At 39.2% G+C, this 72,089-nt stretch overlaps 1 pseudogene; it reads left to right on the top strand.

Annotated features, from left to right (window-relative positions):
- Positions 1-31,898: 31,898 nt before the first annotated feature.
- On the top strand, positions 31,899-71,431 carry LOC122905424 (annotated as a pseudogene).
- Positions 71,432-72,089: the final 658 nt, after the last annotated feature.

Below are 72,089 nucleotides of genomic sequence, written 5' to 3'. Positions count from 1 at the left end.
TCAGCCAGACTTCTTAGTACAGGCTCTTTCTGCTCCCATCCAGCCCAGGTACCTCCCACACAAAACCCTTCTCTTTCCCCTACTGAGATTACAAAGGAAGGGTGGAAAGAGAAATGAGGGAAAAGATGGAGACAGATGAGCACATATAAAAGTAGGTCAGAATCTTGCTCTCCCGCATAAGCAGTACACTGCTTCTAAACCAAAGGACTACAGTAATTTATCCTTTGCTATTTTTCACATTCTCCTTAGCTTCTTGCATGTATGTGGCATTTCATGTTTTCAGGCCATTTGATTTTCATAACAGATGTGTGAACAGATTGTGAGCAGAGCAGGTAGGACTATCCCATTTAAAGTAATGAGGAGACTCTGATCCAAAAATGTTGGCGCTTTCCCAAATTCCAACTGCTAGTTAGGAAAACAGGCCACTTTGGGACTCAAGTCTCTGGACTCTGCATTCCAAGATAGTAGGTCAGGACTCAAACTTTATTCTAGGCCATTAAATCACTATGTCACAGGAACTGGGGTGAGGAGTCTCCACTGTGTGGGGCTATAGGCAGAGATGGAAGACCTGCAGGTTTCAAACACCACCTCTGCCAGTGTTACTCGTGAGACTTTTAATATCTATTTGGCCCTTGATTATTTTATCTGTCAAATGAGTCTGGTATGGACAATCTTCTGACTCTAAAGTATACTAGAATAAACAATTTTATCTATTTCACAATTGTACCTCTGCACAATCTCCTTCACCTAACAGATTCAATACCCTATCAAATGTTCTGAGATTTGGCAAGGCCTAAAATAACCCTAAATATGGGCAGCAGTGCTAGAAACCCATAGTGAGGTTCATCTTCTTTGTCTTCCCATTCAGGGCTCTCACTCTTGTCTCACAACCACCACCCGCCCCCACTTATAAGAACAAACAAGTGCCCCTTGGCTACTCTCAGTCCTAGTACCAGACATGCAGGTACCAGCAGCATGGCTCAAACAAGAGAAGAAAACCAGGAAATAGGCTCGGGACTGCGAGGGGTAAGGAATTTGGGGTCTCAGATACTGCAACAAGGTCTAGAAAAGAGGCATGCTTTAAATGGGCACACCCTTTCAACCCTGCAAGAAATGTAGTAAGAGGGTTGAGTGGTACTTTTAAAGTGTAGACCCAGGGCAGCAGCCCAGTGCCTCAGTTTTGCCCATGATTACTCAATCTTCTCCATCCCCAAATATCTGTTCCCAGTACTCATTGCTGGCAAAACCCATTCATTAAAACTTTTTTCACCCGTGGGCAGATAAAAATTTAAAAGGCACTTTGTCCTATTTCAATAATCCCCAACTTTGTTTTCATGGGAATTCTTCCATTATCTTAAAAGGAAAGGCATGGAATTCTCAAAAAATCATTTTTATAATGATTAAAATTAATCTTGACTTAAAAGATAAAATTCTTATTCAAATAGCCCAAAGATGGAAACAACACAAATATACACGAGGAGATGAATAGTTAAACAAAATAAGATATATACAGACAGTAGAATATTATTTAACCATAAAAAGGGATGAAACTCTGGGATGCCGGGGTAGCTCAGTCAGTTAAACATCTGCCTTGGGCTCAGGTCATGATCCCAGAGTCCTGGGATCAAGCCTCACATGATGGGGGGCAGGGGGCATACTTGCTCAGCAGGGAGCCTGCTTTTCTCTCTGCCTGCCGCTCCCCCTGCTTATGCTTTCTCTCCCCCACCTCGCTGACAAATAAATAAAATCTTAAAAAAAAAAGGGGGGGGGGATGAAATTTCTGATACATGCTACAACATGAATGAATCTTGAGGACATTATGCTAAGAGAAATAAGCCAGACACAAAGAAAAAGTACCATATGATTCCACTTACATGAGGTACCTAGAATAGTCAAATTCACAGAGACAGAAAATAGAATAGTGGTTACCAGAGGCTGGGAGGAGAGGAAATGGAGTGTTATTGTTTAATGGGTACAGAGTCTCTATTTGTAATGATGAAAAAGGGTAGTGGTGATGGCTGCATAACAGTGTGAATATATTTAATGCTATTGAAATGTACACTTTAAAATGGTTCAAAAGGTAAATAGTAAGTTACATATATTTTGCCACAAGAACAAAAGAAAAAAAAAAGATGAAATGCTACTGAGCACCTCAAAGGTTTTCTGGAGGCAGAATGACAAAGATGAAAAAATAGAGAGCCTGAAACCAAATTTCCAAAACCAATGTCACCTCTAAAAAGACTGGGGACTGTTCTCTAAGGGAAGTTGTATATTTCAGCATCATCTAAGTGTCATAATTGTTCTTCATTTGCACTTCGTCCCTTATCAAAGGAGTCTGCATTTAAGCAAATTGATTCTTCCTCTTTTGCTGTTCACAATACCTTAAGTGGAAGATAAACCAAATTAAAAACCACCCCAAGGCCAAGGCTAAACTCAATGTTGTTGTAAATCAGCCCTACACTACAGAGCTAAAACTCTTCACCCACACCTAGCATTAGAATTACCCATGGGGTGTGTGGGGATTCTTTTTTAATTTTCAGCTTTTATAGCTTTTGAAATTAAATGAACTCTCTGCACCCATGCTCATTCTCAATAGGTACAGAAATTTCCACTGACACTCAGAAAATGATGACACATTACAGATGTGACTGCTGAAGCAATTATCCCTTTGTTACTTTAAAATGGCCACATACCATTTTTAGCCAGGTCTCATTGGCAGAATGGGAAATGAGGCCATCGTCTAATTAATTTTTATCTCAATTATCTGGGAAGCTGCCTGAATTCTGATCTTCCTTTGTCAGTAGAAATATGATACGATTGTTGGAGTTAGATATGACAAGAATGGGCTTCGAAAACTTTTACCAAACTGCCAGATTTCTCTCTCCAGTAAACATGTTCATGCCCATCTTTCCTCTCTATTTACCCCCTTAAGCCTCCTCCTCTAAGTATGGCCCTCAGACCTACAAGATCAGCATCATCCAAGAGCCTTCTTGGAAATGCAGCCACATCTAGACCACTACCCTAGACCCACAGAATAAGATTCCCAGTTGCACCCTGTTCCTAGGGTATTCATATGCACTATAAATTTTAAGAAGCCTATGGCTGCTGTAACAGATGACCACAAACTTAGATTCTCACAACAACAAAAATTTAATCTCTCACAGAGATACCCTCAGTCTGGTAAGCATCTGACTCTTCAGCTCAGGTCATAACCTCAGGGTCTTGAGATTAAACTCTGTGTCTCTCATCAGGGAGTCTGCTTCTCTCTCTCTCTTTCCCCACCCACTCCACTCTCCATCTGCCCCTCCCCTGCTCATGCTCACTTGCTCTCTCTTTCTCTCTCAAGTAAATAAATAAATCTTCTTAAAAAAAATTAATCTCTCACAGTTCTGGAGGCCAGATGTCTAAACTCAGTTTTGCTGGGCTGAAATCAAGGTGTTGGCCAGACCACCCTCCCCTCAGGTGCTTGAGGGAAGAATCTGTTCTTGCTTCTGCCAGCTTCCAACAGGAAGGACATTTGTGCTTACATGATTCTAAATCATCTCATCTCAAAATCCTTAATTTAAGTCACATCTGCAAAGATGCTTTTCCACATAAAGTAACATCGACATCATCCAGAGATTAGGGTGTGGGTATCTTCCAGGGAACCATTTTCCCACCTATCACAGCCCTGCATCTAAGAAGTTTTATTTCCACATGCTAACTGGGATATACCCAAACTACCTAAGGGATCTGTATAAATACCATCTCCAGATACATTTAACAAAGAGCCACCCTTCAAAACTTATTTTCAGCAAAGAAGCCCTGAAATTTCAAAAACTGGTCTGTTAGTCAAACCCAAGGACTCTGAAGTTTCCTCTCATTAGGGACTAACAAACATAGCCCTTACCCACCCCGGGCATCTGTCAAACATGCAGATTTCTAGGCAACACCCCGGAACTGTAGGGTCCAAGTCACCATGGAAGGGTCTACGATTTTGTATTTTTAGCAGCCACACTTTGGTAATTCTACTAGTAATTCTAACCAACAGACAAGTTTGAGAAACACTGCTGAGACCAGCAGTCCTCATCCCTCACTGCACATTGTAATCATTTGGGGAAATGTTTTTAAAACACCAAGTCCCAGGTCCATTCAGACCAATTGAATTGGATTCTCTTGAGGTGGGTATTTACCAAGCTCCCTCGATGATTCTAATGTGTAGCCAGGCATCAGAACCACTGATTTTACCTCTGCAGGGCCAGCTAAGTGAGTTAGATGGGATTTAACAGACTCAGGTAAGTTACCCATTAAACTAAGCCTATCTGGGCTGCTGCCTTTTTCAGAAGATGCCCAAAAGGCCTCTCTTCAAATGGGGGGGGGGGCTGTGGTTGTGAAGCACTAGGCAATTATGAAAGTGCTTCAGAAAATCACCCGCCAAGAGTTCCTACCCCCGCCAGGAAAACCCATGTACCACCAAGTCTTGGGCACTAAGCACTAAATAATAAAGCTACTCACCCCAAGTAATCTTCTCACCACCCCAAATCCCAACCTTCTTTATAAAAAGGAACTTATTTTCTTCATCACCAGCTCCCACACACACTTTCTTCTAGCCCCCTAATATCAAAGAAATTTAAAATAAAAAAAAGTCGATGCTTATTTACTAATCACAATGTTCTCTATTCCCATGGCTTTAAATATCTGAAAAGTTTACATTTTTGGTCTTTTCCACAGAAAAGTGTTATCTAGCTGAGGAACCCACAGGTGAAAAGGCAACAATTCAAGCCAACAGTTTTGTAAGATATTAGCTGAACAGGGAAGAAGGAACCAGGAGACAGTCACTCTTCTTGCTAAAGGGAAGAATTTATGCTCAACAGAAAACTATGCATTATTTACTCATTTTTCTGTGTTATCTGATTCTGAGTTTGTTGAAGCTATTCTTCCACTCCTTAATGTATAGATAAAGGAGAGCAATGCAAAATAATCCTTGTCTATAGACAAACATATTCTATCCTACCCAGTGGAGATTCAACTGACTTACCTCCCTCTCTGTGTAAAAAGGTTTTCCTCCATTTGCACATTATGGAAACTTTCCTTTATTCCATGTAAGTTTGTGTTTCTAAATTTTTTCCTTTGAATAAGATATAGTATCATGAATTAAATAAAATCTTCTAATGAAAGTTCATTTTTACAATAGTGTGAGAGTAGTGATTTTATTCTTTTTTGAAAACTAGCTTTTGACATTGCTCATGACCACTTTGGATGCCTAGGAGAACAAGATTCATTGTGACTGGGCAAACTTACAGATTAACCCTAAAACAACCAGGGGAAGATGGAGAGAGTTTATCTCTGGGAGCCAGCCATCCAAAGCTTCCCAGGCACAGTCTCCAAACTCATCTTAATCTGGTTCCTTCTGCTCTAGCAGAGCAAGCAATTTACCACCTAGGACTATTAAACTGTTCTCTACCTATGAAGCTGGATGCAGAGGTATCAGAGTGAGGGATTCTTTTCCCTGGGATCCTGTTTGACAAGAAATTCCAACTCAAAGTCCCTTCCAACTCAAGGGGATATGGAGCTATTTATAGGTGCCTACCCCAGCTTGGGACTTTGAAAAGGGTATTGGGAAAAATTGTCAGTGATATTTTCTCAAAGTCCTCAAGAATGGTAAAGATAATGTGAAAAGGTGGGAAGTACCCCCAGCTAAAAGGAAAACTAGCTATGGGGAAAATCAGAGAATTCTCCTAAGTGCATGACATCACTTAGATAAGTTGTGATATTTAAGCATGGTTCTATTTATCATTGTTATGCTCAAAATTGCAAGTATTTCATCAAGATAGAAAAATGTTTACCACCATCCCCTTGTCCAAATCATCTATGCCCCCAGCACATTTTAATAATGATACATCTGCAGTTGCCTGCACCCCAACTCTTCCAAGGTTTCTGAAGTTAGTTTTGCTGCTTTCTCCATGATTCTCTACCCATGGCCTGCTTGACCTTCAAAGTCAGTATTTAAACCATCTAGCTCTTCAGGGACAATCTCTTTTTTATAGCTGTTTATTTTTTTTTTACATTTTTTTTAAAAGATTTTATTTATTTATTTGACAGAGAGAGATCACAAGTAGGCAGAGAGGCAGGCAGAGAGAGAGAGAGGGGAAAGCAGGCTCTCCGCTCAGTGGAGAGCCCGATGCGGGACTCGATCCCAGGACCCTGGGATCATGACCTGAGCCGAAGGCAGCGGCTTAACCCACTGAGCCACCCAGGTGCCCCTCTTTTTTATAGCTGTTTAAAATACTCCTGTAATATTTTTTCTTTAACATCATGGGTATAGTCCTTTACCTTCTTCCTATCCACCAGGATATCTCTCTGCCTTTTCAATATTCATTATCACAGTCCTGTCTTCTCTTCCCTCCCTGTCTTTGATTCCATTATCTACTACCTAAAATTATATTTTTGCAAATATCCTATACTCCCTTGCCTCTTTTTCTCGAAATCCCACTGTCTGGCAAAATCGACAACCCAGATAAAATCACCTAGCACTTTCTCCAAGCCTTCGCCTGGGCATCTGAGAGCTGCTGGGAAAAACCCCTACAGTAGGAACAATTGGTGTCACCCTTAACCAGATCCTCAACTTGACCCTATAACCTCATTACATGGCTACAGATAATTTCATCCCCCATCGCACACATTTTTCAAACCTTCTCTCGTCTCTCACTTCTGACTTCATCAAATCCTTCTGTTACTCTCAGCAAACAAGCCAATATCACAGAAGAAAAAGCAGTCTTCAAATGGGAATATCCCTGACTTCCTGCTGTCAAACCTGCATATGCACTAGAGCTTTATGTATCCTCTAATCCTGTCAGCAGGGGCTAATCATTCTGCTCTGTACAAACGCACCACCCCTCCTCCTCAGGGACTGAGTATAGTTAGCTACCACTCTGATAATCCTTATCTTCGGCTTCCCCAAATCTACTGGATCCTTCTTCACCACAGGTAAACATTCATAAGTTACTCTCTTATTAAAAAACAGGAAGAAAAACTTCATCAATTTGGCTTTCCCTCTCCATATACTGCCTTCTCTTTCTCCTCTTCACAAATTTCTTCCTCTAGACTCCTAATTTATGTATTGTTTATGATCATTCTCATCTCATTTAGCTCCCCCATCCTTCTCCTCCCAGCCTCTAATTGTGGAACCTCCCCAAGCCTTGGTCTCATAACAACCTTCTTTCCTCACTCTCTATTCTATCAATGCCCAGGATTCTAGGGACAAGCTGTGTACAGGTGACTTCCTAATTTATATACATCCAGCCCTGGCCCCCATATAAGCTCCAACCCCAAAATCAAACTCTAGATCATCCCTCTTAAAAAAAATACTAATCTTCTTCCAGTGTTTCCTATCTCAATGACTGGTATCACTATCATTTTAGTTAGACAAAACAAAAATTTTCAAACCATCCCTGCTATCTCCCTCTCCCTCAGCTTACATATCCGTTTCATCACCAAGTGCTGCATTTTTGCTTCTTCTTTACGTATCAAATCAGTCCACTTTTTTTTCATATCTATTACCATCTCTAGTTCACCCTGTCACCATCCCTTGTTTGAACTGCTCGATGACCAACCACCCAACACAATGCAAGTGGTTCATGTCCAGGCACTTGGGCAAGCAAGCAGGTGAATGAGTGAATGAATGAATGTCTAGAAGAAACAAGACTTAATGGACTTACTAATGGGGAAAAAAGAGTCTATTCAGTCAACAGATATTTTTTGTGTTTCCACTCTGGCCTAGGCATTGTGTTAGGTAGTAGAGACAAGATGATCAGAGAGTCATTCCTCAAAAAGCTTACAATTTAGTAAACGGTAGGAGCATTCAGTCAACAACAATAAAACAAAGCAGCATACAAAAAAATCCATAAGCAAAATAGCCATCCTCCCTGCCCCAGATGTCAGGTAAAACTCAAAGAAAAGAGAAATCACATCTAGTTGGATTTTTAGGAGACACGTTCTGAAGGAGATGGTACAAACATATAGAAACAGGTTAACGGGCAATAAGTACATGCTAGAAGGAAGTGGCCTTCTAAGCAAAGAAGCAGAAGACAGAGAGTACAGAAAAAATAATTCAGTCTGGCTGAGCATAGACTAATGAGAGACAGAGCTGGAATGGAAGAGTCACTGGAAGTCCACTGTCAGAAGAAATTCACTGCAAAATAGGAATAGCTCCAAATACAGGATGCTTTTTCCTAAGTGGCTGTGCTTTAGTTAGAATTTACTTTTTTAGTTAATTACTTAAGGTAAGGGAAAGCTTTAGGCCTACACCACTCCATGCAGACATGGGAATGAATAGAGAAGAATGTCGTTGATGACATATACGCAATCAGTTGTCCATGGTTCCTCACAGTGCTTAAAAAGGAGACATGCCTGCAACTTCTACATTCTGAATTAGATCTGCACCGTATTTAGATTGCCACCTAAGAATCCAATTACAATGACTAATAGATCAATATTGCCTACTCCTTCACATAAATGTGATTGGCCTCTGCTATCACTCCTTCACATAAATACATTAAACTTCTTTAAAGGAGCCTCAGAAATGTGAGGTAGTTGCCTGAGTCATCTATAATCAGAACAGAAGAAACAACCATAGCAACCAGGACAGAAAGAAAGAAGCACATGTAAGCCTCTTGGGTAGTATTTCTTATTATTTTAACCCTTGATCCAAAAAAAGAGGAGGAGATACTACAAAGAAAGGAATTAGGGCACAATACAGAGAGAGAAGGGAGAGTAGGCAACTAAAAAGCAATGTGCCACCACATTTCATACCTCACCAGTGGCAGACACATCCCATCAATCATAACATTCTTTCCCAGAGAACCCAGCAATGACCTCAAATTATTTCTGAACTTACTGCTCTAAATAATGACCAGTAAGCAATCAAAATTAGCCCATCAAAAGAAAAAAAAATCTCTTTTACACTCTCAGAATAATGAAAAAGAAATTAGAGTCTGCAGACTCTGGGGTCAAACCTGTATTCAGACTGTTACCGGCTATGTGACCATGAGCATCCCCAACTCTCTAAACCACAACTTCCTGCAGCTTTGAATGGAGGTAATGAATTTGCCAGGGTGGTGGCAAGAATCAATGAGCCAATGTATTGAAGAACACTCTGAAAACTGTAGGGCGCTATAGAGGTAAAGTATTCTCCACATAGGAGATGTTATGACTCACTACTTCCAGAACACTCCCATGTTCCCAGAACACATTCCTCAATATTCATCAGTTGCATGTAGGGCCCCGTGTGAAAAGAAACCAGCAGGAGGAACTCAGCAACTCTCTACTACTCTTTATATTCTTTTCATATGTCCTTCCCTGTTCCAAGTGGACAGTCAGATTGCTGTCTTGGTACAATTGCCCTGATAGCCCAATGGCTTTGTCCAGTCTTTTAGTTCATAAGGCTGGCCTTGTAGCCTGCTGCCTAAAGCTGCTGGCCCCACCTATACAGGGGTGAGCCATTCAGCCTTTATGGGTTTGTAAACAAATACAAAATGCAAACAACACAGCTGCAGTTAAACGAAACAATTTACAACAGATTAAATGATTTGCTCCTAAATAATAATTTTTATATGCTTTTGTTTTGTATTTTGTGATGAAACAGGGTCAGGTACTCTGTACAGACAGGGCCCTCCTAAGTTAATAAAGCATAGGGCTTATCTAAAAAGGACATTCTGGCTAGAAGTCCTGGAGGTTTACTCAGCAGCCTAAAGTTAGATTCCAGCCATCATTAGCTAGAAGTTGAAACAATGATGTCTTTGCAGCAACAGCAACACATGAAGGACATACCAAAGAACATCCAAGGAGCAGCACAACGAATGTAGGACTCCTGTTCATGTTCCCAGGATAAGCAGTGCACAGCTTCTTACTATTTTTATTCTATGATGTGGAGAATGAATTATAAGGGCAACTGAGGAGGCAGAGAGACTAATTTAGGAAACTACTAGAATAATCCAGATGCAAGATGATCATGGTGAGAGATGCAGAACAGGGAAAGTGTCTGGGTTGGGGATTATTTTGGAAGTAGAATTGCCAGACTTCTTGATGAACCAAATGGAGGGGATGAATGAAAGGAAGGAGTTGAGAATGGTACTAATGTTTTTGGCTTGAGCACCAGGGAAAGTGGAAGCAACATTTTCTGAAATACGGAAGAACAGAGCGGGTGTGGATGAGAACCCTCAGACCTATCTTGGGCACCGAGAGGTACTTTCCTTCCTGACATCAACTGCATGGTATCTTTTCCAACACCACTTCTCCAACTCTCCAACACTAGCAAGGTGTTCTATATTCAATTTAATTCTGACATTAATTACTTGGAGTTAGCATCAAACCCCACAAGGTTAAGGGTTCAGTCCCATAAGACTGCCCTCATTCCAGAGGCCATTTGCAAATATCAGGTCACCCACAGTTATGCCTAGCCAGCTATAAATCAGGAGTTCCTATTATTCCCTCCTCAGTTTCAATCTGCTAGAACAGTTCACAGAACTCAAGAAGCCACTTTACATACATTTCTGAGCTTTTTACCAAGGATACAAATAAGCAGCTAAATGAGGCGGTAAATAAGGAAAGGTCTGGAAAGATCTCAAGCCCAGAAGCTTCTGTCCAGGAGTTGAGATGTACCACCCTCCCAGTATATGGATATGTTCACCAACTCAGAGGCTCTCCAAACTCCATTGTTTAGGAGTTTATATGCAGGTTTCAATTACTTAGGCATGGTTGATTAAATCATTGGTTTTTGACAACCAACTCAATCTCTACACCCTCTCTACTCCCTGGAGGTTGGGGAGTAGGGCTGAAAGTTCTAAGCTACTAATCAATGCTTGATCTTGCTGGTGACCAGGTCCCTTCCTGAAACTATCTAAGGGCACACCAAGAGTCACCTCATTACAACAACAACAACAACAAAAACTCTCCCATCAGCCTTATCACTCAGGAAATCTCAAAGATTTTAGGAGCAAATAAAGATCTTTTTTATACTGCAGGCACAGAAGTTTCATAGGGTGCCTCTACCATCTCATCAGACAGGTGGTCATATAAAAACCTGAGGCCAGATTCAAATCTTGTCTCTACCACTTACTAGTTTCTGTGACTGTAGACAGGCACTTAGCCTCTCCCCATCTTAGCTCCTTCATCTCAAAAATGCAAATAATAACCATTTTTCAGGGTGCTATGAAAATAAGAGAGCATATAAAGCTACCATCCAATCAACAAATATGTATTGAGTCTCTATCTACTCCATGCCAGAAGCAATTCTAGGGTGTGGAGATAGAGCATGGGACAGAACAAAAATATAGCCTTCATGAATCTGCATGGGGAAAACAGAAAATGAACAAATAAATAAGAAAGCACATACCATGCGGTTGATGGTAAGTGTTATAGGGGAAAAAAATCAACAGAAAAGAAGGATAGGGAGTGGGGAATGATCAATGTTGTTATCTTAAATAGAACAGTCAAAGAAGACCTAACTGAGAAGTGCCAGAGACCTGAGAAGGTGAGAGAGAAAACCAGGCAGACAACTAAGGAAGGAGCATTCCAGGTAGTGAGAAAACTAAATACAAAGACCCATAGGTGGAAGCTTGCCTGATATTTGTGCCAAGCCCAGAAAAGGGGCCATTGTGGCCAGAGGTGACCCACTGAGAAGTTATAGCCCCTCCTCAGAATTCCAGTAATGTTCATTATTAGGATGGCCTATTCAGTTTGCATCCTAAACTACTACTTTTCAGATAAATGTTGTCTGAACTCTCCAACTACATTCTAATTATTTATCTGCTAATTAACTCATTAAGAGAAGAGCTGTTTTGGACTGACATTCCCAACCCAACCAAGTGCCTTAGACATGGGGAAAATCAACTGTCATCTGGAATCTGACTAAACATGCACATGCAAACATAAGAACAAACAAATTGGCTACTTTCTGAAAAACTAGTTTTTGTGTTGTCTCAAGTTCCCTCATCTCCACAGTTCGACTAAATTATTTTAAATTTGTTTGCATTAAGAAGTGTTCACTCTTGGGAATGTACTTTTAACATGGCAATCTCCTCCAAACCTGGCTTTCTGGAATTCCTTCAATAAGAATACTACATACACTGGTTCCATCAACAGCTAAGCCCAGCAAGAATGAATCTAAATCTCATATACCTGAATGCTTTCATATGCAGGATGCTTTATTAGCAACACATGTTTTCTCTCCAGATCACGATTGCCTGCTGTTCCAAAGGCCGTAATTTGAGGAATAAGCTTCTAAAGCGCTAGAAATGCATGTGAAGAAAGCTAGAAAAAATTATCAGTCTTCATAATTGCTCCATGAACAAAGAATGGGCACTCCAGTAAAAATAATCACTAACATTTATTGAGCATTTACTATCAACCAAGTATATAGTTAAGTGCTTCACTTACCTCTGATAATTAAGTAAAATCCTCAAAATACCCTGCAAGGTAGGTATTAGCCCAAATTACAGATTTAAAAAATAAAAAATTTATGTTTAAAAAAAAGCTACCTCCTAAGAGGTAAAGAGGGGTTAAGTCATAGGCCATAGGCCCAAGGTCACATAAGCTACTGAGGGGCAGAACTAGGATTTGAATCCAGAACAACCAGTAGTGAAAACAGGACACTAAATGTTATACAACAATGATTCAACAAGTGATCTCATTCTGAGACTTAGGGCAAAGTTCTTTTCATAAAATTAGAATGTTTGTCCTTACTGATACCCAGAAAAAGCTAGAGCTGAATACCTGGATGGACTGTGACCAATCCCCAAGACAAAATGAAGAGGCATGAAGAGCACCTAGTTCCTTCCACATGAGCAAATTGACAGACAAGTTGCATTGGGTCTGCAGGGCTGGAGCCTTTTCCCATGAATTAGCTGTGGGTGCTCGATGTTGATGACTGAGAGCAATTATACCACTCACAGCAGATGGGAGCATATGGTGCCAGCCAAAATGAATCAATGTGTCACAGCAGCAAGGTTCTCAGATAAGATTTAGAAAATGTTGTCAAACAATGATTATATTATCAGGGGGATGGGGCCCGAAATTATATCTTTCAGCCAATAATTTATAGCACTTTTAGTTTTTTTTTAACCCTTATCCAGTGGCCATTGTTATGAGTCCAGTTTACAGACAGAGAAATATAAAGCAGTTTGTCACAGGTTACAGAGTCAAATCTTTGGCAGAACTTGTAGGGTTTTGACAGATCCTAAATAGATTCCTTTTTCCTGCCTGGATCTTGCAACTTTCCGTTTGATTTTTATTTTTTGTTTTTTGTTTTTTCTTTTTTGTTTTTAATGGCAGAGGCAGAGACGGAGCACAGAATACCATCTCTATTACAGATAAAGCTAGGTTGGAAGACAAATGGCCTGTCTAACTCCCTCACAGTCAGTCTCAAGGACAGACAATCTGAGGGGAACGTAAAGCTGGCTGAGTCACTGTCACTCCCATCTACCTCCACCACTAACTTGGAAGGGCAAGGAGGAGAAATCCCTAGCTCTCAAGACCTTGGCTAAATAAATTAGCTTCCCAGTTGAAAAACATGTACCAAAGGCTGTTGTCAGCCAACCAGGTAACTCACTGTATCCACATGGGGAGTCAGTCTGTTTAGGAGGTCACTCTCTCCTGTGATTTTCCTCACTGAGGTCTTCAGGTCCATCTATACTTCTGTAAGTGAGAGAGGGGCTTCCCCTGAAGGGAAGAGATGTTACTACTGCCAATCTTCCTGGGAAAAGGTTGACCCAGGTAAGAAGTTAGGATTCAGGAGCACCTGGGCAGCTCAGTTCATTGAGCATCTGACTCTTGATTTCAACTCAGGTAATGATCTTGGGGTCAGGCTCTCCATCAGCAGGGAGTCAGCTCCAGATTCTCTTTCTCTCTGCTCCTCTCCACTCCCCCCCATGCTTGCTCTCTTGTTCACTCTCTCTCTTTCTCTAAAATAAATAAATCGATCTTGGAGCACCTGGGTGACTCTGTCAATTAAGCATCCAACTCTTGATTTCAGCTCAGGTCATCATCTCAGGATCATAGGAATGGCTCCAAGCTCAACTAGAGATTTTCTCCCTTACCCTCTCCCTGCTTGTGTTGTTCAAGCTCTTTGTCTCTCTCCCTCTCTCTCTCTCTCAAATAAATAAATTAAATCTTTAAAAAATAAAAAATAAAATAAATCTGGAAGGATGAGAGAGAGGGAGGGAGAAAGAAAGAGAAAGAGAGAAAGGAAGAGAAAGAGAGAGACAGATAAATATATATACATTTATTTATTTACTTATTTATTCAGGGAAAAAGGCTCAGATTGAGATGAATACAAAAATCCCTTCTTTCTAAAAGCTGGAGGTGATAGTATTGGAGCAAAATCTCCTGTCTCCAGGTAATGAAGAATTATGGTAAGAAGGACAGGTAGGGGCTAGGGACCCTGCCCCAGACCCCTGCCCCACCCTAAGAGAACACTACCCTTAAAAGGATTTTACATTATCCTTAAAGGAGCCCACCACCCTTTCCCACCTAAACAACTACCCAATAGGTAGATGAACACATGTACAAAATCCTGATTGGGTGACAGGCGCATGGAGGGTTCATCAGATTAAAACAACCTGCCAACATTCTCAAGAAACCCCCTAGACTTAGAAACTCCAGTGGCAATTCTCTCGGGTCCCCTCCCTCTTCAGGAGCTTGGTACTATCACTCAATAAACTTCGCTTTGCTGCCCACCACTCTTCACCTGGTCTTCCTCTTCATTCTTAGAAGCAGTGAGACCAAGAACCATGGGCCCTGAAGAAAAGAAATCCTGCAACACAGGGTGAATACAAAAGAAAGTGTACATACTGCCACCTTGGCTCATTCCTTGGACTTTTGTTTCTGGGCCACTCTTTGTCAATGCCGCCTAGCTCCACAAAGGCATGGGCCCACCCTCAGCACCCAGACAACAGTAAACAAGAATGTCACTAAAGGTTGGGAGGCACAAAAGGCCATTAGAGCTCTGAGCAGATACTGTCAGCTGAATGTCACATTTCCCCTAGGTCCACCAACTCTGGGCAAGGCCTCTCCCTCTGTCCTTACTTCTCTGCATCCTCTAACCTGCAGCCTGTTGCCAGCCCCCCATCAAGAGCTCCTGTCCCAAATCTCCTCCAGGTCCTTTCCAAGGAAAAAGCATTTAATGCTCCCCTCACAATCAAAATATTTTTCTATTCCACCCACGTAAAGATGACACTCATTTTCATTTTTCTTTCACTTTACTTTAGAAATTTACTTTAAACAGAAGCAGTTTAGCTTCTGGTTGCGTTAAACCTTTCTACTCCAGAATAGGTTCTTGCCTTTATCTTATCTAACCAGAAGGCCCAAGGATGTTAACTTCTGTTGTTACAGGAGCAATCTGCCCTCAAAAGTCAAGTCAGACTTCAATCTCTAGAAAGCAGAAAAAATGTTGGAAATTTTAAAATAGCTATTGCCCACCTCCATTCCAACCACCGATGCTAGCCCTCAAGGTTGCAAGAAAATATCAGGGGTTCCATCGAGTTCCATCACGAAAGTTCTGTTCCTATCTCAAAGTAGAGAAGACGCACAGATGTTTTCCCGTTCCCTTCTGACCTTGACAGAATCTTCATATTTTTAGAGTTCTGTCAATATTTTGTTCTGCCCCAATACACCCAAGGAAGATAATAAACTCTGTCAGTAACAGCACCTCACAGACCATAGCAAGGATTCTCATTTTGGGGGCAGAGTACACGAATGTTATAGAGATAGAAACAATTTTGAGAAGAAAGTTGTATAGTTTAAAAGGTAATTATAATATCCCTCCACTCTCAACCCTCATTTTCCTCTCAAATAAAAATCAATTCTTTAAATGCTCTAACTGGCCAATTTTTTTCCCCCGAGCCACTATATAATTCAGCTATGTTTATTACAAACCTCACCACTCCCTCAAATGTGGAAGTCCTGGGGTCACATTAATGTCTGCTTTCATTTTTCCTGCTCTGCCCAACAAGTTCCTAATACCTAGTAGGAATCCTAGGGACAAGCCCAATGCTCCCCTCATTAGAATCAAATTTTACATTTGTAAAGAGCAAAAACAATGCCTCAAACACAGTGATCAGATTCCTCCTAGATCCTCCTCAACCTTTCACGTTTCCTAAAAAATGGCATGCCTTTGTTAAGAGCTCAGGAAAGTGCTGCCCCATCAAATTTACAACAGACTTAAAGCTTTCCTGTAGTTTTATTTTTGTTGTTTAAGATTTTATTTATTTATTTGACAGAGAGAGAGAGAGAACACACAGGAAAGTGCTGCCCCATTTACAACAGACTTAAATTACAGACTTATTACAGACTTAAAACAGACTTAATTGACAACAGACTTAAAGCTTTCCTGTAGTCTTGTTGTTGTTGTTGTTTAAGATTTTATTTATTTATTTGACTGAGAGAGAGAGAGAGAGAGAACACAAGCTAGGGGAGTGGGAGAGTGAGAAGCAGTCTCCCTAGCAAGCAAGGAGCCCAACATGGGCTCAAAGTGGGGCTTGATGTGGGGCTCAACGTGAGGCTCGACCTGAGGCCCGATCCCAGGAAGGACCCTGAGATCATGACCTGAGCCAAAGGTAGATGCTTAATGACTAAGCCACCCAAGCGCCCCTTTCCAGTAGTTTTTTACCCTTGGTTTTCAGAATGATACAGTTGTTATCAAGAACACTCCTCCTTTAAGCAAGACCATTATATAAAAATTATATTACCTGAAATAAAAATGAGTGTATACTCACTTTGTAAAATCATTTACACATTGAGTTTCCCTGGTACTTTTGAAAATTATTAAATTCATTTGAAATTCTGATTTATACACCCTATGGGTAGCCTTATGATGTAAAGTAAGATATACTGATACCCATAAAGAAAATTCTTCCTCGCAAATTCACCAACCTTTCTCTATACATTCTATTTATTTATATATTCGTTATAGTCATGAATGTCCCAATAAATAAAGAATATGAGTAAAGTAACTACACAAACATATAATTGCTAGCTACCATTTGGGTACTTGCTGCAAGGAAACCTGTATTTCACATCACATCAGAAAAGATTGAGCTGAAATGTCAGTTTCAAGATAAACACTTTTAAGTGTCTGATTAAGGTGAGTTAGGCTTTTGGTATCTCAGGTGCCGAAAAGCTCTGCCCTAACATTTACTCAGTCCTGGAGAAAAAAAACTATGCTGAATCACAGGCAGAAAGATAAGAAAAACATTTTAAGTCTTCAAATTAAGTTAGTCACTCATTTTGCAACCGTATTCACTTCTGACAGCCTTGATAGACAAATATTTCAGGGGAACTGTATATAAAGAAAATAAATTGCCATTTGGAACTTTTCATGCCTGGCACCCTTGAGGAAAAAAGAACCCCAGCCTTATTCTGCACACAGCACTTCCTGCCACTTTGTTCTTTATTTAGTTCTCTTTAAAGTTCAGCAGCATTTTAATTCTTTCTCAAACTCTCCAAAATTCTAAATCACTCTCTACGTGACAGAATTTTGAATAAATCCTCAAGTTCTCAAAATATACAGTCCTGAGCCACAACTGAAAACAGCAGCTGGTGGTTTTGTCAGGTACCCTTTCTCCTCTGGCTGGGCGTGGTGCCCTCAGCCAGCACCATCTCCCCTCCACGGACCACAGCCGCCTGGTGCCTCACACTCACATGGGGCCTTCTGGCCTCATTACCCACGTCTCTAGCGCTTGTCTCATCACTGTGTGCATATTAGCCTCATCATCCTCTCCTTCCCCACAGAATCCTGACTTTTTTTTTCAAGTATCCACTCCTCCGCACAAACTCCAAGGAAACGAACTCAGGCCCCTGTTCCAAGAAGTGGATCTGGTTAGTCTGAGCAAATCAGTAGCTAGCACTCTTCTGATGACCATGAATTGAGTTGGTCCTTTTGGACTGAAGAGAAATACTTACAGCTCATGGTTGGAAAAGAAGTTCTCTCACTCTCCTCTGACTGCTGGACTTGAGTAAGGAAACATGAGACCCCAGTTGTCAGTAGCAGCCTCCCTGTGACCTAGGGAGAACCATCTTTGGCATGAAATTGATGTGGAAATCTGACATGGTTTCTTGATGTTATTATTGAGTCACTAATCATATCTCTTCTGGAGACTACCTGACTTCAGAATTTCTTTCTTGAAAGACTACGCAGAGGATTTAATATTCTGAAACACACTATGAATTCTTTCAAAAGGGGAGCGTAGGGGCACCTGGGTGGCTCGATCTGTTAAGCATCTGCATTTGGCTCAGATCATGATTTCAAATCCTGGGAACAAGCCCCACATCAGGCTCCCTGCTCAGCAGGGAGTCTGCTTTTCCCTCTTCCTCTGGCCTTCCCTACTTGCGCTCGCTCTGTGTCTCAAATAAATAAATAAAATCTTAAAAAAAAAAAAAAAGACAGGGGAAGTGTAATACACTGTCTTTTCCAAATATATTCAAACAAATAGCACTATTTCTTTCAAAGACCAACATTCCCTGGAACCCAAATCGGGAAACATGCACTATGGTCATATTAGGATTCTCTAACACCACAAATTTCTCCTGAGAAATTAGCAATCACCAGCCACTAAAGAGTAGAGGTAATGAACACACAATATGAACCTTTAAGCCCAAGATTCTCTGCTTGAGATGCACACTCTGTGTTGGCAGTTTGAACACAATCATGTAATAATTTTTTTTTCCAAATCAAGTTAGTACGTTGTTAAATCATATATCTACTTTACCCACAAACATTTTATATATGGCCTGATTCTTCTGCCCAAGAAATTAAAATGCCAACTACAGCAAGGCTTACTTCTTCTGCCTGACTTTCAAAGCCATCCTGATCTGACTCTTCCTAATTACTCATTTCTTACAACTCCCTAACCCAGACTAGTTTAGACTCATTACCCACTCCCATCCCTAGGTCCTCAGCTCAGACCCCAACCACAGCAGCCTCATCCTTCTCCTGTTCCTTTTCAGGTCTGGAATTCCAAATTCATTTTAATTAGACATTTAATTATATAAGCAATACATTAATACCTCTCCCTGTAAAAACTTAAGCACTATGCTAACATTCACTTCAACAGGCTCAATTCTGGTCCATCTCCTGCTTTTCCAGAAGTATCAAGTTGGTATAACCTTCCAGACCTTTCCCAAGTATTTGTGCACATAAAAATGAACCTACAGAACATACAGGGCCCATATTACATTCTATTTCCATTCTCTGTCCTCACTCTGATTACTGACAGCTTTAAGATCCTGGAAGCCAGAAGAGCTTTTGGCTTTAAGAAACTGAGAACAGGGAAAGAAAAGTACAACTTAGTCTATCAGGAAAAAAGTGGTATGTAGCACCCACTATTCCACAGAAAATGCCACATTCTCAGAAGGGCAAATACCAGACAGCAGAGCCATCTCACAAACAGACACAGAAGAGAAGAGAGAGAAGGCGAACTATGCGGTATTAGGAATAAGGCTGTAAGGCTCTCTGAAGAAGACTTCCTACATCCATCAGGCATTGGAGAGTAGCAATGATTTGAGGTAAGCCATATTCCAACACTATGCTGTCCAGTTCTTCACTGGGATCCTCTTCTCACAGTTAAGAGGTCTAAACCACGCTCTGCTCTACTAGTTCCTTTCCATTTCCTATTTCTGCTATCTGGGAAACTGGAAGGGATGCCACTTTGGATTTGGACAGCTACTTCCCAAAAGTTCAAGCCAAGGGATAGTAGGATAAGAAAAAAAAGTGTGTTTAAAATTGGGTCTGTCAGGGCGCCTGGGTGGCTCAGTGGGTTAAGCCGCTGCCTTTGGCTCAGGTCATGATCTCAGGGTCCTGAGATCGAGGCCCGCATCAGGCTCTCTGTTCAGCAGGGAGCCTGCTTCCTCCTCTCTCTCTGCCTGCCTCTCTGCCTGCTTGTGATCTCTCTCTGTCGAATAAATAAATAAAATCTTTAAAAAAAAAAAAAAAATTGGGTCTGTCAGTTCTTAGCTCACCTTTCACCAAGATAGCCAGCACTGTTCTTTTCTGAGTTTGACAGAAACACACATAGGGCAAGCATGTTCACGGTGCATGTTTTCCCCCAGGATCCAAGAGAGAACATAACTGGTGTCTGAGGTGGCTGGGACTTCACAGATAGACATCTGCAGTCTTACCAGTTTCCATCACTTGCTTCTCTGCCCACTCCACCTTCCCCTTCATTTCCTAAACTAGGCCTTTGGTTATGAAACCTCTTTTGTTAATATCCACTATATTCACTTGACTAAAATAAAATAACCAGATATAATGATTCCTAATGATTCTACCTTGTCCTAAATTCTACCCTGTAAGAAAGGTCTTCTTTGGACATCTTATTACCAAAAGATCTATCATATGCCACTAACTAAGGAAACAAATGAATAAGGCCTAGAGTGCTGCCCCAGCCAACTGCTCTGCTCCAGGGAATCCTGAGGGGGCTGGACAAATGGAAAGCATAACTCCTGGCTAGATTTGCCAAAACTGTTGCCAAATAAACTGAGATAAACTTGTTGCAAGAAAAGTCAGGAACTTGAGAGACAAGGGTTTGGAAAAGAGAAAGGGAGAAATTTATTTTGGGTGTCAGCAGCCGGGGGAGATGGCAAACTTAAACCTTAAGAACTGACATCTCTGCCTGCTAGATGAACACCGGGGGTATTATTACAAAGAGAGAGTGTCGGGGTGCACACAAAAGACCAGACAAGGAGCTCCTCATTATGGCTGAAGGTGGTATGTGTTCAGCCAGTGATCAAAGGCTGGGAAAGGAATTTGTAGGGTGTGGTCTTCCAGGTAGTCTGTTGCTTTTAGGGCTTTTTCTGGTGTGGTGGTTGGGCTAGTCTAGTCATTGCAAAACACCTTCATCAATTGCCTCAAGAAAGTGCAGTAAGAAATAAGCACAATGAGTTTTAGTTACAGCATGAGTTAAGTGGTCTTGACTATTTCTGACTTTAACTTGGGGGTCTATAGTTGAGTAAGAGGGCTCACTAACAATCTGATCCAATGTAGTCACTTCTTTCACATCTCCCTGTCTTAGATTTCTGCATAGCGTTTATCATATTTGATGTTTTTCTTTTTCCTATTGTTTTTAAATTGTCTGTCTTCTAGACTAGAATGGGAGTGGGGTACCATCTTGTTTACCCCAGCATCCCAGATACTGAAAGCAATGCCTAACATATAGAAAGTACTTAATGAATAAGTGTTGAATGAATTAATCCTTGGATCTCCAACTTCGCATATAAGGCCGTGCATGATCCTTTCTCTCTCACCTCTCTCTTATTTCTCATCCTTCCTCCAACTCATGCTGTTCTTCACCCAGATTCATCTACCTTATTTTTTTTTTTACTTTAAATTCTCTACTCATGTGTGTTGTTTCATCTCTCATTCTTTTCCACATATTATTATTTCCCACATATCATTCCCTCCCCTGCTGTTCCCAACCCTAGGTCCTACTGTCCCCATGTAGTTGAGTCCTCCCTAACTTTCAAGCATTACCTTTTTCAGGAAGAATCCTCACCTACCTTCTCTCACCCTCATTAAGCCACAAGTTCTACCACTGTGCCAAGAATTCTGTGCTTGAATCTATCAAAGTATGTATCTCATTGTCCTAATTATGTGTCTTTTACCCCCACTTTCTCTCTTGGATGCTGAGGTCAAGAATTGAGGTCATGGTAGTTGCTACACATCTGCAGCCCACTCAAAGTGGTTGCTAAATAAAGGAATAGGAAACATCCAAATATTTCTGAAAGGAGGAAAAGAAAATTGGGATGAGCTCGCTTCGGCAGCACATATAGAAAATTGGGATGAAAGGGAGGTAATTAGCTTAAGTGAAGGATAGACACTATTTAAATTTTTCAGATTTAATGAGATAAAGGAGAAAACTCTGAATGAGATCTGAGAAACTCTGTATCAAAGCCAAAGTCTAAGTCTGCAATGACCGTCCCTCATCCACTCCACTGAATTTCATGCAGTGATGTGGATATCTACTAGTTGTAGTCTTCTCAAAGTATTTATATTTATTATAGAGCTATCGAAAGCAAAAAATATATAATCCAATATGAAATTATCAAACTTACCTAAATTAAGCCTTCCTTTTAGCACACAATCTATGCACTTCTTTGGGATAGGAATAAGCTACACTAACAACCTTTATGTGGCATCTGTGATAATCCAATATCACCCTGTAGGTATAGATGTACTTCCCCCATTCATCCACAGCTGCCTAAACCTATTCTAGAGATTCGATCCAATAACGGGATTCTCGTTGTGTTACAGGATTTTTTTCTCCATCAGTGTCCCCAGTTCTTGGTCACACCACTTTGAAGAATGAAGAGGTAGACCAGACAAAGTGGAGGTCAGCAAAGCAGGGTTTATTGAGTGATAGCAAAGTGGTAGGACAAAGCTCCCAAGGAGGGAGGGGACCTGAGAAGGTTGCCACCAGAGTTTCTAAGACTAGAGGGTTTTATGGGCTTGTTAGTAGACTGTTTTAATCTGATTAAACTTAGCTGCCCTGTCATCCAGTCAGGTTTTTGTCACCTATCTATCATGTGGAAAAGGCTGAAGAGCTCCTTCCAGACTGGCATAAAATCGTTTTAAGGATGGTTTCCTCTTGGGATGCATGGGTGGTTCAGTACATTAAGTATCTGCCTTGGGCTCAGATCATGATCCAGGGTCCTGAGATTGAGTCTTGTGTGGGACTCCTTGCTCAGCAGGCAGCATCCTTCTCCCTCTGCCTGATGCTTCCCCTGCTTCTGCTCTCATGTGAGCTCTCTCTCTCTCTTTCCTCTCTCTTTCCCTCTGACAAATAAATAAATCATTTTTTTTTAAAAGGAGTGTGGTTTGGGGTGCCTGGGTGGCTCAGTGAGTTAAAGCTTCTGCCTTCAACTCAGGTCATGATTCCAGGGCCCTGGGATGGAGCCCCGCATTGGGCTCTCTTCTCGACAGGGAGCCTGCTTCTCTCTCTCTCTCTCTCTGCCTGCCTCCCTGCCTACTTGTGATCTCTCTCTGTGTCAAATAAATAAGTAAAAATCTTTAAAAAAAAGATTTAATAAAAAATAAAATAAAATAAAAGGAGTGTGGTTTCCTCTTTGCGCCAGGGGCCCTTGTCTCTGCCTGCCTTCTACCTGTCCTTCATCAGTTGGAGCAATATCAAGAACCATGCTCCAGAAGCTAAAACCTCCAGGATCAGACAAGGGCAAAGAGAAGATGAATTCCTGCAGCAGCATCATAGAGCTATGAAAATTTCATTAGTGGAAATCAATATGTTAGTCCTACACTTGTATATGTATATGCTGTTACTACAACCCTATGGTTATAAGTTTTATATATGTATAAATTAAGTAACCCTAAGGTGTTGGTTTTAGCTTTAGTTTTTATGTATATACAAATTAGGCTATTCTGTATGTCAGTTCTAGATGTGGTTTAGTATACTTCAAGAGTAGAGTAAATGTGGTTAAATATACTTCTAGAGTAGACTAAGTATCAGAACAGAACTCCCATCTGGCTGGAGCTTTACATATATGTAAATTAGATAATCCTAACATGTTGCTCCTAATAAGATGTGATGTTTTCTTTCACTGGACATAGACAGCTCTTATAGGTTAGTATAGTAAGATAGTCAGACCATAGCTGACCTGAGAATTGTAATTTACACACACACACATACACTTCACACACATTGGAAGCTCTAACCTACACTGTATAATTTCGTCCTCTTAAAAAGAGATGTATATATGATTCATCTCATTCTGCTCATAAAACTTACAAAGAGAACAAAAAGGACTCTCGAGGCTCCTTCCCAGATCTGTAATACTTTACATAGGCTTTAACCAAAGTTTTCTTTCCTATCCTCTTTTATTGTCTGGTGGCATTAAGGGTATGGGGTATGATAGAAAAGGTTCCAATTCTATGATACATAAGTACCCTGCATTTGACCCCCTAAAACTTACAGTTAGCCTAATTTTTCTTCTTGATATCCTAAGAGAAAAAAAGAAATTATAAAACACTGTAGGTCAACAGATTGATGGCCCCATAACAAACATCTTTCTTTCCCCCTTCCTTAGGTTTTTTTGGGGAGTTGAGGGTTTTGGGGTCTTTTTGTTTATTTGCTTTTTGTTTGTTGTTGTTGTTGTTGTTGTTTTTAAGATTTACCCATTTATTTGAGAGAAAGAGAGCATAGTGGGGGCAGAGAAAGAAGGCGGCAACCCCCCCCCACACTGAGTGAGGATTCCCAGTGTGGGGCTCAATCCCACAACCTCAAGATCATGACCTGAGCCAAAATCAAGAGTTGGATGCTCAACCGACTGAGCCCACCAGGAACTCCACAAACATTTTTCAAAGACTATTGAATGAATAAGGATGCAACACAGAGACATATAATAAGATCATAAAGCAAAGAGACAGATTTCCCAATATTCGTACAGGCCTATTAGTTTCATTTCTGTAGTTGTGCTTCTTATGTCGAAAGTCTCTAGGACAGAGAACTGGTCACCTACTGGCATTATAACCTCATTCTTCATATAATCAAAAACTTCCATTTACTATGGTAGAAATGTACACCATTACTGTGCCATCCTTCTCCTCTAAAGCTACTTCCTCTAAAGGAAGCTGAGAAAAGCGCCAAGTCAAGAGATGAATATGGTACACCTTCCTCAAGTTCAATTTTACTGAGATATTTGAAGGAGAAATGATTTGAAAGAAAAGTATTACAAAGAAACAACAGGTCCCAAAATGGAGTGACTTATGTTAAGCTCCACTAAGACTTAATACCTAACCTAACTACAGTTTCAGCCTCTCCCAGGAGGGGAATTTTAAACCACTCAGTCTAGAATTTGCTGATTAGCACTAAGGAAGTCATTTACATAAGACCCTTGCTCTTCCCCCTAAAGGAAGGTGAATTTGCCTGCAACAATCCTTTTCCTTTTGTTAAGTTCCTCATCCTGCCCTCATTTCTGCCTATAAAACCCTTCGATTTTGTATAGCTCCTCAGAGCACGTTTCTATTTGTTAGATGGAACACTGCCCATTTTATGAATCATTTTAAAAAACCCAATTCGATCTTAAAATTTACTGGGTTGAATTTTGTTCTTAAAGAGATTTTTTTTTTTTAAAGATTTTATATTATTTATTTGAGAGAGAGAGACAGTGAGAGAGAGCATGAGCGAGGAGAAGGTCAGAGAGCGAAGCGGACTCCCCATGGAGCTGGGAGCCTGATGTGGGACTCGATCCCGGGACTCCAGGATCACGCCCTGAGCCGGAGGCAGTCGTCCAACCAACTGCGCCACCCAGGCATCCCTGTTCTTAAAGAGATTTGATGACAGCAGGGGACCAAAGGAGAATTCTTTAGTTCCCTGCTTCTTTTTCCTTTTTTAAAAAGATTTATTTATTTATTTTAGATACCATGAGCAGCAGGGACAGAGGAAGAGGAGAGAATCTCGAGCACACTCCATGCTGAGCACAGAGCCAACTTGGGGCTCAAACTCACACCCTGAGATCACAACCTGAGCAGAAGCCAAGGGTCGGATGCTTAACCAACTGGGCCACCCAGGTGCCCTAAGAATTTCTGTGCCTTCTAAGACAATGGGAAACACAGGCACAGAGCCCTCAGACACTTCTAGTTCTCTTTCTCACCATTCCTGGAGGCCACTGATAGGGTCTTCTCAGGTCTGAGCTCTTATTCTCTGCATTCAGCTCCCAACCTAATTTGCTTTCCAAAGTATCTTATTTGTTTGGAAACCCCAGCCCGTGGTTCCTTCCCCAGATTCCACATTGGGAACTTCCCAGTGGCTGTTACAGTTCATTTGTTTGGAATCAATCCACAGTCCCCATTCTTTGGGGTCTTTTGATTCAATCCTTCCTCCAATTCCCAGATTTCACATATTCACTATTGAATGTTAAGCCAGAACTGAACTGGGTCTAACCTAAAAACCAGACTGGTTCCAGGAAAGGGATGGGTCCAATTTGGGCTGGACTGGGTCCAGTGGGAGGCCTCAGATGAATATCAAAATGGGAATCTTGGAAATCAAAAAGCCCACAGACATTAGTGAACATGGGTCAAGCATTCAGTGGTTATTATACTATTTGCCACCTCAAAAAGACTCCCATGATAAGCCCTCTTAGAAAATAGTTTGGCTCCAGCAAACCCAAAGGCTTAGCTAAAATAAATGGGATACTTTATATCCAAATAGTTGAGCATGTGACTTTATGGGACACTTGCTTATTTTATCTTTAAGAACTATAGTCCCAGAAGCTGCAGATATCTAGCAAAGTAGAAAAACTTTACTAAAAATAACCTAGAGTTACAATAGCCCATTACAGGGAACATTCCAATTAGACAAGATCACTCATTTAAGAAATGCACTTGAGAGGAAGGAATCCCAAGTTAAACAGAATAGGCTGTATACTTAATTGGTATGCAGAGCTTCCAAAAGGCTTCAAGATTCTAAAACAGCTTCACTAAAAGATTCCTTACAAAAGACTAATAATAAATTTAGGATGTAAGAGGCACCTAAAACAAAAGACAGTATGTCTGATATAATTCCTACTGCTCCCCATTATCCTTTTTTACCTGAGTACTCACGTTTTCCTAAACTCTGTCTGAACTACCTTTCTACTCAGAGAATGTTAGGCAGTTACCTTTTTTTTTTTTAAACTTAATTTTAAATCCTGGTAGAATTGCCATTCAGTGTTATATTAGTTTCAGGTATACAAGATAGTGAATCAGCAATTCCATAAAATACCCAGTGCTCATCAGGACAAGTGTACTCCTTAATCCCCATATAGGCAGTCATCTTTTAAAATAAAATTACCCAAGGTTGCAGACAAACTTCCTCAGTCTCCTTCAACCCTTGGTCAAAGATGAAGCTAAGGGCCATAGTTAAAGATTTCCTAAACCTAGGGTAGAAGACTGAAGGTTTTCTGAAGAGTTTAGAGTCATTATCAGGAGCTATGACCCTGGCAGCCAGATCTTTATCAGCCTGTACACAGGTTGGTAGCCCCTGGTGAAGCTCAAAACTGGAGGCAGGAAGACGGCAAAACCACAAGGATGATATTCAAGATCCTCTGTCTTCAACATCTTAGGGACTCAGAAAAGCTCACAAAATACCAACTGAACTTTTACAAGCCACTCCTAGAATCTTCCCTGCCCACACTGATTGGTCTAATATACAAACTTGCAAATAAAAAATAGATGAATCTGTGGCAGACTTTAAAGCCCATTTGGAAGCCCTTTTTCTATGATATTTAGGGTTCCATACAATTAATAAAGTCATCCAGGCTGCTGAGCTGCCCTCTTTGTAAACAGATTATCTCCTGAGACTAGTAGATTGATAAAAAGGTAGAAGATAGATGGAAGGCCACCAGCGTAACTGAACTCATGACTATAGCTAAGCATTTTGAGAGGACTCTGAAGCAGGATCACAAAAATCTTCCCAGCTATTAGCTTTACAGCTACAAGAGCTCCAAAACCAGAGAACTAAAACAACACCTGGGCCTCCCACATTGTACCCCCTAGGGGTCCATCATCAAATCACTGATCTAAAGATGATAGTATGGGCTATTATCAGGGAGATTCAAATCAAAACCACATTACATTGAGATACTACCTTACACCCATCAGAATGGCCAAAATCAACGAAACAATAAATAACAAGTGCTGGAGAAGATGTGGAGAAAGAGAAACCCTCTTACACTCTTGGTGGGAATGCAAGTTGGTACAGCCAGTTTGGAAAACAGTGTGGAGATTCCTTAAGAAATTTAAAATAGAGCTACCCTATGACCCTGCAATTGTACTACTGGGTATTTACCACAAAGATACTGATGCAATGAAAAGAAGGGCTATCTGTACCCCAATGTTCATAGCAGCAATGGTCACAGTCACCAAACTGTGGAAAGAACAAAGATGCCCTTCAGAGGATGAATGGATAAAGAAGATATGGTCCATATATACAATGGAGTATTATGCTTGCATCAGGGAAGATAAATACCCAACTTCTGTATCAACATGGACAGACTGGAGGAGATTATGCTGAGTGAAATAAGTCAAGCAGAGAGAGTCAATTATCATATGGTTTCACTTACTTGTGGAGCATAAGGAATAACATGGAGGACATTGGGAGATGGAGAGGAGAAGTGAGTTGGGGAAAATCGGAGGGGGAGACAAACCATGAGAGACTGCGGACGCTGAGAAACAAACTGAGGGTGTTTTGGAGGGGAGGGAGGAGGGAGGTTGGGTGAACCTACTGGTGGGTATTAAGGAGGGCACACATTGCATGGAGCATTGGATGTGGTGCATAAACAATGAATTTTGGAACACTGAAAAAAAAATTTAATTTAAAAAAATGTATACCCTTAAAAAAAAAAAGTAAGTATGGGCTATAATCAACAGGACACTGAAATAAAGATTGTCCTCAAAGGTCTTATGCAAATTCTTCTCAAATGCCCTCTTATTTAACATCCAAAAGCAAGCCCCCATTTGGGTCCCTCCCACAGTTAACAGGTCTCCAAGGGGTTCTCTGGTAAACTATTACCAGCAATTTTATTAAAACGTCAAAAGAAAAATAAAATTAATACAAAATCTTTCCAAATTTTACTTGATGACAGACCTACACTTTCTACTTTAAACACTAACCTCATAGGACAACAAACCCCTCAGACTAAGAAGATTTCAATAGTAGGGGTATCTGAGAAAGTTCAGAGAAAATTTTTATCTCAACCCAGTACAAATGACTCTCGGACCTTCTACTGAAAAACATTCCTTTTGGCTATGTGATACAGCCCCAACCAGCCTATTAGATAATTAAAAGGGCTAAAACATTTTGTCTCCAGTGGATATCTCACCTCGGAATTTCCTGACCATCTGGACCTGATCTTTTATGTTCCTTAGTTTGTCCTTGACACAGAAGAGGAAGAATTCCAGCAAAAGTCCCCTAATTTAATTGAGGTACCTGAAAACCATGCGCTGCTTATAATATGACAATAGAAGAATAGAAACTATGGCACCTATAAAGATTTGAATAGATATTACTAAACCTCTCCCTTAATTACCTCAGTATCCAGTAAAACCTGAGGCCAGATAAGGCCTCATACCACAGAAGAAGGTCTAATTACCCAGGGGCTAATCATTCCCTGTACTGGTCCCCGCAACACACTAATCTTGATGGTCCAGAAACATAATGTATAGGGACGGTGATTTGTCTAGGATTTGAGAGCTGTTAAGAAGGCAATTATTCCCCATTTCCAATTGCTCCAAACCAGAGTACCCTCTGTCACAAGTGACACCAGATTTAAAGTAGTTCACTGTCATAGACCTTTGTTCAGCCTTTTTTAGCTTCCCTATAGACCCCAACAGTCAGTTTTTATTTGCCTTTCCTTGGACCAATTATACATGGACAGTTATGCCTCAAGAGTTCCCTGAAGTCCCTTCTTACTTCTTTCAAGTACTTCACCAAGATTTAAATAACCTTCATCCAGTTCCCTCAGAGATGGGGCCTGGTCTTTTACCATACCTAGATGATCTTTTGCTGTGCTCAGGTACCAAAGAGGCATCTGTAATAGGTTCCATTTATTTGTTGCCACAGCTAAAAAGGGACACAAAGTCTCTGAAGAAAAATTACAACTATCTCTAGATACTGTCCCTTACCTAGCTCATGATCTAAATGCTGTCTCCAAAAAGAATAAAGCTAATCCAGGAATTTCCTAGACCCACAACTAAGTGAGAGTTTTTTGGATTTCTAGGTTTATTTGGTTATTATAGGTTGCTAATTTTTCTCTATTAGCTTCCCCACTGTATGAACTTTAATAAGTTATTCATCCCTGAGTACTTTTTTTTTTTTTAAAGATTTTATTTATTTATTTGAGAGAGAGAGACAGTGAGAGAGAGCACGAGCGAGGAGAAGGTCAGAGAGCGAAGCAGACTCCCCATGGAGCTGGGAGCCTGATGCGGGACTCGATCCCGGGACTCCAGGATCATGCCCTGAGCTGAAGGCAGTCGTCCAACCAACTGAGCCACCCAGGCATCCCTGAGTACTTTTTGTGAGAAGACAAATATGAACAGGATTTTAGGAGACTAAAACAAACACTGCAAGAACAGCCAGGCTTAGGGCCACCTAACTATTCAAAACCTTTAACCTTTGTACATGAAAGGAATAATCAAACCCAGGATATGCTCACACAAATAATGGTAATAAAACAGGCCTTTTGCCCATTATAGCACACAACTTGATTCGGCTGCTCATGCCCATCCTGGCTGTCTTAAGGCTATAGCCACAGCTGCAAAGTTAGTAGAAGCCTCAGCAGATCTGACCCTAGGAAATGACATTTTTTTGCAAACTCCACTGGCTGTCTAAAGTCTTAACTCTGAACTGACTCACCATTTCTCTGCAAGTAGACTAACTTCCTCCATGATCTTTCTGTTTTCATCACCTAATCTCCATCTTAAATGTTGCAATGTCCTTCATCCTGCTATGTTATTACCTCTGCCTGATGCAAGTAAGTCCCAAGACTACGAGGTAATAGCATTCCATTATGAGATACCCCTTTAATTAATCCTGCCCCAATCTTGTTTGTTGATGAGTCATACTGTGGAATAAAGGAATTTTTAAGCTGGTTTTGCTATTTCTACTCAATGTGACCTACTCAAGAGGGAACACTTCCCTTCAGCTAAATCTTCCCAACAAGCAGAGCTCCATACCCTTACTAGTGCATGCCAGTTATCAGAAGGACAAACCATGAATATTTAATATATTATCCTGATAATTGGTATGTCCTTGGAGTCATCCATGATTTGGGGATATTATGGAAACAAAGGGGTTTTCTTATATCCCCTGGGACCCTAATTAAAAATGGGCAACAAGTAAATGATCTTAGTGCTAGTCTCTTACCTTCTGAAATTGCTGTCATTGAAATTGAGGCTGACACAAAAAGGACTAAATGTGAATATCAGAGAAGCACCCTAGCTGACCTTCATGCAAAGGCAACAGCACCAGAATCTATAAAGATTGTAGCCCATGTGGTTTTGTGTCCATTCTGCTTCTGCAAAAAATGGTCCTTCCTTTGCCAGATTTTTGTCATCCTGATGTCCTTGTCACATGCAACAGTCTGCTCCTAAATCAGAATGATAAAAATGGGCAAAAATGGTTAAATTAAACAAATGATCAGGGCTATGGGAAACCTAAAACAGCTGCTTGGTTCCTCCCAGATCCCCAGCAAATCCTAGTTTTCAGTTTTTGCTTCCCTTCACTTATCATAGTATATTTAATGGGACTCAAATTATGAATCGACTTTGGTAGGGAGATTTCTATAAAATTGCAAAAACAGTTTACTGCTAGGTTCACAGTTCTGGAAAAACTATTTTTGTCCTCCAAGACCTCAGACCTCCTCCCTCTGGACCCTTTGAAACCTGCAACTAAACTTCATTCAACTACTATTTAGTATGGATTATCAATATGTTTTTCTTATTGTACATATGTTTTCTGGATGGGTTGGGCTTCCCCTGCCTCAAACCTGATGCCCTCCCACTGGTAAAGTAACTGTTAGAAAGTATGTTTCCCATTTGGGGTGTACATTCCACAGTCTCTAGTGGTCAAAACTCCCACTTCACTGGGTAAATCATATGAGTCTTAATGAAAACCTTGCAAACTTCTTGGAATAATCAATGTCCCTAACACCCTCAATCATCAGTCAAGGTTGAGAGAATAGGATCCTCCAACTTAAAATGTCTAAACTTGCCAAAATCACCAGACTCCCCTGACCTAAGGTATAGCCTTTGGTTTTGCTGACTGTTAACAGTACCCCCTTTGGGAAACATAAGCTCACTCCACATAAGATGGTTACTGGCAGACCAATGTCTGTCTTTTGGTATATAACCTTCTGCTAATCCCTTGCTGTCTCACGCCAGTATGACCAGCTACTGTAAGTCTTCAATCTCTTATATTTAATCATATCATCACTAGATTGAAGAAGTTTTCCTAGATTCCAATTCAAAGGATCCTGTTGATTACAGTTTAGAGCCTGGTAACTGGGTAATCTTGAAGTATCACCAGAGGAAGACAGCTCTTGAGTTCTACTGGAAGGGAATTTACCAAGTATTCATGGCCACTGACACTGCTGTAAGACTAGAAGACATTGAGCCTTGGATACACCATCCAGCTAAAGAAGACTCCACTGACATCTGATCCTATACAGACACTGAAGACCTACAAATCAAGTTGATGAGGAAAAGAAGGAGCTGACATCAAAGTAGACAACTTCCAAGACACTGGATTAAGGGACACCTGGGTGGCTCAGTCAGCTAAGCATCTGCCTTCAGTTCAGGTCATGATCCCAGGGTCCTGGGATCAAGGAGTCCCACATCAGGCTCCTTGCTCATTGGGGAACCCGCTTCTCTCTCTGTCTGCTGCGTCCCCTGCTTGTGCTCTCTATTTCTCGCTCTCTGACAAATTTAAAAAAAAAAAATTGTTTTAAACCTTAAAAAAAACTTTCTTAAAAAAAAAAAGATGCTGGTTCAAATCAAAATTTTATACAGTAACTCACCATGAAATCGTTTCTCCTTTTTTTTTTAATTTAAATTTTTTTTACCCTACCGCGGGCCTAGAAAGATAATGCCTTTGTCCATATCTTCCAGGCCATTCCTAAAGGGGGTAACCTTTCAGATGCTGAATTGGTCATGAGGTAAGACGTCCTCTGGTCCTCCCTATGACCAACTTCTCTTCTACTCCCAATGTCATTGCAAACTACAATTGCTCCCTCAGAAGTATTTGCCCAGCTAGACACATTTGTCTACTACATACATCTTAGCACATCTGCACCCTTATATTCCCATGATTATCTAGATCAGATTTGCCACCAGGTCCAAGAGATTTCACCAGCAGTACCCATCTTTATAAGTCATTTAGGGTACCTTTTATTTCAGGTTAGGATATTCTTTTCCCATATGTGTTAAAAACCTGACTGATCCCTGGCTTAAGAGTAAATGCGATTGAGAATATGATCAGAAATTTCTCCTTAACTCTTGGAGACATTGCAGATTCCATTGCTAGGACACAAGGTACCCAACAAAGGTCCCTAGATTCTCTGGCCCAAGCTGTTCTTGCTAACAGTATTGTCTCTTAGCTGAGCAAGGAGGTCTCTCTGCTATGACCAACACCACCTACTGTACCTGGATTAATTCTTCAGGAGAAACTGAAATGAAGTTACATAATATCACTGAGCAAGCCCTCTGGCTTAAAGGGTGACTCCATTTATGGGTCTTTCTTTGATTGGTTTGGGGGCCATGGCTCTGAAGTACACTCAAATATCAGGAATTGTCTTTTTTTTTTTAGGATCAAACCATTTTATTGAGGGGCTTAGGGGAAAGGTCAAAAGGGAGGAGGACAAGGAGACCCAACATCCATTAGTCTGGCTGGAACCTCACCCCTCCAGCATCACAGTCCCCCCAAAAAAGCAGGAATTGTCTTGCTTATAGTTATCATAGTAATCTCCCAGGTACACTGTATTCTCCCAAAAGCTTTAAATGCATGTTGAGATCCCCTAACCACCATGCAAATGATCACCCTGAGAAATGGAACATCAAGAAAGGAACAAAGGGAATGATCAACTAAAAAAAATGTGGGCATAAAGTTGTGATCTCTGAATACCACAGTGATTCAGAAAAAAAAAAAAATGAGATCAAAGCATTGAAAAGAAAACAATAGACCCAAAATGGAGTCACTTGTGCTAGGCCACATCACCAAAATGAAGCTAAATACTGAACTTAATTACAGTTTAAACATCCCCCAGAAATATTATCTGGAATAGGCAATCAGGAATTTTCTGGTCAGTAATCTGTCTCATGGGCCCTTTCCACCCCCCAAAGATGCGATAATTTACCTAATAAAAACCTTTTTCCCCAAAGGAAGGTGACTTCTCAGGACTTTTTCTGCTCATGACTTCCTTGGTCTGCCTTTAAAAACCTTTCCCTTTCTAAAGCCCTTTGGAGCTCTCTTCTGCTTGCTAGGTGGAATGCTGTGCAATATATGAATTGTTTAAATAAGCCAATTAGATCTTTAAACTGTACCCAGTTGAAGTTTTGTTATTTAATAAAAACTTGAGGAACTACAGATCAGTAACTGAGAGTAGCCCTAATTCCTTTAATTTTGATCACATCTCTGTTAGGCTGAGAGTTTGATTGAAAGGGAGGAACAGTTAAAAGAAACAAACTCCAAAATGGAATCAGTTATGTTAAACACCAAGACTTAATACCTAATCTCATTGCAGTTTCAGCCTTTCCCATGAGGATAATTTTAAACCATTCAGTCTAGAATTTGTTATCCACACTAGTGAAGTCATCTATATAACACTCCTTGTCCTTTCCTCCAAGAGAAGGTGGCCTTGCCTAAAACAATCCTTTCTTTTCTTTTGCTAGTAACTTATTTGCCCTGCCCCATTTCACCTATAAAAGCTTTCTATTTTATACAGCTCCTTGGAACACTCCAATATTTTTCAACAGTATGTTGCCTGATTCATGAATCAGTGAATAAATAAAGCAGATTAAATCTTTGAATTTGCTTAGTTGGATTTTTGCTTTTAACCAATGGGAAGTAGCTTTAAACATAATTTGGTATAAAAACAAAGATATATTATAATGTCCAATGCAAAGTGTTCATTAATTGTAAAGATTAAATGAAGAACAAAGAGTATGATCTTGTTGTAAGCAGGTTCATGTTCTGACTCCAGCCCCCATTTTCTCCGACTAGGCTGGTGGCCACTCTCCTTTGTCTTGGTGTTTTTTTCAATGGAAAAGTTTAAGACACATTGAATCCCTGTAGATTTTCAAAAATATAGAATGAGAGCTGAAACTAAAAGGGATATTTGTGTGTACTTTAAATGTACAGAAAATTCATGTAATCAGGACGTAGCACCTCTCTATTCTGAGTTTGTCTTCTTTTTTTTGCTGTACCACAGTACCACCCTACCCCTGCAAAAAAGAAACTCATGCCTGTATTCCCACTGTGCCCAAGCATTCTGAGTCCACAAAACTTTACTTGCACTGATGATAATGTGCATTACACATGAAAATATCCATCCATCCCCCCATCAGGGAGTTGGGCACCCGAGGATACAAAGGTAAGTGTGATGTTGTTCCTAACCTAGACAAATTCACAGGCATGTGAGGAATCTAGATATCAATTTTTAAATGGCTTTATAATGTGATAAATCGATGAATAAAGCTACAAAGTGCTGCAGAGGCAGGGGAAAGGATTCCTTGCTATGCACGGGAAGAACTGGCAGGGGAGATTTCCCAAAGGAAGCAGCCTTCAAGGATCCAGTTAGGATCTTTGCAGCAGCAAAGTGAGCCTCCATCTGAGTGGAATCCAGATATGATCTGAGAACTCCTCTGCCCAGCTGGCTTCTTCCTCCGTTCTCTCCCTCACTCCAGCCCTCCATATCTCTAACGCCTGCAGTTCATTCAACAGTTCCAAAACACTTTCTTACTTTTTAAATTATGTTAACATTAAACCATTTGTTGAGCATTTGTCCTATGATTTTTACTATAACATTTTTACTATAACATTTAATACTCCCCAAAACCACATTTTATCATTCCTACTTTACTCATGAGATCATTGAGGCTCAAAGAGGTTACGTTTCATACATAGATCAATCTACATTATCCACTGCACTCACTATCTCCCTTGGTTATAAAGTTGTCTTTGCTTGCAGGTATTTGACATGCATATTTTTATGAATGAAATACTAATATCTAGACTAGCTAACAAAAAAATTCAGGATGGACATGGTCATTATTTGAGGATGGAATTATGCATTTTTAAAAATATTTCTTTCCACTTTTACATGTTACCAAAAAAAAAAAACTTTTCCTCTTAATATGAAGAAGAAAATAGAGAAACTCAAATCAGAAGATGGGGAGGGAGGGAGAGACACATAGTAAAGAGAAAGAATAACGAGCAGCCAGAAACATGGAGACATGCATGGAGTGAGGTACATTAGAGAAAAAGTTCATACAGTCCAATCTCAATCTCCTTTGAAATTTTAAAGGCCCAGAAAATACTGATCTAAAATCAGGAGGCATCAGGCTACAAATGGAGCCTGGGAAATATCAGAGAAGCAAAGCTCTCAAGTCTTCAGTGCAAACAGCTCAACTAAGCAGCCCCTGGTGAACAGAGCTCTGGTGTTCACAATTCAGTTGTGCTCAAGAGAAAGGCCTGCAAGGTATCCATCTCCATAATCAGATGTGGACAAAGAACGTCCACCTGCATCCACACTCTCCGCGCCTCTGAGTTTGAATGCAAAGCTGCAGCTGGCAACACGACACTCCCCGACCACTGCCAGGCCCAGGGTGAGACCAGCACGGCTTGCAGAGCTAGGATCTATGTCCAGACCAAAGGGGTGTGCCAGAAGTCAGCAAGCCAGGAGAGAAATGTAAGAACACCCTCCCCTTGTCCAATCTCTGCCTTCTGCTGTCCTGTGTCCTGAGGATGAAAAGGGGCAGCACTTCCACTGCTGCTGCGTCAAGGAGCATTTCCCAGGGTGGATTTGCCAAGAGACTGAGGCAGAGCTTTGTGACAGAGTCCTCCTCCTGCAAACTCAGGTGGCTGCAAGAAGGTATCTTAAGCTAAAGACTCAATCAACAGGGAAGCTAAATTGGACATTTTCAATGCCTCTTTGGATCCCACTCTTTTCCTCTAAGGTCCTTTTCAAAATCCATGTGGTTTTACCAAATACTCACTTAGACCTATTAGAAGTTGAAGAAGAAAAAAATCGGTAGCCCAAGAAGACCTCATCAATTCCTTTTTTCCTGTGGTTGCAACATCAAAGGCTGTTGGATTCAGTCATAGTTGCCATTTTCCAGGAGCTGGTGATCACAGAGGGAAAGGATTTTATTTACGGTGGGGGGTAAAAAGGCAGCAAGACCAATTTATGTTTCTTGGAAGCAGTGAATACCAGGGGCTGGATGCAGATAAGATTATCTGAGCTAACAGTGTAACAGGGATAGTTCATTTCTAATATTCTGTCTACTGATAAAGAACTGCCAATTAAAGAAAACCTCAACCTAGTGTCTGTAAAAAGGGAGAGTCACAAGTCAGACTGAGAAATTCAGATAAGAGGTGTCAGCAACATTCCAGGAAGCAAGTTGAGAGAAAGTTATACATGCATACATGCACACACACACACACACACACACACACGCATGTGTGCACAGACAGGAAATATACACAAGACATCAGGGGTGTAGTATTGCTGGTAAAAACAGATGCAGTGCCCTGAGTATAATTAATCACTATTCCTGTAACCTCAGCAAAATAAAAGTGTTCTCCACCCAAACCCTGAAGAGCCTGTCAAAATGAGCTAGGGAAAAAAAGATTCCAATTTTTCTCATTCAGGTGTTATGATGTGGATGGAGAAGAAAGTCATGCCACAGTTGCAGAGCTCTCCTGTCACTGAAAGGAGGTCCTCTACAGGTTGTAGCTTCTCATCTCCCCGCTGATGGCAGTTACAAAGGAACGTTCTCATATTTCTAGGAATGCTTCTGACATAGAAAGTGAAATATATCCTTCTCAACAGTCAAGGCCCTGAGAAAATGAGCCTGGGCTGTCAGATCCGCCCGTGAACTAGAGTGAATAGAAATATTTTGTGTGCTGTCTCTCTGCCCAAGTCCTGCAGGTGGCCTGCATTTCTCACTCCTTACTTACACTCTAAGTGACTCTCCCTGTACTAATGACTGCTTCTCAGGGGACATGCAGTTGTATTCTTGTCTCTTTTCCTGTATGCTTTTATCTATCTCACTTTCCTACCTCTCACAGAGAATGGACCATAGGTAGGGGACAGCACAAAAAAACCTCACTGCAACCCACCATTTTCCCCAAGAACCAGTTATCCCAAAACACAGGTAGGACCATCTTTGCCCACAACATAATGGGAGTTGTGCATGTAATATGATTTTAAGGTTGTAGCTGTGTTGACTTGGACTAGCCTATCATAAAGCCTAAATTCTACCGTGATGAGTAATTTTTTTTAAAAGATTTTTATTTATTTATTTGACAGACAGAGATCACAAGTAGGCAGAGAGGCAGGCAGAGAGAGAGAGGAGGAAGCAGGCTCCCCGCGGAACAGAGAGCCCGATGTGGGGCTCAATCCCAGGACCCTGAGATCATGACCTGAGCTGAAGGCAGAGGTTTTAACCCACTGAGCCACCCAGGCACCCCGTGATGAGTAATTTTTAGAACACAAGACAGTCAAATGTGCCCTTATAAAAGTCCACAAATAGAGAACACATAAGCATTATTAATGGACAGAAATTGATCTTCTGGTTGTTTATGAAGGAGTGTGGCAGAGGAAAGAATAAGGAAATTCTTAGAACTTCTAATCCAACCCAGTAAATCCTTTGTCCGGCCAGGCCCCTTCCAACAGGTCTGCCATGAGATTAAACTGAAAGTATCTTCATATGCAACATTAACCTCAAAACTTTCATCTTTAAATATAATACTAAACTCTATTCAGCTTTGCAATACCAATTGTTTGTTACTGGCCCTTAGTTCCCAGCCATTTCCCATCTAAAACCAGTGGTGCCTCCCTGAAAATTTCATTCTCCTTCCAGTCATTCCCTAACAAATATTTGCTCTCTTTCTCTCTTCCCCTCTTTTTCCTACCACCCATTCCCCAACTTCCTCTCCTTTACTTGATAAAACTCAGATGGTCACATTGACAAACATACCATGTAAGCTTCATCCCAAATGGATTTCCAGTGAGCTAAGGGAAATTTGAAGATAACATTTCTTGAGTTTCCACCGAGCTGATTAAAGCCCAGATTTTAAGAGTTTGGAAACAAGGCAGATAGTAAGATTACAGGGATTTACTGACTGCATAAGGATTGCATCAAACCCCACTGGTAAGGAGATGTAGTAGGAGGCAGAGCTTTGGAGGCTGCTGGACTTGGGAGTCTGAAACAACTGGATTTAAATCCTGGTTCTAACATTTAATAAATATACAAATTTGGACAAATTATTAAATCATTCTAAGTCTCATTTTTCTCATCTCTAAAATGGAAATAACAATATCTTTTTTTCAGAGTTGTATTAAATGAGGCAATAAATGTAAATGAATGAAATAAAGATAAATGGAAAAGTTTTGTGTGTGTGTTTTTAATTTATTCTCTATTCTTTCCGATCAAAGTATCAGTGGTTTCTTTTGACTTTCAGAGTAAAGAGCTCAGTTTTCAGTTCCATTTTTTGGTCCTTGGACTTCAGTTGAAAATGTAGCTTACTATATGGCCAATGGGTATGACACACTGTAATCAGATAAAATCAATGTCAAGAGGAACCTGTGTGACACAGTCAGTTAGGTGTCCAACTCTTGGTTTCCACTCAGGTCATAATCTCAGGGTCATGAGATCAAGCCCCACTTTTGACTCCGTGATCAGCAGGGAATCTGCTCGAGATTCTCCCCCCCACTCTGTCTGCCCTTCCCCACCCCACTCTTTGTCTAAAATAAGTAAATAAATAAAATCAATGTCAAATAAAGAACTTGGAATCAGATGAAAATTCATACTCAGATTCTTTCTATATCTTTACCTCCAGACAAGGCTACTTGAGTGATTAAAACCAAATAAATATCACCTTGTCTCTGAAGCCATTTAAAAATAATGCCCTCTGTCCTCACTAGACAATATGGATAAAATGGTGAGCAAAACAGATGTGAGCCCTGCCCTGCAGGAGTAACTGTATATTTATAGACATGCCTCTTCCACTAGACTCTAGAGTCCCAGCCAAGTATTCTTCACTCTAATCTTGGTGTACAAGTATTCAAAAGAAATTACTGAATGAATGAATGAATGAATGATTGGTTGAATTCAACCCTTCATAAAACATAAAAGTTATGTTTTTTTAAAAGGAAAGGTCAGGATAGTTTTGTTTATTTATTTATTTTTACTTTTAAAAATTATAGTGTTTATGGAACACCTGGGTGGCTCAGTCTGTTAAGCATCTGCTTTTGGCTCAGGTCATGATTTTGGGGTCCTGGGCTTAAGCCCCACCTCAGGCTCTCTGCTCAGTGGGGAGTCTGCTTATCCCTCTTCCTCTTTGCACGTGCTCTCTCACTTGCTTGCTCTCACTCTCAAGTGAATAATAAAATCTTTTTTTTTTTAATTACAGTGTTTATTCCTAATACACCACTAGTTGATTGGCTACTGCCTTAGTCTGTTCAGGCTGCCATAACAAAATACCAAAATAACAAAAAACTGAGTGACTTAAACAACAGGGATTTATTTCTCACAGTTCTGGAAGATCTTAGTCCAAGATCAAGATGCCCCTCAATTCAGTTTACCAGTAAGGGATCTCATCCTGATCTTCCAATGGCTACCTCTAGCTCTGTCCTCACAAGGCAGAAGAGAAACTTTTTCTTTCTCATAAGGACACTAATCCCATCCTGGAGTGGCTCATTTTCATGACTTCATCTAAACCTAATTACTTCCCAAAGGCCCCACCTCCAAATACTATCACACTGGGGGTTAGGCTTTCAGTGTATGAACTGGGGGTAGGAGGACACAAATATTCCATCCATAATAGCAACAGTCTTTTATAATTTACCCAATAGAGGGCAAACAAAAAGTTTTCAGGAGATACATTCTAAATGATTAGATTGTTTTAAGTAAGAGAAAGAAAGGAGAGGGGATGGGAGGAAAAGAAAAAAGAAAAGAGGAGAGGAGATGGGGAGAAGGAGGGGAGGGTCAGGGAGGGGAGGGGAGAGAAAGAAAAGGGAAGGGAAGGGAAGGGAAGGGAAGGAAAAAGAAAAGAAAAGAAAAAAAAAAGGAAAAAAGAGGAAAGGATAGGATTGATTCCTAGCGGCAAAACATATTTCATGGAAAAATCCATCAAGAGTAGTGGATCTGGGAGAGGATGGTTGGGTTATGGACATTGGGGAGAGTATGTGCCATGGTGAGTGCTGTGAAGTGTGTAAACCTGGAGATTCATAGACCTGTACTCCTGGGGCTAATAATACATTATATGTTAATAAAAAATAAAAATAATTTTTTTAAAAAGATCCTAACACTGGCTCTATAACAAATTATAATGGGCTTTGATCAGGTCACTTCACCTCCTTGCTCCTAACAGGGAAGGAGCTAGACTGAGTGATCCTCAGGTCCCTCTCCTGTTCTGCTATGCTGAGATTCTCATAGAAGTAGTCACCTTAAACATTATTTTTTAATTTGAGGGTCCCTATTGTGGCCTCTCCTTACCAAACTCTGACACAGATTGAATAGAAACACACAAATGAAAACAGTACTTGTTTTCATTCAAGACCACATCATCCACCTGAGAAGCAATTGTCCTCCATTTCCCCTCCCCTACATGGGATGCCAGGTCTGTGATTAAAGCACCCAGAGTCCTACTTGAGGCAATCTGCACTCACCTTAGTTAGTGAAAAGACCAAAAAAAAAAAAAAAGAAAGAAAGAAAGAAAAGAAACCAAATTGAGCCTCTTTCAGAGGATACTCTGTACTTGAAAAAATACCTAGTTCCACTAACATAAAAAAATGCTCCTTAAGAGTTAGTAAATGCTTACATTCAAGTCTAGTATATTTATAAACAACAAACCACTAAAACCATAAAACTCCTCAGTTTTTAAAAAGACTGGGGCTGATAAGCTGCTCTTATTTACATGCACTGTGTTTTCTATCCTGAATTTTGCAAATGTATGACTGCAGTCAAAAAAAGATGTACCCACAGACTTCTCAAAGAACAGAAAGCCCCAGTTGAAGACCTTCTGTATAGAATGTTCATGTTGCTAGCTCAGTTTCCTCTCTGTGCTTCTCCCAGATAACCTTAATCTCATTTGGGAATTTTAATAGAGGTAGATTGGTAATAAAAGTTAAAAAGACTTCTCTCTTTCCCCCTGCTGTTTTCTATTAGCAGTGCATTGCACTGTATTATGTTCTAATGTTTACTTAAAACATCTCATAAATATTAGAGAACTAGGTTAGCAAGAATGGTGACCACAAAATAATGAATAGTTGAAGATTAAACATTTGAAGAGACAAAGTTCACATAAGCCATACTCATGTGCATATAGGCAGCCCAGCTCCCAGTTCAAAGTAGTGTATTCTATGAAATCACATGGGGAAAGAAGCAGATTTACTCTTTTGCACTGAATCCTACAGTTACTCCCTTTTTGCTGGTAGATAGTGGCTGCAGTTACAAGGGGAAACCATGAAATCAATGACAGAAAAAGAGATTATAAATCAGCAGGCTGAATATATACCAATATGCAAAAATACCCTTTCGTGGCACCCATCTGAACAAGCACCAAAAGTCTCCACATACACTGTCTTAAAAAATTCTCACAACCTTGTGAAATGTAGTATTGTCTTCGCTTTACAGGTAAAAGAACTGAGAGAATTTAAATAAATCAGTAATTTAAAGTCACTCAGTTGGTAAGTGATAAACACCCAGTTCTGGTAGATTGCTAAACTCGTGTTTGTTCCTCTACACTCTGAACAGGAAGAACAGGTACCATCATAGGCACTGAGGGATTTAAAAAAAAAAAAAAAAAAAAAGTCTAGGCTATGGACTGAATTGTGTTCCCCCAAAATTCCTATGTTGAAGTACCAATCCTAATGTAATTGTATTTGCAGATATGGACTTTACAGACGTAATTAAGAATAAATGAAGCCATAAAGGTGGAGCCCTGATCCAAAAGGATTAGTATTCTCATAAGAAGAGATATGCCTGGGTGATTCAGTTGGTTAAGCAACCAACTCTTGGTTTTGGCTCAGGTCTTGATCTAAGTGTAGTAAAATGGAGCCCTTCATTGGATCTGTGCTCAGGCAGAGTCTGAGATTCTGAGAGTCTGAGATTCTCCCTCTTCCTCTGCCCCTCCCCTGCTCACTTACATGCTCTCATTCTCTCTTTCTAATAAATAAATAAATTTAAAAAACAAAAGAAGAAGAAGAAGAAGAGATACCAGAGAGTTCTCCCAACTAATGGTGCACAAAAATGATGTCAAATGAACACACAGTGACAACACAGCCATGTGCAAACCAGAAAGTGGACATGAAAGTAGACACGAAACCCCATTGGCAAGAATCTTGATCGTGGACTGCTGGCCTCCAAAACTGTGAGAAAATAAATTTCTGTTTGAGCCACCCAGTCTACGGTATTTTGTGATAGTGACCTAAGCAGACTAAGACACCCTACATATCCCCCTCACCCCTCACCCTATTCTAATTCTCCTACCATTCCTTACCTCATCTGTTGCATTTGTTCACAGTGTACCCTCTATCCCACTGCCAATATGATCTTTACAACAGACAACACTAACTCTCCCTTTCCCTGAAACTCCTCCACTGGCTTTTGAACCATCCATTAAAAATCCACTCTCATAGCTTTCAACATCATGAGGGGAAATCAGAAAAGACATAAAGCAGGAGGATAAACTCCAAACTCCCAAGCTTATGAGTCTCATCACAAAGTTCCAATCTCTTTTCCATTCTTACCCCTGATAGTATGTATACTATACCACTCCCCAAAACATATCCTAGACAAACAAAATATATTTTATATCATATTCTCTACTCCCCAGAAATGCAGTTTTTCCTCATTTCATACTCTCCTCATCCTTCTGGATAATTCCTATTCACCCCCTCAAGATCCACTTTACTTCCTCCTCGAAACTTTGGATTATTTGGTCTTTTAGCTAATGAGTGGTATGAGTTCTTCATACATTTTGTATATTAACCCCTTATCAGATAATGATTTGCAAAGATTTTCTCCTGTTCTGAAGGGTGCATTTTCATCTTACTATTTCTTTTGCTGTGGAGCTTTTCAGAGTGATATAGCTCCACTTGTTTGTTTTTGCTTTTGTTGCTTGCCCTTCGGGTGTCATATCCAAAAAAAACCATTGCCAATATGCATGTCAAGGATTTTGTCCCATGTTTTCTTTTGGAGTGTTATGTTTTCAGGTCTTGCAGTTAATTCTTTAATTTATTTTGACTTAATTTTTGTGAGAACTGTAAAATAAGAGTCTGGTTTCATTCTTTTACATATGAATATCTACATTTCCCAGTACCATTTATTAAAGAGATTGTCTTTTTCCATTGAATACTCTTGGCTCCCTTGTCAAATATTAGTTGGCCATATATGCATTAAGTTTACATATGGGCTCTCGATTTTATTTCATTGGTCTATGTGTCTGTTTTTGTACTGGTACCATACTGTTTTGATTACTACAGCTTTATGATATAGTTTGAAATCGGGAAGTATAATGCCTCTGGCTTAGTATCTTTCCATCCCCGCCCACCTCAGGCTTGCTTGTCTGCATGGGATCTTCTGTGGTTTCATATAGATTTTAGGATTGTTTTTCTACTTTTGTAAAAAATACCATTTGGAATCTTAATTTATAGGTAGCTTGGGGTAGTATGGACATTTTAATAATATTAATTCTTTCAATTCATGAACACAGAATATCTTTCCATTTATTTGTTTCTTCTTCAATTTCTTTCATCAATATTTTATAGTTTTCAGTGTAGAGGGCTTTCATCTCCTTGGTGAAATTTATTCCAAAGTATTTTTTGATGATATTTTATTTTAAATGTGATCATCTTCTTTTTCAGGTAATTCATTGTTATTGTATAGGAACAAACCTGACTTCTGTATGTTACTTGTGTATCCTGCAACTTTACTGAATTCATTGATTAGAACTAACAGTTTTTGATAAAGCCTGTAAGATTTTCTATAGCTATCACATCATCTGCAAATAAAAACAATATACTCTTACTTTCCAGTTCTGATGCTTTTTATTCCTTTTTCTTGCCTGGTGGCTTGGGTTAGGAGTTCCAGTACTATATTGAATAGGAGTGATGAGAATGGATATCCTTGTCTTGTTCCTGTTGTTAGAGGAAAAGTTTTTAGACTTTTACCATTGAGTATGATGTTAGCTGTGGGCTTCTCATTTCTCTTTATTATGTTGAAATATGTTCCTTATAATACTTAATTTTATCATGAGCAGATATTGAATTTTGTCAACTGCTTGTCCTGTGTCTGATCACATTGTTTTTCTTTTACTCTATTAATGTGATATATCACATTTATTGATTCGCATATGTTGAAGTTTCTTTTCATTCCAGGCATAAATCGCACTTAATCCTAGTGAATGATCCTTTTAATGTGCTACTGAACTCAATTTGTTTGTTTTGTTTCGAGAATCTTTGCATCAGGATATTGGCCTACGTTTTTCTTTTCTTGTAGTGTCTTTAGTCTGGCTTTAATATCAGTGTAATGCTGGTCTCATAAAAGGAGATTTGGGGATGGGGGAGACTTGCGTGGCTCAGTCGGTTAAGTGTCTGCCTTCAGCTCAGGTCATGATCCCAGGGTCCTAGGATCAGGCTATCTGCTCTTTGGAGAGCCTGCTTCTCCCTCTCTCTGCATCTCCTTCTGCTTGCTCGCTCGCTCGCTCGCTCACTCTCTCTCTCATGCACACACTCTGTCAAATAAACAAACAAAAATTTAAAAAAAAAATTGGGGAGTGTTCCCTCCTCTTTGATTTTTTTTGGAAGAATTTGGGAAGGACTGGTTATTGAGTCTCCTAAATGTTTGGTAAAATTCACCTGTGGAGCCATCTGGTCCCAGATTTTTCTCTTCTTCCCCCCCTCTTTTTTTTTTTAAGATTTTATATTTTAAATAATCTCTCCATCCAATGTGGGGCTCAAATTTACAACCCAAAGACCAAGAGTCACATGCTGTACTGGGGCACCTGGGTGACTCAGTGGTTGGGCGTCTGCCTTTGGTTCGGGTTGTGATCCCAGGGTCCTGGGATCAAGCCCCGCATCGGGCTCCCTGCTCGGCGGGAAGCCTGCTTCCCCCCTCCACTCCCTCTGCTTGTGTTCCCTCTCACACTGTCTGTCAAATAAATAAATAAAATATTTAAAAAAAAAAAAAAAGAGTCACATGCTGTACTAACTGAGCCAACAAGGTGCCCCTGGTCCCAGGCTTTTCTTTGCTGTGTTTTTTTTCTTTTTTCCTTTTTTTTTCCTGAATCAAGGTCCTTACCAGCAATTCATCTATTCAGATTTTCCATTCTTTCTGATTCAGTCTTAGTAGATTGTATATTTCTAAAAATGTTTCCATTTCTAGTAGGTTATTTAGTTTCTTGGCATATAGTTGTTCATAGTAGTATCTTATAATCCTTTGTATTTCTGTATCAGATGTAATATCATAAATATTCTTAAAGTGATATTCTACACTAAATATATTTAAATATATTAAAAGAGTATATTTAAAATATTATATTTTTAAAAATAGTATATTTTTTACTTTTCCTTACAGAAATGATAGTATCTATAAATGCTCTTCTGCATCCTGATTTTAACTTAATCTGAAGCCATTCAATATCAGTACATAAATAGTATTCTCATTTTTTCAGATTCTCATAGTTTTCCATTGCATGGATATATAATAATTATTTACCCACTCCTTTTGTGTTGTACAATTAGGTTGTTTGCAGGCTTTTTCCATTATAAACAAAGTTGCAGTGAATAGCTTCCTGTTAAGACATTTTATACATGCAACACTCACCTAATTTATTCCATTGCATGGTATAACATTTGTAGAATTTGCTCATGGGCCTTCAGAATTAATCCTATTAAAGAATTCTTCCCACATGCCCACTTTCTTGCCATTCCATTATTTTTCTTCTTTGCTTTCATTTCCATCCTAATCACATGCCTGTTTAAACTACCACTGTCAAAATTCTTTCTGTTTTGCACTTGAGAAACGTGAGACTAATAATATTCATGTACAATCTCAAAACTAGATGCAAACACAGCAAACATGCTGAAGACTGATAAGTCGTGTAGTGACTACACAATCACTGTTGCCATCATATCTCTGTTGAAGAAGAACAGAGATGATATGTTTTGGCTCTGGAGTGTAGCTTTGTTCTTGATCTGTAACTTGGGTAAAACTACAGCTAAAGGAGTTTCTACAGAAATAACAAAAAACATGTATTCTTCATGATAAACCTGTAAATCCCCGGAGACTGTGTTTTGGCCCTTTGTTTGGCTTACAAGCAATACTAATGAATAAAGTCCTCTGGGTTCTCTCCCCAGAATATTAAGAGTAGTACCTTACAAAGTTAGAACTGGACACTAATAACAGCCTGAAATGATGCTTTACAGTGAATGTCAGGCATCTAAATGATAAAAACATAAAGTAACAATCTAAGACCATTTAATGTAGAAGAAATACGCTATATAAGTAAATTGTTCCTGAGGGCACCATAACATAAGTAGTCAACGAACCAATCACTAGAATACCAAATTATGGTTATTCTGTTCTTTTTAAGAAAAAGAAAAAAAGGGAAGAGAATGTGTTTATTTACATATGAAAAGATAAAGACTACCTGGAGAATGACTTTTGTATTACATTATGTCACTTAATCACCAATCACTTTGGGTAGACATTATCATTCTCATGTTACAGATGAGATTCTAAGAATTTAAGTAATTTGCCCAGGGTTACCCAATTACTCAAATTCAGGTCTTAACAGATTCCAAAGTCCTTATTTTTCTTATTTATTTATTTATTTGACAGAGGGAGGGAGAGAGATCACAAGTAGGCAGAGAGAGGGGGGGAAGCAGGCTTCCTGCTGAGCAGAGAGCACGATGTGGGGCTCGATCCCAGAACCCTGAGACCATGACCTGAGGTGAAGGCAGAGGCTTAATCCACTGAGCCACCCAGGTGCCCCAAAAGTCCTTATTTTTAATACTGTATCACACACTGCCTCTTTTGCCATGCTCACTGCTACACTGAGGATTAAAGGGCTATGAGCCAACCCAAGAACTTAATCCCTGTTCGTAACATGATTTCTATGCCATGAAAGGGAGACCTGAGTCAAGCAAACTACACATGAATTTTAAAAACCCAACATGTTCTTTCCTAGGGTTCTTCCTGTAATTCATTTGTTACCCTCGTAAAGTCCTACTTAGCACAATGCAGATTAGAGAAAACACTTCCTAAATTTTTGTTGGGTTTTTAACCAGTTTCCCATGTCTTAATATTGTCCATTTAGATTTTATTTTAGGTACAACCTTATAATTTTCTGATATTTGGTAAAATCATTTTTATGAAATTAAGATATCTTTGTCAATTATATATTATATACAGTGGATAAAAGCATTTTCTTCCACAGCTCTTGGCAGAAAATTCTCTCAAATAATGCCAGACACACAGTAGGTACTTAAGAAATTGCCAGTGAATGAACGAATTAATTAATGAATGTAGAGTGTGGCTTACAAAAGGTAGCTCAACTTCGGCAAACTGGTTTGCCTATGGAATCAGAATCTGGAAGTAGACCAAGTCACTGAAAATCAATTCACTGAATGAGCAATTTGCCAATGTTATAGCAAAACTGAAACAAATTGGTAAATTGATTATCTAGCAAAGTAATCATCTGGCAAATTGATGTCAGCGAACTACTTAATAGGCAAATTGGTCACTTGAAAAATTGGTCATTGTTTTTAAAGCACTTCTTGAGCAATGACTGAGTCTTGCATTTTACAAGCAGGAATCTAGGGGAGCCTGGGTTGAACCCAGGCTTACATGGGTAAAGTGTACGACTCTTGATTTTGGCTCAGGTCATGCTCTCAGGGTCATGAGATGGAATCTTGCATCCAGCTCCAGGCTAGGTGTGGAGTCTGCTTAAGATCCTCTTTCCCTCTCCTCCTGCCCTTCCTCTCCCCACTGCCCTTTCTTCCACTCTCCCAATCACTCATACATGCTCTCTCTCTCTCAATTAATTAATTAATTAATTAATTTTTTAAAATTTTTAAAAACTAAAGCAGGGACCAAGCCTAGACTGTCTCTGTGGCAACATCCATCTGATCAAGTCATATGTCAAAATCCATCTATTTAAGTTCTTTCCTTCACCTAGATGACCCTTCCCTTCTCTTTCATGTGTCCTTCTACTCCTCTAGCTACTGCCTCCTGTCTCAATAAATTTCCCTTTCTCTTATCTCTAGTATATGTCCCCATCATTCCTGTCAGGCCTACTTCTCTGGGCACAAACTGTTGAATGCTTTTATCCTTTCCACTTTCACTCCTTCTCACCCTCATTCTACTCTAAGCCTCTGTCCACTTTGTAGCCTACTTGAGGCAAACATTTGGTGAGAAAAAAAATGTGTTTCAAAAGAGAACTATGCAGTCTCAAAGATATCCCTCTAGCCTTTCATCCTTGAACACTTTCTACATACAGCAAACTCTGCCAGGTTATCTGATTCTAGCCCTAGTCATTATCTTTGTTTTACAACTCTGTATAAATATGTCCGTTTTTTTAATTACCTTTTTTTTAAAGATTTTTTTATTTATTATTTGAGAGAGAGAGAGAGGCAGGGAAAAGGGGCAGGAGGGACAGACAGAGAGGAAAGGGAGAAGGAGACTCCCTATTGACCGGGGAACCCTGTTTGGGATTCAATCCCAGGACCCTGGAATCATGACCTGAGCCGAAAGCAGATACTTAACCAACTTAGCCACCCAGGTGCCCTCTTAATCCTCTTTTGAAATGCTTATAACATCTCCCTGTTTCCTTTAATGAATGACTTAAATAAAATCTTTAATATATGTTCATTTTTAAATCTGTATGAGAACCATGATTTTACCTTTTTAAAAATTATCTTTTTTTTTAAGATTGTTATTTATTTAACACACAGAGAGAGATCACAAGTAGGCAGAGAGGCAGACAGAGAGAGAAGGGGAAGCAGGATTCTTGGATCCTTGCTGAGCAGAAAGCCCGATGCAAACGGGCTCGATCCCAGGACCCTGAGACCATGACCTGAGCTAAAGGCAGAGGCTCAACCCTCTGAGCCACCCAGGCACCCCTAAAATTATTTTTTACAACAATCCTTTTTCCTCTAGCTTACTTCCATTTGTACCATATTAAAAGTATTGTCACTGAAATGAGACTCTGTACTGATGTCTATGGTCTTGAATACTGAATAGATTTACAATCCAGAATACCTTGGTTCACTGGTAACCTGGACTAATTAATACTAATGCTCACAGTATCTTCTTTTCCTTTAGTTTTTATCATAATGAAAATATTTACAAATAGCTGAACCATGAGTTACTTTTAACATCTATATTGATACAAAATTTATATATACCATAAAGTTTGCCCATTTAAAGTATATAATTCAATAGTTTTTAACATATTCACAGACCTGTGCAACCATCACCACAGCCATTTTAGACAATCTCATCATTCCAAAAAAAAACTCCATATGGATTATCTGTCACCCCCCATTTTCCCACAACTCCATCCCTGGCAACCACTAATCTACTTTCTGTCTCTATGAATTCATCTATTCCAGATAGTTAACATTGATGGAATCATGCAATATGTGGTCTTTTGTACCTGGTTTCTTTCACTTAGTATGTTTTTAAGTTTAGTCTATATTGTAGCATGTATCAGTAATTTATTTCTTTTTTAAAACAAATTACCAAATTATATTTCATTATACGGATATACCACATATTATTTACCCATTAATAAGTTGATGGACATTTGGTTGTTCTACTTTTTAGCTATTATGAATAATGTTAGCATGAACATACTGTACAAGTTTTTATATGGATATGGGTTTTTATCTCTTTGGGCTATATACCTCTTTTGGGTTATATGATAACTCTCTTGAACCTTTTTAGAAACTGCCAAACTATTTTCCAAGGCAGCTGCATCATTTAACATACCTACCATCAATGTATGAAGGTTCTAGTTTCTCTGTCTACCGTCTCTGTGAACACTTGTGATTGTCTCTTTTATTGTATCCATTCTGATACGTGTGCCATGACGTATATTTTATGATTTACATAATTTATGTCACTTTCTCATGACCACTTTTAAAATTATGATCACAAATTTTTAAATTCCCTTTGGAAACTTTTTTGGGAGAAGAATGGGATTTATGTCTTATTGGTACTCATTCATAAGTATTCATCTTACTATCTTTCCTACTTCCTTCCTCGTTATCCATGAAGATACTATCATTTCTCACTACCATTATCTATGGAGGTTCCATGTTATCTAACTTAATGTAAAAGGGTAAGAGAAGGGAGTTGGTCGCATGCTCATTCTTCACACCATTTTGGAATCATGTAGTTGTCACAAATATCTGATTTCTTTGTACAAAAGTCGTTTTTGTATATCATCCTCATCAAATCACTGCTGCTACTCTTTGCCACCTCATGGGAAATACTGTCAGTTATCCTCCTGCATCCACTCTTTCCTACTTTCTTTATTAATAGAGTACTCAGTTTTAGCTGGGCACACAATTACTAAGAAAAGAACACAATCTCAGTTTCCCTTGTATCTAGGTATGGCCCAGTGAATGGTGGTTAATTGTACAACTTCTGAAACATCATCTTAAAAGGAAAGGTAATACTCTTCCCTTTATTTTTCTCCTTCTTCCTCGGTCATGGACATGGGGTAGTGAACCATCTTTGAATGTGCTAATGAACAATATTAACCTAGGGATAGCTAAGCAGCAAGAGTTGAGTCTCTAACACCACATAACTGCCATGCCACCCCTAAGCTATTTACGTTGAGACTGTTATATAAGAGAGAATAAACTTTTGTCCTGTTTAAATCATTGTGATTTTGGTCTGTGTTATGGTAGCCAGATCTAGACCCCAAGTAATACATGCCATCACCATGACTCCCCAGACCTACTATCTGGCCCACTTCCAAACTTCCTAAGGTAATGGTTTGCTCATCCTTTCATCTTTATAGACATCTCTAGTGATCACACATCCTCCTCTGTTGATAAGATCCTTTAACATTGAGATTCCTCAGCCTCTTATTCAACAAACCCAGCACTTACCTTCATATCAGTACAAGTGTATGCCAAAGTTAATCAGATTCTTACAACTTTGTGTAGTGTATTTATCTCTCTCTTCCTTAGCATACTCCTAAAAATAACATTTCCCCTTTTGTGATAAGTCTGTTTTTCTCCTTCCTTTCACTATTAAACTTCTCAAAAGACCAACCTACAAATGATATCCTCGTGTTTCCCTATATACTCTCTATATTAGTCATTGTTTTTCAGAGATATAGAAATAATAAATATTTACATATATACACAAATGTGTGTGTGTGTGTGTGTGTGTGTGTGTGTGTACACATACAGAAGGAGAGAGAGATTTTAAGGAACTGGCTCACATGATTATGGAGGTTGGCAAATCCAAAATCTGTAAGGTAGTCTGGCAGGTTGGTGACTCAGGGAAGGAGTTGATGCTGCAGTTTGAGTTTGAAGGCAATTGGCTAACAGAATTCTCCTTCTTCTGAGGATGGTCAGTGTTTTGTTTTTGTTTTTGTTTTTTTAATTAAGACCTTAAGTAGGTGAGGCCCACCAATATTGCAGAGAGTAATCTGCATTCTTTAAAGTCTACTGATTATATGTCAATCTTATCTTAAAATACTTTCACAGAAATCTCTTAGAATAATGTTTGATCAGAGATCTGGATACCATGGCCTAGTGAAGTTGACATAAAATTATCCAGCACACTGTATACCCTTATTCTTATGAAATCTCATTCTGTTCCTTCAGCTCTACGTAAAGTGTGCCCTTAAACCTAGAGTTGAGTTGGAGACCATGAAACTGCATCTAAAGTTTTAAGGTTTGACGTGTAACCTTTTTGCTAGTGAGAGTTCATCAAATCTCAAGATGAAAACAACATCCTAATCAGTAAACCAGTGTTCTTTCCCATCATTCTCTCCCTTAATCTCTCTGTGACCTCTTGCCCTCCCCACAGTTGTTTAAGAATCCAATAAAATCTACTTAGTTCTTCAAACTACTTCAATTTTGTTTGTTAGTTTGCAACCAAGAGTCCTGGCTAACCCTCCATCGGTTGTTGTTAATCTACTAATCTTCTTGCTCTACACTGTCTTTGAGAGCTTTTATCTATGCTCATAGCTTTAATTCTATCTCTGAAAAAAAGATATTGGATATGGAAGATTTGGACCTCAGTTTAAGCCCAAGATCTGCTAATTAGCTCCAGAGCAAATTTATTTAACTTCTCTGAGATCCCAGTCTCCTCATCTATATAATGGGACAGTAAAATATACTTTACTGAGTAAGTTAATAGATTAGAGTCTAGAACATGGTAAGCATGCAATAAATAATGTTTCTCTCTCTGCCTCCCTTTTCTAAGTAGATGACCCCCAGGACCAGCCCTTCAGCTCTCATTTCTCTATCCACACTCAAATTCAGCCTTTCTCTCTGCCTGCTAGTCATTTCCATTCCATTCCATTCCATTGTTCAAACAATACATGTTTAGCTGGCCTAAAGGTGAGACCATGGTCCCCTTAAAATAATTTCCTCATTATCTTACTTTTTTTTTTACATTATCTTACTGTTTCTCTCCACAGTATCACTGTTTTCCTAAGTGAGCCTTCTTTGATTCTTCCCTCTCCAACAATCAGGCACCAGGATCTCTCATTCTATGCTTTGGAATGGGTTCCTTTCCTTTCATTTCCATTATATCATCATAATTTAGATCTTAATCACCTCAAGTCTCAACTGCTCCCTCTAGAGTCTTTTCCCTACCTCTAGAATATCTCCACTACAATCTACTCAAGACCAGGTTAAAGATCAGAAAATACTTTATTTGACCATGTTGCTACTCTTCTTATATGGTACCTCAAAGATTACAGGGTAAAGAACAGCTTCCTAGCCTCATATTCAAGGTCATGCATAATCTGATTCCAATTAATAATCTTCCTTCAGGGGCGCCTGGGTGGCTCAGTGGGTTAAGCCGCTGCCTTTGGCTCAGGTCATGATCTCAGGGTCCTGGGATCGAGTCCCGCATTGGGCTCTCTGCTCAGCAGGGAGCCTGCTTCCTCCTCTCTCTCTGCCTGCCTCTCTGCCTACTTGTTATCTCTCTCTGTCAAATAAATAAATAAAATCTTTAAAAAAAAAAAAATCTTCCTTCACAAACCTTTTACTTTAATCAAAGTGGTTTTCACCACTTCTCCATACTGTAATATTGTTCCTATCATTCCATTCTTCCAAACACTTCCCACTTCTATCCACCTTAACCCTATTCTTAGAGACCTATATAAAATACAATCTACTTTGTAGAGGCATTCTGGATGACCCAACCCAAAGTAAGGCCCTTTGTCACGGTCCCAGCAGGAAACAGATGAAACACTAGAATTAGGATAATTTGAAGAGAGTTTAATTAAAGAACTAATTAAGAAGTCAGATCAACAGTCAAGGGTCAGCCAAGATGGTGGAGGAAAAGCAGACCGAAATGACATCAGGTCCCAGGAGTTCAGCTAGATAGTTATCAAACCATTCCAAACACCTACAAACTCAAAAGGAGATTGAAGAGAAGAAGAGCAGCAATTCTAGGAACAGAAAATCGACCACTTTCTGAAAGGTAGGACATGCAGAGAAGTGAATCTGAGGCGATGGGTAGATAGACCTTGTGGGGAAGGGCCAGCTCCCAGCATGTGCTGGAGCAGCAGAGCACAAAATCAGAACTTTTAGAAGTCTGCACCTCTGAGGGACATCGTTCCAGAGGCTAAACAGGGGTGAAGTCCTCACAGGGACAGTGTGGTCTTGGATCCCACGGAGTCACAGAAAGACCAGGGATGTCTGAGTATGGCAGAGGTTCCATGTATCAGAGTAGAAAAGCCGACTACAGGGGCGCCTGGGTGGCTCAGTGGGTTAAAGCCTCTGCCTTCGGCTCAGGTCATGATCCCAGAGTCCTGGGATCGAGCCCCACGTCGGGCTCTCTGCTCTGCAGGGAGCCTGCTTCCTCCTCTCTCTCTCTGCCTGCCTCTCTGCCTACTTGTGATCTCTGTCTGTCAAATAAATAAATAAAATCTTTAAAAAAAAAAAAAAAGAAAAGAAAAGCCGACTACAGACACAGAGCAAAGGAGTGAGCTTTCAGATTGGAGTTACCTTAAACCATGATCCAAGTCACAGTCAGACCACTGCTCTTCAAGCAGGGACCCCACAAGTGGCAGATCCAGAAAGAATCCCACCTTCCTCCTCCAGGAGAAGTGGTTCTGGAACATGCTACAGGAGTCTGCTGGGTTTGGAGAGTCCAAACAGGGCTGTGCACCAGAAACAGAAATGCTTGGTCATAGGCTGAGTGAGCACAGAGCATGGCTAGATACCAATGAGACAGAAGTGACTGACTGCTTTTCTCTGAGGGTGCACTAAGGAGTGGGGCCCCAAACTCTCAGCTCCTCTGGGCCAGAGATTAGGAGGCTGCCATTTCATTCCTGTCCTCCAAAGTGGTAGGGAAAGCATTCAGGAAACAAAAGCTCCCAATAGTGAACCCGTGCAGATTACTTAGCCTGGTCCTTGGCAAGGGTAGCACAATTCCACCTCAGGCAAAGACATTAGAAACTCACTGCAACAGGCCCCTCCCCCAGAAGGTCAGCTAGAACATCCAGCCAAGATCAAGATCACCAATCAATGAGAACTGCGAGACTCCAGAACTAGGGGAAACCAATGCATAGGATTCAGGGCTTTTTCCCCATAGATCCTTTGGTCTTGCAAAGTTAAATTTTTTTAATTTTATTTTTTCCTTATTCTATTTTTTCTAACTTTTTCTCTTTCCTCTTTTAATGTTTTTTAACTAGTTTATCTTAACAATACCTTTCTTTAAAAAAAAATCTTTTTAAACCTTCATTGTTATAGTCGTATTTTACATCTTCATTTTATTTAAACTTATTTTTTGTAAACATATATGATTTTTTTCTTTAAAATTTTGGAATACAACTTCTTCTAATAGATCAAAATATATCCTAAATCTAGCACAGGGCTTTGTTCTAGTCTCAACCCTAAGCACATTCGCTCCTCTTTTTTTTTTTTTTTCTTTTTCCAACCTACTTATCTTATCAATTCCTTTTTTAGAATCTTTTTAAATTTCATCTTTACAGTCATATTCCATCCCTTTATCATGTTTACCCTTATTTTTGGGTGTGTATATATAAGTGTGTCCTTCTTTAAAATTTTGGGAGGTAGTATCTTCAAAAAGACCAGAATACACTCAAAATAAAGTGGGTGGCTCTGTTCTATTCATCAGTCTAATACATATATTTTTTAATTTTTAATTTTTATTTATCTTCTTCCCTCGGTTTTGGGTCTCTTCTGATTTGGTTAGCATACATTTTTCTGGGGTCTTTGCCACCCTTTTGGTATTTTATTCTCTTGTTCATATATTCTTATCTGGATAAAATGACAATGCAGAAAAACTCGCCACAAAAATAAAAAAAGAAGAAAAAGAGGCAGTACCAACAGTTACCGACCTAATCAATATGAACATTGGTAATATGTCAGAACTAGAGTTCAGAATGATGATTGTCAAGGCATGGAAGAGACTAGAAAAACCCCTTCTGGAGAAATAAAATCCCCTTCTGTAGAAATAAAAGAACAAAAATCTAACCACATTGAAATCAAAAGAGCTATCAATGAGGTGCAATAAAAAATGGAGGCTCTTTCTGCAAGGATAAATGAGGCAGAAGAGAGAATTAGTGATAAAGAAGACCGAATGACAGAGAATAGAGAAGCTGAGCAAAAAAGAGACAAACAACGACTAGACCATGAGGGGAGAATTCAAGAGATAAGTGATACCATAAGACAAAACAATACTAGAATAATTGGGATTCCAGAAGAAGAAAGAAAGAGAGGGGCAGAAGGTATATTGGAGCAAATTACAGTAGAGAATTTCCCTAATATGGCAAAGGGAACAAGCATCAAAACCCAGGTGCAGAGAACCCCCCTCAAAATCAATAAAAATATGTCCACACTACATCATCTAATAGTAAAACTTACAACTCTTAGTGACAAAGGAAAATACTGAAAGCAGGTTGGAACAAGAAGTCTGTAACATACAATGGTCGGAATATGAGATTACCTTATCCACAGAAACCTAGCAGGCAAAAAAAGACTGCCATGATGTATTCAGAGCACTAAATGAGAAAAATATGCAGCCAAGAATACTATCTTCAGCTAGGCTGTCAATGAAAATAGGAGAGATAAAAAGTTTCCAGGACAAATAAAAATTAAAAGAATTTGCAAACACCAAACCAGCTCTACAGGAAATATTGAAAGGGGTCCTCTCAGCAAAGAGAGGGCCTAAAAGTAGTAGAGAAAGGAATAGAGACAATATACAGTAACAATCATCTTACAGGCAATATAATAGCACTAAATTCATATCTCTCAATAGTTACCCTGAATGTTAATGGTCTAAATGTCCCAATCAAAAGACACAGCGTATCAGAATGGATAAAAAAGAAAAAAAATCAATATGCTGCCTACAAGAAACTCATTTTAGACCCAAAGACACCTCCAGATTTAAAGTGAGGAGTGGAAAACAATGTACCATGCTAATGGACATCAAAAAGAAAAGCTAGGGTGGCAATCCTTATATCAAATCAAATAGATTTTAAGCCAAAGACTATAATAAGAGATGAGGAAGGACACTATATCATATTTAATGACTCTGTTCAACAAGATGATTTAACAATTTTAAATATCTATGCTCCTAACATGGGAGCAGCCAACTATATAAACCAATTAATAACAAAATCAAAGAAATACATCAACAATAATACAATAATAGTAGGGGACTTTAACCCCCCCCCCGAAATGGACAGATCATCCAAGCAAGAGACCAACAAGGAAATAAAGGGCTTAAATGACAAGCTGGACCAGATGGACATCACAGATATAATCAGAACATTCCATCCTAAAGCACATTCTTCTCTAGTACACACAGAACATTCTCCAGAATAGATCAAATTCTGGGTCACAAATCAGGTTTCAACAGGTACCAAAAGATTGGGATCATTCCATGCATATTTTCAGACCACAATGCTCTGAAGCTAGAACTCAATCACAAGAGGAAAGGTGCAAAGAACTCAAATACATGAAGAGTAAAGAGCTTCCTAATAAAGAATGAATGGCTCAACCAGGAAATGAAAAAAGAATTTTAAAAAATTCATGGAAACAAATGAAAATAAAAACACAAGTATTTAAAATCTGTGGGACACAGCAAAGGCAGTCCTGAGAGAAATGTGTACACTGAGACAAGCCTTTCTCAAGACACAAGAAAGGTCTCAAATATACAATATAACCCTACACCTAAAGCAGCTGGAGAAAGAACATCAAAGAAAGCCTAAACCTAGCAGGAGAAGAGAAATAACAAAGATCAGAGCAGAAATCAATGAAACAGAAACCAAAAGAATAGTAGAACAGATCAACGAAAGTAGGAGTTCATTCTTTGAAAGAATTAATAAGACTAATAAACCCCTGGCCAGACTTATCAAAAAGAAAAGAGAAAAAACCCAAATTAATAAAATCATGAATGAAAGAGGAGAGATTAAAACCAACACCAAAGAAATATAAACAGTCAAAAGAACATATTATAAGCAACAATATGCCAGCAAATTTGACAATCTGGAAGAAATGGATGCATTCCTAGAGACGTATAAACTGCCACAACTGAACCAGGAAGAAATAGAAAACCTCAACAGACCTATGACTAGTAAGGAGATTAAAGTGGTCATCAAAAATTTTCCAAGAGCCCAGGGCCAGATGGCTTCCCAAAGAAATTCTACCACTGAGTAGAATTCTATTCTAGCTGAGTGAACATCTTCCGTAGGACAGTGAGTACACATCAGGAGAGATAGACATGGTAACATCAAGAACTGTCCCAGAAATACTAGGCACTGCAGTAGGAAAAGATCACACTGAGAGCCCAAACACAGATTCACCTGACCTAGGGCACAACATTAAAAACTATTTATAGGGGCGCCTGGGTGGCTCAGTGGGTTAAGCCGCTGCCTTCGGCTCAGGTCATGATCTCAGGGTCCTGGGATTGAGTCCCGCATCGGGCTCTCTGCTCAGCAGGGAGCCTGCTTCCTCCTCCTCTCTCTCTCTGCCTGCCTCTCTGCCTATTTGTGATCTCTCTCTGTCAAATAAATAATAAAAAATCTTTAAAAAAAAAAAATTTAAAAACCATTTATAGGGTACCTAGACTTTAAGTAAAAGAAACCCATCTGCTTACCCTAGAGCATTCACCAAATGGTGGGAAAATGTTGGAATTGTCTTCAGTGTCAGTCATAGCTGCTGGCAACACCATGGTTTACATTCCCCTTCCACTTTGATAGTTCAGATAAGAATATGGTCACTGTGCTCCAGTTGGCCTGCCACCTCAATGACCCCCAGATGCCTATTCCACATTAGGTCCAGCAGTCCCTGCAAGGTGTCCCTCACCTACTAATGCCCACCCCAGCTTTAGCTGTCCACCAAGGGTGACCCAAAACGGTGTATACCAGGAAACCCCCACTACAGTAAAGTCAATCTCATCAAGTATATGTGTATATATACTTGATGTGTATACCAGGACTACAGTAAAGTCACTACAGTAAAGTCAATCTCATCAAGGCAGCCCAGGTGCAAAAGTATTCCACAACACCCCTAGCTGACCCACTTGAGTTCCACCCATCCCACCAAGATATCACCTCCACAGAGTACCTCAGCCCACACCCACCCCAGCTCCGGCCAGCCAGCCAGAGCCACCAGGTACACAAAGTCTATATGGGGACATTCCTATACAAGACCACTCCCTCAAGAGAGGGAGCTTCAAGAGACCTCTCCTTCAAGAGAAGGGAAAGGCAGCTGTTTCACCTAATTCATAGAAACAAGCACAGAAAGTCAAACCAAAGGAAGGGACAGAGGAATATGCTCCAAATGAAAGAATAAGACAAAACCTGAGGGGGGGGTGGGGGGGTGGGAACTAAACAAAATGAGGATATGCAATCTTACTGTAAAGAGTTCAAAGTATTGTTCATAAAGCCCCTCACCAGACTTTAGAGAAGAGTGGAGAATTTCTACAAAGGAAATATTAAAAGAACCAATCAAAATTGAAGAATACAATAAATGAAATAAAAAGTACACTGGGGGGAATCAACAGCAAATTAAAGGATGCAGAAGAACAGATCAGCAACCTAGAAGACAAGGTACTAGAAAGCACCCAAGTTAAACAACAAAAAGAAAAAAGATTTTTAAAAAAATGAGGAAAAGTTAACAGAACTTTAGGACAACATCAAGCATAATAACACATTATAGGGGCTCTGAAAAAAGAGAGAGTAAAAGGGTCAGAAAAATTATTTGAAAAAAATAATAGCTGATACACTTGTGGTGAGCATAGCTTAATTTATAGAGATACTGAATCAATATGTTATACACCCAAAACTAATGTAACATTGTATGTCAATTATATTGAAAAAAATCTTTTTTTTAAAGATTGAGAATAACTAGACTAGACTATTCCTCCATATAGCACAATTTTTAATATTTAATGCACAGTTAAAAGTTATGAAAAGGGCACCTGGATGGCTCAGTTGGTTAAGATTCTTACCTGATTTCCACTCCAGTCATGATCTCAGAGTCGTGGGATCCATCAGGATCTGTTTTTTGCAGAGTCTGCTTAAGATTCTCTCTCCCTCTCCCTCTGCTCCTCCCTCTACTTGAGCTCTCTCTCTAAAAAAAAATAAATAAATCTTATGAAACAAAAATACTATATCAATATTAGTTCATTAGTTGTGATATATGTACCATAGTAACATAAGATGTTAATAATAGGAGAAACTGGGAATAGGATATTTAGAAATCCTCGATAGTATATTTATAATTTCTCTGTAAATCTAAAACTATTCTAAATTAAAGCTTTGAAAGAAGGAAAGAAAAGGAAGGAAGGAAGGAAGAGAGAGAGAGGGAGGAAGGCAGGACAGAAGGAATGAGAAAGAAAGAAAGAAAAGAAAAGAAAGGAAAAAAAGAATAGCTGAAAATTTCCCTAACCTGGAGAAGGAAACAGACATCCTGGTCCAGAAAGCACAGAGAGACCCAAAGAAGATGAACTCGGGACGCCCGGGTGGCTCAGTGGGTTAAAGCCTCTGCCTTCGGCTCAGGTCATGATCCCAGGGTCCTGGGATCAGGCCCCACATCAGGCTCTCTGCCAGGCAGGGAGCCTGTTTCCCCCCCTCTCTCTGCCTGCCTCTCTGCCTACTTGTGATCTGTCTGTCAAATAAATAAATAAAATCTTAAAAAAAAATTTTTTTAAAAAAAGAAGATGAACCCAAGGAGATCTAAATAAACATACATAATAGTTACAATGGTAAAGATTAAAGATAAAAAGAAATTTAAAAGCAGCCAAAAAGAAGCAAATAGTTACATATAAAGGAAGTCCCACAGGCTATAACCCGATTTTTTCAACAGAAACTTTGCAGGTAAAAAGGGAGTGATATTACGTAACCTACAACCAAGAATATTGTACACAGATCTGAAAGAGAGATAGTTTCCCAGACGAACAAGTTAAAGAAATTCATCACCACTAAACTAGCCTTATAAGAAATGTTAAAGGGACTTCTTTAAGTAGAAAAGAAAGGCCATAATTAGAAGTAAGAAAATTATAAATAAAAAGTGTAAAATATGACAATATACATATAAAATGCAGAGAGCGGAGTGAAAGAGAAATTATTTTAAAATGTGTTCAAACTTGAGTGACCATCAACTTAATATAGAGTGCTATATACTCAAGATGCTATATATGAACCTCATGGTAACCACAAACCAAAAAACCTACAAAAGATACATAAGAAATAAAGAGAAAGAACCCAAGCATAACACACACAGAGTCATCAATCACCAGGAAAAAGTACAAAAGAAGGAACAGAGAAGACCTACAAAACAATCATAAAACCAGTAACAAAAGTACATAACAATCAATATTTACTTTAAATATAAATGGTCTAAATGCCCTAATCAAAGGACCCAGAGTAGATACACCTGGGGGTGCCAGAAAGATGGTAGAGTAGGAAGACCCTAAACTCACTCCAATCCATTTTTTGAACTAGATATCACTCCCATCCAACTCAATAAACTGGAAAGCCACTGGAAGACTATCAGAACAAACCACAGCTAAATGTAGAGAAGAAAAAAGTTATGAAGGGCAGAAACAATGGTTGGGAGCTACCCATAGGAAGAATGGGACTGCAGGTGCAAAGAGGGAAAAGCACCAGGGAACCCACACAGGGATTTAAAAAAACAAACAAACAAACAAAAAAACCACATTGTCTGTTCTTGAAAACCAGAGGGGATGAATTCCATGAATTAGCAGGACTCAGAGCCTGGAGCTTTAAAGTCTGCTGACTCAGCAGTAGACAAGCAGAGAGGATGAGGAATAGCTCAGTCCTTTCCTTACAGAGACAAGAGCCCACAGAGAGGCAATGTAGAATTGACAGTTTGCATAATGCCTAGGCAAACAGGAGGGATATCTTTTTATAAGTATTTCAGAGGGTGTGGGGGGACTTGTCTGAGAACAAAGAAGCTGGCAGGCAGCATTTTCCTCTCCTGCCCTTCAGCATAAACACAGAACCACCTACAGGAGGCAGTGCTGCGAAGACGCTTGCTATCTAACCTGTTAGCAGTGTGCTCTGCCCATGAGTTCTCCTGAGGATATGCTCACTCTAGCCTGCAGGCTAGGGCCTTAGGCCCAACGCAAAAAAATTTTTTTCATTGCAAATTTTTTAACACTGCCTGTGCCCCACCCAAGTACCACCTTGAATGACATGCCCCCAGGAGCCATCATGCTTCAGGAGATCCAGGCTAGGAATAACTCCCTCTGTCCTTACCCCCTGCTCGTTCTCTCTGTCTCAAATAAATAAACAAAATCCCTTAAAAAAAAACTGGTGGGGGATGAGAAAAAGTCTGTCTTCCTTGATTGTAACAATTTTTTAACTTTCACTTTTTATTTTTAAACATTTTTCAAAACCTGAAAGAATTTGCTTTAGCTTTATATCATCCTAAAACTTCCACAATAGCTTACATCTGTGAAGCACGTTACCAAGCACTTTCAAAGACATTATCATAATCTCTTCAATAGGCCCAAGAGGTAGATACCATTTTATCTCAATTTTACAGAAGAGAAAGTAGAAACCCAGATAGAAAAATGTGACTTGCATAGTGTAATATTGTCATTTACAATAAGAATTACATACATTTGGTCTTTGTCCCTGTTTCTGTCACAGAGTTCCTAAAATCCTTGAATTCTCTGAAGTAATAAGAAACATAACAGGGATTTGATATCCTAACAAAACTCTTTCAAACACACCAGAGTTTATGTTAACATGGTGAATTTTAAAAAGCCAGGTGAACCATAGTTAGAACCTTCAATCTCACCCACCCTGACCTCCCAGGAGGGAAGAGGAACTGGAGGTTGAATTGATAGTCAATGGCCAATAATCTATCAGTCATACCTAGGAATTGGGTATGGAGAGCTTCTGGGTTGGTGAACATGTGGAGATTTGAGGAGAGTGATATACTTGCAGAGAGCGTGGAAGCTCCATGGCCACATACTTTCCCACACACCTCATCCCACGCATCTCTTTCCTATGGCTCTTCCTCAGTTATATCCTTTTACAGTGAACTGGTGATCTATTAAGGAAACTAGTTTCCTGAGTTCCTGAACAAATCAATCAAACCTAAGAAAGGGAACTTGAGGACCTCTAATATATAGTCCACTGGTCAGAAGCAAGGTAACAACCTGGCCTTATGATTGGCATCTGAAGTAGGGGCAGTTTGTGGAACTGAGCCATTAACCTGTGGAATCTGACACCATCTCTAGAAAGACAGTATCAGAAATGAGTTGAAATGTAGGACACTCCGCTGGTGTCAGAGAACTGTTTGATGGTGTGGGAGGAAAATACACATTCGAACTGGCATCAAAAGCATACATAGTAATGGAGCAGTTTGGCCTAAAACCCAATTCCTAAGACCCCAAGTCCAGCGCTAATTCAGATATATATGAAACACATATTATCTACAAAGAAATTTTTGGTTAGAATTCATTATTATAATTGATAGTCTTTAAATTATTTGAATACTTTTTAAATTACTTTAATTATAACAGTAAATATAATCACACTATAGAAAATTTAGAAACAAGAAAAAGAAAAAAAATTACTCTTGTTCTAACATACAACCTTATTATTTTCCCTTTAACATTGTACCATAATGCAGACTTCTTGAATACGTTTAGGAAAAATACATGTAGCAAATAAGTACAAGACCATCATTAAGAAAATTACTTTTGCCCACAGTTCAAATTCCTATGTTCTGATTTCTGATGCTACTTGTCTCTTTTTACTCCTTGTTCCTGGATCTTTTGTATTTTCTCTCTGACAAATTAGACCTGGTTGTTACAGTCTCTAACTTCAGATCTTTGGCTTTCACCTAGAATATAAATATCTTAAATCTCTAGTCTGTGATGGCAAGAGAGCCTGGTTTCATGGAAAAGAATGCCATGATCTACTGAACAATTGGCCATGGAGACAGAAGGTAGCATTATAGTTTTTATTAATCTGTCCTGGACCTTGATCTTTAAGTTTCTTCTAATTCGGGTAATTTTAATCATTAACTTAATATTTTAGAATTAGACTTCTGTTCTACCTTCTAATTAAAGTTCATCTAACTTAACCCTATCTCCTCCTACCTCCCAGAATGAACTGAAAAAAAAATCATGAAATTAAGTGACCTATGATATATTTACTTAAAAAGAATACTTTCTAAAGCCACTTGTAAAGGTTTATGCAAATTATATTAATATGAAAAAGTTATGATTCTATGTGTAACATTAAAATAACACATTTTTTTAACCTCTGCAGAAAAAAATGGAATGGAAAACATTAAAATTTTAAAAATTATTTTTTAAGTGGTTGAAATGTGGTGTTTTATTTCCACTTATTTTTATTTTTGAGAGATAGAGAGCACTCAAGCACGAGGAGGGAGACTCTCAAGCAGGCTCCGTGCCAGAGCCCAATGCAGGGCTTGATCCCAAGACCCTAAGATCATGACCCACACAGCAAAAACTATTTAGCCTGTGCCAGATTTCCCTAAAATTGAGAGACATTTCCCCCAATGTCTGGTGAGACAGTTAACAAACTCACTTTAATCTCTTACTCAAACCAGAACTGACAGTTTTGTATTCCATATTACCTTATTTATTTGTTCTACATAGATGGTCCCTGGCAATGGCTTTAGCCTGAAAAATGAACTTCAGTTACAAACTGTTTTCATCAAAGGGAGCGTATCTCCTACAATAAAGTAATTTGATTAAAAATTAAACTTGCACAGAAATTAAAATTTATTTCTTTACATGTATAGTGAATCCTTCTGCCAGCCATTCAAGAAAATCTCTGCACCTAAAACTAACAAGCTTCTAGTTTACCAAAGTAGTGAACTAACATACAGCTTGATACATAAAAACGTTTTATTTCCCACAAAGAAGTTATCCTTCTATTTCAAGAAAATAAGGGGAAATCAATTTTAACTCTCAAGACTGTAAGGGCAGTAGGGGTGCCTGGGTGGCTCAGTGGGTAAGGGCTCTGCCTTCAGCTCAGGTCATGATCTCAGGGTCCTGGATCAAGCCCCACATTGGGCTCTCTGCTCGACGGGGAGCCTGCTTCCCCCACTCTCTCTGCCTGCCTCTCTGCCTACTTGTGATCTCTGTCTGTCAAATAAGTAAATAAAATAGTTTTTTAAAAAATAATGTAAAGGCAGTAAACAGACTCATGCAAAATTAGTGGAGATGCCCTCATTTTGGTCTCTAGAATAGAGTCTCAGGCAGCTTTGCTGACCCCAAGACTGATTCACTTCTCCTAGGAGATACTACTGTAAGTTAATGGTACTTACAAAACAATTCTTATCTCTTTTCTTTTTTTCACAGATAATGCCTTGTCTCAACAACCATTCTGAAGACTTTCTAGAATAAAGAATCGTACCTCTTAGTGTCTTCAGCATCTATCTTGGTGCCCCATGCATAAGTTCAACAATGATAAATGTGATCTTTGCCAAGAACCTAGCCTTTTATGCCTCACTCTCCTTCCTCCTCTGTAAAAGAGTATTATTTATACTTTCATTGTGAGGATTAAATGAGATAATGTAGACATAATGCCTAGCACCCACCCCACCTTATACACTGTGGTAATTGATTGCACACAGGCTTTCATTATGAAACAAAATAACATTTCCACACTGTACAAATTTTCAATGCAAAAGGAGGTAAAATTTGAAAGCAGCAGATCAAACCAACAACTAAAGGCTATTTTTAAATCAATTGTTATATCAGAGCCTGAAGGTTTACTTAATTATATTGATGGGGTTCAGGCAGGCCGTCCTAGAAAGTGCTGCTTTGGCATATGGACTATTTGAGCTGAAGGCAAATCAAGGCCCAGGAGACTCAAGAAGAGCTTTTAACAACCCCTAATAACTATAAGTTTAAAATTGCTGTGACAAAATGTCCAAAAGAAATTATCCAGGTTTTCCAACTATGGCAAATTGTAATCACATATTTATCTGCTATGACTGAAGCTTATGTGGGGACTGAAAAGATATAGTAGAAATAAAAGCTACTGAATCATAAATCAGATTGCAGAAGATGATGCAACCCATGATTCAGGCAAGTACAATAGTGATGATCAAAATTATACTGGCATTTTTCATATACATTTTGTCATAGCAATTGTAATTTGTAGTTATCAGCTGATTATCATAAGTGGAGCTGATGTGAGAGAAGAATAAATCATGATGTTCAAGTAAAAGCAAATAAATGTTAAAATATTAATCCAGAGCACCTGGGTGGCTCAGTTGGTTAAGCGACTGCCTTCAGCGCAGGTCATGATGCCAGAGTTCCAGGATCAAGTCCCGCATCGGGCTCCCAGTTCCATGGGGAGTCTGCTTCTCCCTCTAACCTTCTCCCCTCGCATGCTCTCTCTCACTCTCTTTCTCTCAAATAAATAAAATCTTTTTAAAAATATTAATCTGTATAATATTTTTAGACAGTTACAAAAACATGATGATAATGATCTAAGTATGTACCTTAGTATAAAGTTGTTCAAGAAATATTTTATATACCTGAATATCTGTTGTAAAATTTCCCTGGGCAGTAACTAATCTTTCTCTAAACAAACTAGTAATGGTTTAAAAAAAAAAAAAAAAGTGTGAGGAGAAAAGAGAGGAAAAAGTAGAGAGAAGACAAAGAAGGGAAAGAAGGTATGCAAGACAGGTATGCAATATAGACATTACTTACCTTTCAAGGAAATGAAGAACATTAAAGATCTTCAAAGTTCCAGCCCTTTAGGCTATATGTATATAAAATGACTCTTCCTTGTCAAGTACAACTGAAAGAAAACAAGTAAAAGCAGAATAGTGATAAGCAAAAAGTTTGTCAATATTTTAATTCTTGAACTAAGTAATTTTGTGATCCTATTTCTTTGAAATATCCCTTCTTTCTGTAAAACAAAAATCCTTCCAAAAACAAGTGTAATGTTTATTCTCCATGAATCTTTCCACCTTACTGTCAAAAATTCCAAATTATGACATTAAATTCTTTGAGAAAGACATCTCTACTTACACTAAAATTCTCCCAACACCTTTTATTCTGAATAGCTTCCCTTTATGAAAAAAAAAAGAACTATATTTTGTAGACAGCTTATAAAATATTCTCTCCTTAAAAAAAAAAGACTTTAAATTGAAATATCCCTCCCCCTGGTTATTCCAGTAGATAGTTTAATTTATTTGACTATACTATTAGATTCTTGCCTCAATGATTTTATTCTCTAGTATGTAGAAACAAATTGATAGTTGATGATTCTAACATAGAGAGAAATTGAGGATTCCTTTAAGTGGAAGAAAAAGCAAGGTATTTTTAGTTAAAATGGATTTCAACATAGGCTCTACTATCTTTTAAAAATAACAATATTCTTTTTTCCATTAAAAACAGGAAAATATTTTTATCTAGGAGCCACTTTTAAACTATGAAGAATATTTAAAGCTAATCTTTTTATCCTTTATGAACAGAAATTAAAAATGGAATAATCACGCTTCTTAAAAAATAGATATACTAATTCCTCTAAAACAGCCTTCAGAAAAATGTTTCGATCATTCTTTATGTATATTTATTTTAAAAATATTCAGTGAATTCCTGTCACTGTGCTAGGTATAGTCCCGAACTTCATGGAGTTTATATTTGAAGAGATAAAAACATAAATCACATGAACGAAAAATTAGAGTTGTGATGAGTTTTCATTGCACAAAAAAAAGAACATTTCCATTTCCATAACTAATTTTAACCTTCTTAAATAATCATTTTTAAAAGGTGATAATACAAACATACTTGCAGCATAACCCAAAATTTTTTGACCTAGACGCCGAGGAGTCAGAAAGTCAGGTTCCAGGCAAAAGAAATTGTGGCAAAGACTTTCTGAACAATAAAATAAATATATAATCTAAATTATTTTAGATCTTAATGAAAAAGAGATTTACTGTACCCTTACCTGATAAGTCTGTTTGCATTTGGAAGTTACTTTCCATAAAACCATTCCTTGCAGATGCTTATTCCAGGATGTTGTGAGTCCAGAGCTACACCTGGTGGCCATACACAAACTTACAGAAAACTATTCTAAACCTTTTCATGGAAATTTAGAAGTTATGCTATGCCTCTGTTAATCAAAAATAAGCATCTCAAGAAACTATCATTCTTGATAACTGAAGGAAGTTTTAAATTTTTCACGGAAAATAAATTTTAAAATATTATGGCAAAGTATAACAATATGTTAGTGGGAGAATTTAAGTGATATTATATGGGTATTTGTTAGAAAATTCTTTAATCTTTGCTGTGTGTTGGGAAATTTTCATAAAAAAATGTTGAAAAAAATTAAGGATTTTTAAAATGTTCCATCACTGTTATTTATAGCACAAACACATTTTTAGGTAGCGTTTCCTTGTGTAAATGAGCATAATGTATGTCTTCATAATTCATGCTTGTGTAACAGTCTATGATATTGACAATGAATTATTAAAGGAGTCACTTGTTCCACATTTATTCAACTTCCAATTTAATATCTACAAATGCTTATTTTTGTTTCTGTTAAAACATGTTTCAAAGACAAATTTTTTAAGACTGATACCACTGGGATCAAAGGAGATAATCATTTTTTATGGCTCATGAGACATCATCAAACTACTTTATACCAACTTCACACTGCTTTCATAAATGAAAACCAACACCAATTTAACCACAACCATGGGACCTAGCCATTTCAATATTTTGCTGCTTTACTAAGCATAAAAATATAATCCAGAGGTTAATTTGCACTTTTATTTTTGAAAATTTTTCACATATTTCTGTATTCATCTACTGTAATCTTAATAATTTTCTTATAAACTTGAATAATTACTTTGTGTGTTATAACTATTAACCCACTATCTCCTAAACTCAGGCAAGTTTTTCTCATCAGCTACTGTCCTTTACCATTTTCATTATGTTTATTTTTATATATTCTAATCTGTCAGTCTCTTTGTTTGCTATTTCTTCAATCCACTCAGAACTAAGAAATAAACTACTTCTTCCTAAATGTAATAGATATCCTATAACATTTTTGTTTTCTTTTTTTCCCTAAAGGAGTCACAGGACTGAAAGCAGCCTGGTCCTCTCTTCTCTGCCCCATATGCTCGTCCACTGATATCAAAGTACTCAAAAATGGGGAGTCATCTGGCAAATATGTTACTTTGCCTGCTGGGTTCAGGGCTCCCGTATGACCTGATATTGTGAACTTGGTTCCCCAACTTATGCCAAACAACATATAGCCCTATGATGTCAGTGAGTTAGCCAGTCATCAAACCAGGGCTGAGTCTTTACTGGCAGAACCATGGCTTGAATTCCTAGAGTTCAAAGCAGTAGGATTCAGTGTTCTGGACAGGGTGTTTTGGGAAATATGCGTTGTGGCGGCTGCACATTTGCACCAACCAAAACCTGGAGCCATTAGCACTGCAGAGTGAACACAACACAGGCAATAGATATCTGCTCTGGCCTGGCTGCCTCAGCCTTACCAGCATAGGTTGTGTCTAAAGGTCATCATACTGAGGAAGTTCCTGAACTTCCTTTGATGGTTGAAGACAAAGTTGAAGGCTACAAGAAGACTAAGGAAGGGATGTCTGGGTGTCTCAGTTGAGCATCCTACTCTTGATTTCAGCTCAAGTCATGATCTCAGGATTGTGGGATGGGGTCCCATGTTGGGCTCCACACTCAGCAGGGAGTCTGCTTAAGATTCTCTCTCTCTCCCTATTCCTCTGTCCTTTCTGCTCTCCACACATGTGTGCTCATGCTCATTCTTCTCTCTCTAAAATAAATAAGTCTCAAAAAAAAAAAAAAAGACAAAGAAAAAGAAGACCAAGGAGGCTGTTTTGCTTCTTAAGAAATTAAAAACCCTGCTGGGCTGAAGCCTTCGTTTGTTGGTGCAAGACTTTGGTGTTTTTCCTGCCTTGGTCATGGAAGCCCATACAGAAAAAGGGATCAGAAACTCAGTTTGGAATGCTGAGCCCCCTACAGGAGAGCAGCTGTTCTATAGAATCCCACAGTCCTGTGATGGACTTTATAGGAATGAGCAATAAGCTTTTGTTAAACTACAAGGAAGGAAGGGAGGGAGGGAGAAAGGGAAGAATGGAGGGAGGGTGGAAGGGAAGGAGGGAGGGAGGGAAGGAAGGTAGGGAGGGAAGGAGGAAGGGAGGAAGAAAGAAGGAAAGAGAGAGAAAGGAAGAAGGGAAGGGAAGGGGAAGGGGAGAGAAGAGGAGAACTTAAAGCCTGAAATAATATTAAAAAATTCTATGCCTCTCTGCAAATGAGAGCTGGCAAGGGCAAAATGAGAATGTCTTCATACTCAGCAAAGGGGACTGTGCATCGTCTATAATGAAGGCAATGGTATCAACAAGGCCTTCAGAAACATCCCTGGAATTAATCCACTTAATAAAAGCAAGCCAGACATTTTGGAGCTTGCTCCTGGTGGGCATGCAGGAATTTTCTGAGTTTGGGCTAAAAGAGCTTTCCTCAAGTTAGACATCTGTATGGCACTGGCATAAGGCTGCCTCCCTCAAGAGTAACTACAACCTTCCCATGCATAAGATGCTTAATGCAGGAGTTAGCAGAACTGGGAAAAGCCCAGAAATCCAAAAAGCCCTCTGAGCACCATTCAAGAAGAGTCATCGGAGAGTCCTAAAGAAGAATCCACTGAAAAACCTGACAATCATGTTGACGCTAAACCCACGTGCAAAGACCATGCACTAGAACACCATTATTCACCTGGCCAAGAATCCTAAGTTTCAGACAGATAACAAGCTGAATCAGATGAGAAGGGGGATGCAGGTAAAAAGCCGTGGGAGCAAAGAAAGAAGGCTGTTCGTGTCCAGAAGCAGAAGAAACATTTGGTGGGAAAAAAAGGCTGCTGCTACCAAGAAACCAGCAGCTGAGAAGAAGCCTACAGAAGAAAAGAAAAAAGAAACCACCAAAGAAGAAAAGAAGTCTGCTGCATAAACTTTAATTTGCTTACTCCATAAATGTCAAATCATTATGGGCAGCTAATTTTGAATAAAGACCTGATCAAAGGCAGTGAGAAACATGAAAAAAAATGTTTTAATATTTTCATTTTAATCTATACACATTCAATTCAGAAACTAAAATTCCATTTAAGAAAATGAGAAGGAAATAAATAAAAATGTGTCTGGTAAAACTGAGACTTCTTTCTCCCAGAACACTGTTTTTAAATGTGGTCCTCCCAACTAGATCCATCAGAGATACTTAAGGGAACTTGTTATAAACACAGATTCTTCAGTTCCATCTCTGATACGCTGAAGCAGAATATCTGGGTATGGATACTGGGAAACTTTCATTTTTTAAAAAAGATAACCAGATGATTCTCACGCAGATTTAAGATGGAAATTACAAACCAGGAGAAAGATTTTAGGTGAGTCACGCACATGGGTCTATTAAGATGCCTGACAATCAGGAGACACTCAAATACAGTCTGCATGAATCACATACTATCATTTGTTTTCTTATAGGATAGTTTTTTGAGGTATAATTCACACAACACAAAATTTAACTTCTCCAAATCGAGTTGAATTTTAAGTTGAATTAAAACTTAAAAGTGAATAATTCAGCGGTTTTCATATATCAAGTTGTGAAACCATCA

This window comes from Neovison vison, chromosome 4 (genome assembly GCF_020171115.1).
Source record: "Neovison vison isolate M4711 chromosome 4, ASM_NN_V1, whole genome shotgun sequence".
NCBI lineage: Eukaryota > Metazoa > Chordata > Mammalia > Carnivora > Mustelidae > Neogale > Neogale vison.
Note: the sequence above shows the minus strand (reverse complement) of the source record. Positions and strands in the feature narration are given on the sequence as shown.